We start from the raw sequence: 54,005 nt of genomic DNA, 5'->3' as shown, positions 1-54,005 counted from the left end.
CTTAGGAGTATAGCTGGGATAGGATAGCTTCGTGATAGTTTGAGAAGATTAGAGGTGCGATTGATGATAACTGAATTCTTTTGGGAGGTTCTGCTTTTAGGCAGACAGAGAATTTTAGGAATTCAAATGACTTCTGCTCAAAATTATTTTTGTGCCACAATGCCTTATTCTGGACTTCTTTGACTTTTCTACTTCGATCCTGTGTTTCCCGGGAATTCAGGTAAACACAAAACATTATTGAAATTACCAAATTCAATGCTATTATCCCAGAGGAGAGCATGGTGTGCCTGTTCCTCAAGTGACTCTGCTGGCAGGTCTTATCTTGAAGTAGGGCTGGCTAAACTGCTTCTTGCAGCCATGTGAAGACTGTCTTACTCAACAAAGATTTCTAGAGGGCCTACTCTGTGCCCAGTACTATTCTGGACACTTAAGACTCAAGTGATGCTTGAGGGAGAACTTCACCTGAGGTTCTCCATCAAACCCACAGATAACTACACCTGGATCTATGTCTGCTCTTTCTCCCCTCTTAGAAAGGGCAGCCCGTTTGCTGCTTTACTTGTGCTCTGGATCCCATCTCCTCCCTTGATGATCTTTCTTTCTCTAGGGTTCTTCCCACTGGCACCAAAAATATGCCCATGATCTTCCCATTGCTAAAACAATGACAACAGCAATGACAAAAACTTCCCTACGCATCCTTCACCAAGTCCCACACTTTCTCCCCACCCCTTCCAAATGGAACTTCTTGAGGGCATTTTTGACACTTGGACTCTCTATCTGCACCCTCCTCCCGATCCCTGCAACTCCTGCATCCGCTACAACCTGGCTCAGCTTCCCCTGCTGCACTGGGCCTGTTCTCTCCCACTAATCCCATGAACATTTTGCAGCCTCTCTCAGCCACATCTCACATTACTGACTTCTTGACACAGGCTCTTCCCTACATTTCAAACTCTCACTTACGGTTTTCTTACTAATTTTTCTGAAGATCCTTCTGTTTCCTCTTCCTCGTATCCTTCTTAACCAAATGCTGGCATTCTGAGAGCTCTATTCTAGGACACCTCCTTTCTTTTTCATTCTTTTACAGTCTCCCTGGACTATCCACTCCCATGGGTTCAATTACATATTTGGCGTGCATCAGCTCATTCGTAATATCTCCAGCTAATCTGAGTTCCAAACTTGTACATCCAATGGCTCCCTTAAAGTCCTCCCAGGCGTTCAGATTCAAGAGTTCCAAACTGAACTGCTCATTTTCTGGTATTTCCTAGCTCTGTTAATGGCACTTCCATCACCTATTTGTCCAAGCTGGAAATTTGAAGACTTCTTGGCTTCTTCCTGGACCTAAACTAAATGTAACCATCAAATACAGTGGATTTGACTTCTGAGTTGGTCCTCTTCTCTCTTTTGATCTCTCCTGCCACCATTCTATTCTATGTCATCATCATCTCTTGCTGAGATTACTGAAATAGTCTCCTAATCAATTTTTTTTTTTGGCTTTAGACTTGCTTCACTCTAATCCATGCTTTACCCTCAGCTAAGGTGGCCCATCCAAGATGCAATTCTGATGATGGCACTCTCTTGTTTGAAACTCTGAATGACATCCCCGCACCTCCGCTTTTTTTTTGTTGTTGTTGTTGCACCTGAGGCATGTGGAAGCTCCCAGGCCAGGGATCGAACATGTGCCACAGCAGTGAGCCAGGCCACTGCATGAATAACGCTGGATTCTTAATCCACTGCAACACAAGAGAATTCCTGAGTTCCCAGTTTTGAGTAGGCTAAAGTCAATACTCTCCTTATCCTATCTATATATAAGACTTGACTTTTTTTTTTTTTTTTGGTAGAACTTACGCAGTTAGGAGATTTTATTTTTATTTTTAAATTTTTTGTCTTTTTGCCTTTTCTAGGGCCACACCCATGGCATATGGAGTTTCCCAGGCTAGGGGTCCAATCAGAGCTGTAGCTGCTGGTCTACACCACAGCCGCAGCAACGTGGGATCCAAGCCGCATCTGCGACCTACACCACAGCTCACGGCAATGCCGGATCCTTAACCCACTGAACGAGGCCAGGGATCGAGGCCAGGGATCGAACTCGAAACCTCATGGTTCCTAGTCGGATTCGTTAACCACTGAAGCACGACGGGAACTCCCTAGGACTTAACTTCTGCTAACCGTCTTAGCTTAATCTCTTGCCACCCTATGCCTACAACAGTTGTTGGCATTCAGCATATACTTACCGTTTTAAAAATAAATACCTTTTCCCTTTTAAAATACAAAAGAGAAAAATCATCTTACTTATTGCAGTTTCCTCAGAGCCCAGAACATAGCCTGGAACATGGTAGGTATGCAATAAATATTTCTTTCTTGCTTTTTTTTTTTTTTTTTAAAATGGCCTCACCTACAGCATATGGAAGTTCCTGGGCTAGGGATTGAATCCAAGCCACAGCTACGGCATTACGGGATCCTTTAACTCACTGTGCCAGGTCCAGGATCAAACCCATGCCTCCACAGCGACCCAAGCCCCTGCAGTTAAACTCCTAACCCATTGTGTCACAGTGGGAATTCCCAGAATAAATTTTTTCTTTTTTCTTTTTTTGCTTTTCAGGGCTGCATCCATGGCATATGGAGGTTCCCAGGCTAGGAGTCAAACTGGAGCTGTAGCTGCAGGCCTACCCCACAGCCACAGCAATAGGGGATCCATACTGCATCTACGACCTACGCCACAGCTCACGGCAACGCCAGATCCTTAACCCACTGAGCAAGGCCAGGGATCAAAGCGGCAACCTCATGGTTCCTAGTCGGATTTGCTTCCACTGTGCTATGACAGGAATTCCAATAAATATTTCTTAAATGAAATACAGAACACAGGAGTTCCCGTCGTGGCGCAGTGGTTAACGAATCCGACTAGGAACCATGAGGTTGCGGGTTCAGTCCCTGCCCTTGCTCAGTGGGTTAATGATCCGGCGTTGCGGTGAGCTGTGGTGTAGGTTGCAGACGAGGCTCGGATCCCGCGTTGCTGTGGCTCTGGCGTAGGCTGGTGGCTACAGCTCCGATTCAACCCCTAGCCTGGGAACCTCCATATGCCGCGGGAGCGGCCCAAGAAATAGCAACAACAACAACAAAAAAGACAAAAAAAAAAAAAAGAAATACAGAACACATGTATCAGTTCCTATGACTGCAGAATAGGGATGAGCAAGAAAAACGGAACACTTTTAATCCAATAAGCATCTCTTAGAGTAGCATACTTATAAGAGTCATACTCAAAACATGGCAAGTTAAAAAACCACCTACCATTATCTCAGAATTCTGAAAAACATTTTAAATGGGTGAAAAAAGCACACCCAACCAACTTGCTTTAAACCGAGCATTTATTATGAACAGAAAAAGTTAAATTTTTACAAGTAATAAAACACAAATTCATAGTATCCTAACCTCATTTTTATGATTTTAAATTATGACTAAAATTAGTGCATATATTTGAACAAGTTATCAAGAAATGCAGTATTCCATACTTAATCATTATGTAATGAAAACAGATGAAGATACTTACTTTAAAATCAGGACCTCTATTCCAAAAACAGATTTTTTTTTACCTTTGAAGACTAATATTTAAAATTCCACAGAGAGAAGAATTGAAGTTTGAAAATTTAAGAAGCAAAAAAAAATTTAATTTAGAAGTTGATGAAAATAGTAACTTTAGATAATGATATATATTAAAGATGATCTCTAGATTGTTAATCTATATTATTTAGGAATGAGAAACAATATTTCAATACAAATAAAAACACCTCAAGGAAAATAAATTATTCAAGTACTCTATTAAATTAAAACAGATGAGATATACTTGACTGAATTGAAAAAAGGAAAATAATAGTTGCCTCATACAAATAAGAATGATTTATCAAATTAGAGATAATTTCACTTATATCTAATCTCTCCAAAGGATATAAATTTATGCCTCTTTCTGGCTGGTATGAAATACCTCTTAACACTAAACCATTTCCTTTGAGATGATTGGTTAAGCATTTGGGAAAAACAAAACACAGGTTATATCCCTACCTTGCACCAATATCAAAATACACTGCATGTGGATTAACAATATGAAGCTTTGAAAAATGAAATCATAAGATAATTATAAGAAAATGTTTGTGAATATTTACAAAATCTTGAGGAAACTTTCAAAACATATCATCAAAGGTGGACACCCACAAGGTAAAGATGGACAGACGATGATATATGAAAACATAAACATTATACTTAAAATTTTAATATATTCATATGTAACAAATCAAAGAGTGGAGCTGAGCTGATGAGGAAAAGCAGTTAAGAAGGCAATGAAAAATGGACAAAGGATGGGGATAAACAAAAAGAACTCAACGGGGAGTTCCCATTGCAGCTCAGTAGAAACAAATCTGACTAGCATCCATGAGGACATAGGTTCAATCCCTGGCCTCGCTCAGTGGCTTAAGGATCTGGTGTTGCTGTGAGCTGTGGTGTAGGTTGCAGATGCAGCTCAGATCTGGTGTTGCTGTGGTGTAGGCCGGCAGCTACAGCTCTGATTCAGTCCCTAGCCTGGGAACCTCCACATGCTGTGAGTGCGGCCCTAAAGAGACAAAAGCAAAGAAAAAACCTCAATGGACAGTAAATACATTTTAAGATGTTCAACCTCTTTTTCAATCAAAGAAATGCAACTTAAAATGCGATGCCATTTTTCCTTATCCAATTAATAGAAAAAAATGTAAATGCCACAAGGCAGTATGTATATACAAAACGTTGTTCACTGTAAACCAACTATAATGGAAAAAATAACAATCATTAAAAAAAAAAAGGGTTATTGAATACCTATTATATGCCAGGTACTAAGAATAAATTGATGAATAAAAATGTACACAAGTAAAAAACTTTAATTTCAATACAGCAATTTTTCTTTTAACATTATCTTAGTTTCTAGAATTATCCAAAATTATAGATATGCAAAAAGATCTAGTTATAAGGCTATTTCTCACAGCTTTGTTTATATTGCAAAGTTGGAAATAATAGAGATTGACTTAATTTAACACTGCAATATTATATGGCCATTAAAATAACACTAGAATATTAATAACATTGAAAAATGCTTGTAATATGTTGTCGAGTTTAAAAAGCAGCTTACTAATTATCTATAATATAATCCTATTTTTTTCAAGGAATTACAATTTACTTTCATTTAGTATGTTTTCTATAATGTACTTGTATTTCTTTTCTAGTAAGAAATAAACTGTTTTTCTACTAAGGCCAAAAATATTACATTATCTATCTCCTTCTGTTTCAATCCTATGTTCCCCAAGTAAACTCCTGATTACCAACCTCTTTTTCCCAGGTATTTCCATAACAGAAGAGGGAATACCCTGAATTGGAGAAGTGAACATTCATGTAAGTTGGTAAATGCTACCTCTCACTGTAGATTTCTGGTGATACATAAAGCCTAGGAAGAAAATTAGAAGCCATTAAAGGATGGAAACATGAGTTCCTTGCAGTGCAGGGGGTTGAAATCCCGAGGTGTTGTCAATGTAGCGACCGGGCTTGCTGCTGTGGCACAGGCTCAATCTCTGACTCGGGAACTTCCGCATGCCACAGGCATGGCCAAAAAAAAAAAAAAAAAAAAAGGGTGGAAACATAGTGGTTGAACATGAAGAAAAGAATGCTTGGAAAGTACAGAAGTCAGGGATCTGTAAAAGAAACTAAGGCATGGTTCAATATGTTTGCAAACTAATTGTGAAAAGATAACCTGAATGATGATGATAAGTAAGGTGATAATCACTGAAGGGAAATGTGGGCAAAGGATGTGGATAAAAAATCTGCAAAAGAACAGACATTAAGAAAGAAGTTTAGCCTCCTTTCTAGCTAAAAAAAAAAAAAACAATGAAAAGTTATTTTTAAAAAGGCTTACCTCAAAATGCAATATCCCAGACTGTGTACAGCTTTCTATTACTGTCTGATTTAGTCCTCTTGAGTTAAATCTACTCCAATTCTCTCCTGATATTGGTTTATCACAGTGCCACCTTCTGAGTTAAGACAGTTTGGGTAACACCAGATGTAAATGGCCATGTTACTATCAATGAATACATATAAGAACACAAGCTATTTTGATGTTTCAGTGAGCCAGATCCTTAGCCAACATCTTAAATATGATTTTAAGTCCAATTTGATTGGCAGAAGAAGTGTTTAAAAAGGTCAAGGCCTGGGGAGATACTCTGGATAATCAGAGCTAGCCCAAAGTTATTGGAAGTCAAAAAGCCCCACTGAAAGGAGGCAAGATCTAATACCAGCGTAGACTGAGATATGAGTGCAAATTTATGTTATAATTCTGCATTCTGAATATAGTTTAAATATATAATAGCAACACAAGCATGTCAGGCATCATATTAACTGTAGGTAAACTAACAATCTTATAAAGGAAAATACGTTTATATCTATTTTAAAGATAGTTCAGTTTTTGTTTTTGTTTTTGCTTTTTACAGCTGCACCCATGGCATATGGAAGTTCCCAGGCTAGGGGTCTAATCGGAGCTGCAGCTGCAGGCCTATGCCACAGCCACAGCAACCTAGGATCCGAGCCACATCTGTGACCTACACCACAACTCATGGCAATGCCAGATCCTTAACCCACTGAGCAAGGCCAGGGATGGAACCCACATCCTCATGGATACTAGTTGGGTTTGTTAACTGCTGAGCCACAAAGGGAACTCCAAAAGATAGTTCATTTTATATAGAAAAATAAACCTCAATTTCCTACCTCACACCATATATTCTAGAAATTAAAGATCACATTGTGAAAATACAATTCTAAAGCAAAAAGAAGAAAGTATAAGGTATTACTGTGACTTTGGGACAGGATAGAACTTTTTAAGTAAGACACAAAATACAAACAACGAATCAAGAAATTAATAGATTTGACTATATCAAACTAAGGATCCTTGCTCCAGAAGGGACCTCAAACATAAGTATTTACAGATAGGTGATAGACCAGGAAAAATTATTTGCAACATGTAAAAGAGACAAGAGATTGTTATCTAGAACATGGATTGTTGTGTAAATAGAAAGTAAATAGTTTAGGTTTTGTGGGTCATATGTTCTCTGTTGCAACTGTTGAACGCTGCTGTTGTAGCATGAAAGCAACCATGGACAATACATAAATGAAGTGAATAATGGTTGTGTGTCTATAAAAACTTATTTATAAAAATACATGGTAAGCAGGATTTGGCCCTCAAGCTGTAGTTTGTCGATCCCTATTCCTATGGATCAATAAGAAAAATTTAGGACACTTGATGGAAAATGGAACAAAGGATATCAATAAGCAATTGGCAGAATGAAAAATCCAAATGGCTAAACAAATATATGGACGTACAATCTTATTAGTAATATGAGAAATGCAAATTTAAGGATATGCCCTTTTGCACCTAAGGGATTTGTCAGAACATGGAAGTCAGATAATTTAGGTAAAGGTAAGGTTGTGGGGGAACGTGAAACCCTCATGCTTTGCTGACTAATGTCAGTTATAGAAAGCCATTTCTGGAGAGCAATCCAGAAGTGTTAAGTGAAATTACTGCAACCTTTTAACAGTATACATACTTTTTTTTTTTTTTTGTCTTTTTGTCTCTTTAGGGCTGCACCCACGGCATATGGAGGTTCCCAGGCTAGGGGTCTAATTGGAGCTGTAGCCACTGGCCTACACCACAGCCACAGCAACATGGGATCCAAGCCACGTCTGCAACCTACACCTCAGCTCATGGCAACGCCAGATCCTTAACCCACTGAGTGAGGCCAGGGATTGAACCTGTGTCCTCATGGATGCTAGTCAGGTTCGTTCACCACTGAGCCACGATAGGAACTCCCTACATACAATATTTTGTAATTAGAGATAATATACATTATCTTTATTTCACTATGGATCCAAAAACACAAATATAGACTGTCACTTAGTCTTTAGACCAGCTGTTATAAACTACTTTCTACAAACATGTTTCAGACATGAAGAAAAACTTAATATTATTTAACGTTTAATTACTTTACTATTTACAGTTTCGTATCTTTAAGAGAACTGGCTTTATGGGAGTTCCCGTCGTGGCTCAGCAGTTAACAAATCTGACTAGGAACCATGAGGTTGCGGGTTCGATCCCTGGCCTCCCTCAGTGGGTTAAGGGTCTGGTGTTGCCATGAGCTATGGTGTAGGTTGCAGACGCGGCTCGGATCCCATATTGCTGTGGCTCTGGCGTAGGCCGGTGGCTACGGCTCCGATTAGACCCCTAGCCTGGGAACCTCCATATGCCTCGGGTGTGGCCCCAGAGAAAAACAAAAAAAGACCCCCCCCCAAAAAAATATATATATAGAACTGGCTTTGTGATGCCTGATTAATGGGATGTAAAATCCACATGAATTTAAGATGAAGTGAGACTTATTTATTTTTTTGGCCGCTTCATGGCACATGGTGTTCCTAGGCCAGAGGTCAGATCTGAGGCACAGCTGTGATCTGCCAGTTGCAACTTACGTCACAACTGCAGCAAAGCCAGATCCTTTAATCCACTGTGCTGGGGTGGGGATTGAACCTGTGCCCTGGTGCTGCAGAGATGCCACTGATCCCATTGTGCCAGAGAGAACTCCTGAGATTTAATTTTATAGGAGGACGGAGAGACAATACCTGGTTCTACTCTTTGATACTTCTGGATTTTCCCTCCTCCACAGTGTCAGAAGCACTTGAGTAAAGAAGTCTGAGAAGCATTCAGATAATAAGAAGGAACAATTATTAAATATCCATCAATCTTTAGCTAAAAAAAAACTAAGATATAAGAGTGTTTTTTTCTTTCTTTAATGGGAAATCAAATTACACTATACAACCTGCTTGGTAATTAGAACTGCAACTTCCTTTAGCTCTTTTTTCTATCTCCACCCTGAATATAACCTACTGTAGCAACAGTTCTGAAATAGAGGCATTCCCCTCATTGAATTCATTTTCCATGGTCTGATAAAATGTAAAATGGATTATTCAAATTCATATGGCCTAAGCAACAAGAGTAGCTTGCAAATTCACTAATTAAAAAGGCTTATTTTTTCAATGAAGTATATCCTCATATTTTACCTTAAAAATAAATTTCTGGAGTTCCATGGTGGCTCAGCAGGTCTAGTGTTGTTACTTCTGTGGTTTGGATCACTGCTGTGGTGTGGGTTCAACTCCTGGCCCAAGAATTTCCACATTCTGCAGGCGTGGTCAAAAAAAATTTTTTTTTTGGTACTCGACTCTTTTCCAATGCTGAAAACCACTCCAGAGTTAAAATAGCTGTGAAATAACTGAAACAGTTTTTTTCTTCCTTTTATCACATGTTCATGTACTAAAAAGGCTATACTAAAGCATATGTATACTACTGTTTGATGAGTAATTAAAAGAAAATTAGATTATATTGAATCATATACTTTAAACAGGTGAACTTTATGGTATTATATCTCAATAAAGCTGAGAGATAATCAGTCATCTAGTCTTGTGGCTCTTAACAGTAGTGTAATGAGATCAGAAGCAAAGAGGAGGTGTGAAATGGAGCTAGCCAATCAGCAATTGGGCTAAATTCCCAGCCTATTTTATCTGGCCTTAGTAACCAAGAAAGGAGAGGAAGAGGGGGAGGGAGAGAGAAGGAGAGAGAGAGAAAGAAAGTGTGTGTCTGTGTGTGTCTGTGTGTGTGTGTGTGTGTGTGTGTGTGTGTGTGTGTTAGGGAAGTTGGCTCTGTCGACAAAGGAGGAAGCACTAAGGCAAAAGGTGAAGAAGAACCTCATGTCATAGGTGAAATTTTCATATATTCCTAAAAGCACAGACTAAGGGAAGACTTCTGTCAGACACCAATGAAATGAAACATGATGGTCCTCTTTCCTCATCCATGAACAGGCCATTTTTAAAACAGTAGTGAGGGCACAGGAATTTCATTTAAAAATACTTTTCTGTGGCCTGCCAACAACTTTCACATACAGAATGCTTGAGTGAAAACTGAAGGCTGCTTTTAGAATCACGAATTTAAAAACATCTAAGATTTTACTCTACGTAAAGGGAACAATTTTGACAGAGAGGAATACAAATTAAAAAAAAAAAGACAACACATAGATGATAAAACATGGAATGCTGGTACACATTTATTCTTTTATTGCTAAACATCAAATGCCAGCAACTATGATATCTTCAAGTTAAAGCCTAAGAATGAATTACATCTCAGTTGAAAGATTTATAGAAAAAAAACACCTGTGCACCATTAGTATGTGGACATTCAATAAATAACCACAGGACAAACTGATGACTGAGAGCCACATATCCATGAAGCATGTTTACACGTTACCATTAGAACAGATAATGACCTATAAGGGCGATTATCAAAAGGTCAAGTTTAACCTGCATGTCTTTTCAAACTGAGATGCTGAAAAGAATATATACATTCTTACAGACTGTAAGTGATTAAAAACATCTCTCACCAATGTAAACAATGCAGTTGGAACACTGAAAGTTTTACTGTTGAACAATGTGACAACACAGAACATTTTCTTCAAATCCTCAGAATAATTCATTTTTCTAATTGCTCTTCAAAAACCAAAATGGATTATTTTCATCAAGATGATAACATACCAGGGACACAAAAGACCTTCCAAGTTATTATTTTTTATGCTGACATATATTTACAGTAAATACTCAATAACACTTTTTTACAGCTTACTTAAATAGAAACATGCTCTTCTAACCCATAAATAACACTAATCATTATCCATTCGACCACATTTATTAAGTACTTTTGATGTCTCATGCACTGTGCCTGGGATGCAAACATGAGAATGACACAATCCTTGCTCTAGAAGTGCCCACAGTCAAGCTGAAGAGAAATGTTTCCTTTCTTAAACAATGAGGCCATTTTTGTAAAAATGGGACTATCTGCTCAATATCCTAACAGAGCATTCCCAAATCCTGACCCTATGGAGCAAAAGACCAAGGTGTTTAAAAGCTGTAAGAAAATGAGGTGTTTGGGGTTATTTTTCTATTCAGAAAATGAAGTTAACAGCTAAGATTTCATCTACTAAAATTTTTTCTCAGTTAAAAAAAAAAACAACACAGCAAACCCTCAACTACGATAAAAAATTTTTAAAAAAGAAAAAAAAAAAACCCTGCACATATACAGCATTTCTATTCTGCTTTGTTAATGTAATCAAATTAATTAGGTAAGTATTTCATAGTATTCCCCAAGCTTTACTACCTGAACAGGTCTGAGCATTACTCTGCTAATATACTTTAATTCTGGAATACTGTCTGCCTAAAATAGAACAAATGCCTTTTTCCTAGGATAAACCAGTAATTCCTATGGTTTTAAGTAGTGGCAATAACTGATGACCTCAAGTTACTTAAAAAAAGTTAAATTATATTCAATATATAATTTCTGTTTAAGAAGGCAGGCAGATTTATAATACAACCTAAACTTCCTTAAAAATGACTACAAAGTTCTAGTGCCTAAAGAGCAACTCGGTGACTCAAAGAGGTGAACCCCATGAATACCTCACTTAGTGAAAGAGTTGGATACAAGACTGTTAAAGTTCTTGAGTATATGAGAGAAGCACGTATTTTTCATCAAACAAACAGCATGCTTATATACTTCCTAAGACCAATAGTTTCACACTGGCCTATTGAGTTCCTGGATCACCCATGGCTACATCTCCTGTCTCAAAGATCTCAAACTAGGCAGGGCTCTTTTGGGCTCAAGAGCCAGTTTCCAGGCTCTGGCAAATCCACGTGTGTACTCACATGTAGCCATTCTCACTGTACTATCAAGTCTTTCACGGACGCACAGAGGTAGCTTAGAGGAAAGATGGAAAACAAGGACTATGTATTTAATTACCCAACAAAGAGGAACATGGGAGCCACTGATGAGGACAGAGTATAGTTCAGGGCTTAAGGTAGTTGCTTCCTGAAGACAGAACCCAGGAGCTAGGCCCCAGTTAGCCCCAGCAGCACAAGAGAAAATGTCTACCCCTGAAGCGTTCCAAGCTTTACAGCTCTGTAGAGAATGGTAACCAGGACTGCAGAAGGTCCTGCCATCTGCCTTGTGATTTGCCACAAGACGCACCTGGCTCAGCTCTAAGGCTCACCCCTAAGTGCCTCAGCTCACATGCTGCAGATGGGAGATGGTTCCCGCAGCTCACTGTGAATGTCAAGGCTAGTGCTGCTTTATGAGAGTACAGGGACATATTATCAAAGGGGCAACTCTTGTTGGGCAAAACATGTTTCACAATATTATAGACTGTACTTCCTATTTGTTCATGTATTTGGCATCATTTGACAAAGATTTTCCCTTTCCTATCAGCAGATTCTTTTACGGAATTTTATTAATTTAATTGTAATCTCAGTTGTCAAGAGTACAAAATAATACAGTATTTAATTTTAAAATACTTCTCAAACAAGACAAAAGGACAAGAGACATAGGCCAAGAAAATGCTCACCCTTCTATTTGGCCAAAGTCTGGCCTCCTTCAAATCTGGATTAATGATACTTTTTCAAGAAGTTTTTCCTAATTAATCCCACCCAATTCTGTTTTCCTTTATATTATTTCAACAGGACATACAGTCACATAAAAATGGTTTAACATGAATCTGCACTGGTTTAGAAATTGTTCCACAAGCATCTGTCTGAAGTTTGTAGGTTCGGTCATTAAAACTAGAAGGTAATCAGGGACTATGCCTGTCATTTCTTCTGTTTATTCCTCATCCCAGAGTTTGGATACTCTGGAAAAAGGAAGAACTTAAGTTCTTGGCTAAAATGTAATTTTAAGGAAACACTTTATATTTCATACCAAGTAAGGTTTTCAATATTGTATATTGTAGCTCAGAGATTCTATCAAATGAGAGCAAATATTACCGGGCTGTAACCATCCAGAGTCCCAGGGTCACATTGGCAGCCAAAAGTACACTGCCACCAAGCAAGATGAAAAATCCTATCAGATCTTTGACGTCATTGTCTCCAATTACTGAGGTAAGAGTAGCATCTAGGAAAGAGTTTAAAATCCACTGTCCGTCCAAAGCAAAGCAGGGCACTGCATTAACAATAGCCAGAGCTCCTGAGAGGGAAATCAGGTACCTGGTTAAAGTCAGTCAAGGAGCCCACAGCGAGGTCTGTATGCAAGCACATTTCTTGGGAATCAGAAGCAGGTATTTTACTAGGACTGGATTTGTGATTATAGGTGACTTCCCTCCTTTCTTTAAATCTCTGCCCACTAGTAAAGGTAATTCCTTCTTAGATTTCTACTATTTAAAACAAATGGCTTATTTTGAAGTTCAAAAATCTTGACTAGAAAAATGAAAGCCAACCGTTTGCAAACTGTGGCAATCTGTAATGAACTCCTAGGAAGACGAACTTTTTCTAACCCTTTAATGATACAATAAGGGAAAGGAATATGGAAGGACTGAGAAATAAGGGAAAACTACTTTTTGATCCTTACAAAGTATACTTACATTAGATTTATAAAGATCTGGCTCCTCGAACACTACTTTACTATCACCTGTAAGGTCATAGTATAAATACCTCTGAGACAAAGCTGTAGTCAAGAAGGTACAATCTTGACTGAACACAGTTTTTAGCAACTCATTTGTTCCTAATTTGCTCATTTGTTTTCCATCTCATTTTTCTGCAAATCATTAAGAAATTTAAAAATATTTAAAAGTAACAAAAATGAAGAACCTTTCCAAACTGTTCAGTTTATCCAAATTCTATATAATTATCGATTTAAAATTTCATCTTTTCTTTTTGGCTGCACCCATGGCACATGTAAGTTCCTGGGCCAGTGATCAAACCCGCGCCACAGCCGTAACTCAAGCCACAGCAGTGACAACACCAGATTCTTAATCCATTGAGCCACCAGAGAACGCCTTAAAATCTCTTCTTTTATTTGCAAACGTAATAGACTAAAGAATACAAGAGACTTTGTCCTCTGAATGCTGTTTTAGTAGTGGAACCAGTTTGATCTCCCTTATTCATTCTTCCACCTGGTCAGAGCTAACAGGCTCAGAAGGGGTGGAATTCATCACGCAATTAGTTGCTGAAGCATTCATCCTCGTACTAAACATTTTCGGACCTCTAACTTCAACTCCCAATTTGTATTCTGGTTCCATCCCTTCCTCATCTTCACCTTTCTCTTTTACCAGTCAATCTCTTTCCTGACTTCTTCCTTGCTAGGTACTTTCTGATTTTTTTCAACTTTAGAGTCTCTCTTTTTTTTTTTTTAAGTTATTAGCAATTGATTGGCACTTGTAAGGTCTGTGCATGCTCTCTACTCAAGGTAAAACATACCAGTTCCAAGTAGTGTGCTTTTAGAACATTTTTCACACCAGAAAGGATACTTGACAAATGTCTCCACAACCACAGGCAGATCTATGCTTAGGAAGTTGAAACGTGGGATAAAACTGGTGATGCTCACTAAAAAAGAAAAACAATAATGAATATTATTTATACAGATAAGCAACAGCATGTGAACTTTACCATATGGCTAAAAATTGGGCTGGCCTATTAAATTGATTGAGAAAGCCCTCCCCAAACAAATGCAGGCAGGCCAAATGCCTCGCGGATGAAAGCAACTGGTAATACTAGAACATCAAATAAACATAGTGTAATAGAGAAATTCATGTCCCAGTGTGTACTTATATTTTGAGGTAAGAGTAAGATAAAACTGATTATATACCAAGTATGATTACCAAACACAGAGACTGACTTTAAAAATACACTAGAGTCCTTATTCTTTCAAAGAGGTATAACCTTAAAATCAAATTCACTCCAACTACTATGGCACTTAATCTCTTTCTGGTCTAAATTTCTCTTCACTCCTAAAATTAGGATTAAGACTAGGGGGATTTTCGGAGTTCCTGCTACGGCACAACGGGATCGATGGTGCCTCTGCAGTCAGTGGCAGGGAGGCAGGTTGGATCGCTGGCCCAATGCTGGATCCCGGTGCTGCAGCTGTGGTGTAGGTCACAACTCTGGCTTGGATTTCATTCCTTGTCCAGGAACTCCATATGCCACCGGGGGGCCATAAAAAAAAAGACTAAGGGATTTTTAAGGTCTCTTCCACTTTGTGGATTCCACAATCCTGTTTTACTTCAAAACACTTAAAGACTCTCTTGTAATTAGAGAGAATCCATAGCACACATTTCTGAATTACCTAAAAAGGAACATTTTTACATTTGTTGAGGATGATGTAATTATCTGTACTTCAGAGTCGCCTAGTGTCAAACTCATAAATAAGAAGAATGACGCAAATTGTATCTTAGGTTATGACTATGGAGCAATGAGAGATTCTTTAAAGAGTAACATAAATCCTACACGTTCATCAATTGATGAATAAATACAGAGAATGTAATATGGCCATACAATGGAATATTATTTGGCCATAAAAAGGAAATGATATACTGACCACATACTACAATATGAATGAATCCTGAAAGCATTATGCTAAGTTTCACATAGTCACAAAATTTTACATATAGTCATTTAAATTTTATGTGCAGAAGAGGCAAATTTACAGAAACAGAAAGTAGATTAGTAGTTGGCAAGGGCTGCGGTGGTGGTGGTGGCGTGTGTTGAGAAATGGAATGAATGACTAATAGGTATGGCTTTCTTTGTGGGGTGATGAAAATTTTCTTGAACTAGACTGTAGCAATGGTTATACAACTCTGAATATATTAAAAACTACTGAATTGTATACTTTAAAAGGGTGAATTGTATGGTATATGAATTTATTTCAATAAAACTATTATTAAAAAAAGGAACATAAGAAAATCTTGTACAACAAAGTTAGACTATATGATTTTCAACCATATGGAAAAGTTATATATTTAATCCAATCATGCTGCCACTACTAAATCAACTACGCTGGCCTGGCTTTGAAATTATATTCATATAAAATTCATGTGTCATACAAAAATTATTTTATGGCCATTATCACTATGATTCCTGGTATTCTTTGGCACATGTTGTTCTTGCTACTGTTCTGGTAGCTTGGATAGATTTAATAAACTTTCAGAGACTTGGACACAAATGGTGGTGAAGGAAAAATGCATCACTCTCCATAGGCAGACATGGGGTTCAGCTTCATCCTGCTTTATAAAATCAGATTATTTTCCTACTGCTTAGATTTCACTTAATGCTTAAGAACAAGTTAGCAAGACTTTGAAAGGTGATCAAATACAATAAATAAAATTAATGCAAGATTCTTACTGAGTTTCTACCACTGAGAATATATGCCATCTTCATGATGTTCTGAGGGTCTACCACAATAATACCCACCTGTGTAATGAAGGTGCAGTGGGTGTCCTACATACAACATATCAATCTGAGGTGGGTGTTTCACTTTTATTAAGCGAGTATGAGTCTCCAAAGAAGGTATTATACAGAAACTTGAACTTGAGCTTTTTTTACAATCTTTATTGGTTCTACAAACTTGGGTGGCTTCAACTGCTTTCCGGGCAGGTAGACATGTATGCTAGGGATAAAATAGTAATTAGTCAATACTAAAAACGATTTAACAAGAAAAACAGCAGGTTAACATTCCTTCAATATCTTTCATGTCACCTAGCATATTAGGAATGAAGTTCATATAAAGGAAGTGCCATTTATGTTTATCTACTATAAATCAGATTCAATTATTCCATTTAGGCCGCATAAGATATTAACACTGTAACATTTTTAAAGATTCTCAAACGAAACATGATATGTGAAACATAGAGATTTTAATAAAATGATACAAAGCAAAAGGGTGATGCTTTTATAGATTCCATTTTAGTTCTATATGCTTATTTTGCAATAATTGTATCAGGCAAGCAAGATTGCTTCAGGGACAACTTACCAAACGTTTATTAAAATTATTTCTATAGGAAAAGCACACATCTGTAAGGCTGTGATTGTTACAGCATTCGGTCGAACCATCTAGTCGTTTGTATGCTAAAGAGAAATAGTTTATTAGAATGTGTTATATAAGAAAAGAACCCACTATATAGAAGTACATTTGTAATAAGAATTTTGCTTTTAAAACAAAAAGAATTAAATAAATTGCATATGAATCCAGAGAACTGTATAATTGAGAGTTTAGCTTGTTGGCTACTTGCTGAAGAGTTTGATCTTACATTACAAAAAGAGCCAATTTGAAATCAAGAAGCAGCAATTACCCTAGATTAATAGTCTTCATATAAACTTACTCATGCATAAAGCCCGAGTTCCAGGGTCTCAGTAGGTTTTGCAATAACTGCAGCTGGTCAAGCACAAATATTTAATGAGCCACTATGAGACCCCGTAATGCTGCTGATCCAATCGCTACTGAACCCCCTATGCTGTGGTGTTAGCAGAGTGAGCTAGTGGATGCTTAAGAGACTCTGATCCCTAAGGATACCCTTTTTTCCTTTGTTCCCATTTTTTGGCTTCCCCAAGGCATATGGCATTCCGGGCCAGGAATCAGATTCCAGCCACGGTTGTGACCTATGCTGCAGCTGTGGCAATGCTGGATCCTTTAACCCACTGTGCTGGGCTGGGATTGAACCTGTGTCCTGGTGCTGCAGAGATGCTGCCAATCCTGTTGTGCCACAGCAGGAACTCCAGGACATCCTTATTATTATATCAACCATATGCCTCCAGGTTTATCTTGAGGCTTTCCCCCTAGAATCAGGACAGCACAATCTGACCCCACAGATATGCACATATTTGCCTGTATGCCAGTAATCCAGGTACCATTTTTTGGAAGGCAACAGAGACAGGGCAATTATTTATTCCCATTATTCATTTATTGTTTTCAAGTTCTTTGGTAGACTGCTTCAGGGGTCTACCAAAAACCTGACAGCATAAGGAATTGGGATATGGCTGGGACAGAAAAATATTTCCATATATTTATTTTGGAAGGTTTCCTGCATTTAGCACATCAAACTTGTAAATCAAAATTGATGTGTTGCAAAGACCAATTAAACTTAGAATCTTATATACATACTACCAAATTCAGACGTGCTGAAGAAGAGTGATGTTATCCCCGATTTCCAGTACTACAAAAAGCTTTCCTGTTACTAAGTGTCTTTAGGAGTACTAACATGAAAATGGATGTTGATAAGCAATCTGACTTTATAAGGATTTTGTATTTCAGACAAAAGTTTTTGTTTGTCTTTAAATCTTTTTTTTTCCCTAGATGATTTGGTTAGACTGGATTTCCCTAAACATACACTGTTGCCAACACAAAGTGAAGAACAAAACAGAGGTAAAGGGAACTAAAAGATGAATTGATTTCTTCTCTATAATGCAGGTAGTTTTGCTTTTTTTTTTTTAAATCAAAACCGAATGGATATTTAAACTTTGGGTGATGAGTAATATTTAAAGTATGAAAGCAAACTGTGAATATCTAATGGCACAAACTCGTGCCTATAATCATTCATCAGCCCTATGGTAAACTCTAAGGAAAAAAGTTGTTTAATATTAAAAAAAAAATCAATCCAGGCTAAAGCCCTTAATATCCTCTCTGATCAGTTGCCAAGTCACACCAATTTTTACCTCATTATCGTTTTTATTACTCAATGAATTTTATTACATTTCTAGCTGTACAAGGATCATCACAACCAAATTTTATAGCATTTCCATCCCAAACCCTCGGTGCATCCCCCCACCCCCTTTCACCTCATTATTCTTCTCTTTATCTATTCACAATGTAGATTCCAATTTTTTCTCACTTGACCCCATGTGAACAGTTTTAACATATCTTGTTCATCACCTAGCTCTCATATGTAAACTTGTCCTATATACTGAATGCTTCAGACTAACCTTCTAATGTAGAACTCTAAGAATGTGGTTCTTCTAATCCAAATTTCCAAGGACTCTGCACTGCTCCCAAAGAAAGTCTAACTCAACAGCCTAATATGTAAAGACTTCTACTTTTTTTTAAAAAAAAGCCACCTCACCTTGGAGTTCCTGCTGTAGTGTGGCAGGTTAAGTACCAAGTGTTGCCGTACCTGTGGCATAGGTCACAAGTGTGGCTCAAATTTGATCCCTGGCCTGGGAAGTTCCATATGCAGTGGTCAAAAAATCAAATCACATCAAATCACCTTATCTCATACTTTCTTCTTGCTGAGCCAAATTATTAGCAGGTCCTTGATCACCTTCTAGTCAGTCTATGGTGCTGCGGTTCATCTATATTGGCCTCCTGAAATTAAACTCTTGAGGCCCAGCTCAATAACTGCTGCCATGAAACCCATCCTTGTCTTTTCAGTCAAGACTGACCACCACCAGCTCTCACAACTCCCAATATTTTTTGTATTTACACACATTTAACCTTGTACTGTAATGTGGGCATAGTCTATTTCTTCAATTAGACTGTGAAGTCCTTGAGGGCAATGTTTCTTAGTGTCTTATATAAGGTGGAAAACTCAGTATGCATTGAATATATAAATGATATTCTATGCCACTTGCCTTTGTATCAGCAATGATTTTTAAAAATTTACATCTGATGCTTGATCCTTAATTTTTCTTGGATTGTATGCAATACAGAATTGAAAGTCAAGAATTTGACATCACTATTGATATAACATGTCTGATAACACAAAAGCTTAAACAGGTCAAGCAGGTTATCAAATAAATGAAGCAGATTGTGTGTAGAAAAAAAGAGGACACAGTGAGGACTGTGAATTAGAGAATATATACCCTGTTTTAAGGGGTTTGCAGCCAGGCCACTCAATTTGAGGCCCAGAGTCTAGAGATCATCCATTGTATTCCAAGAGAAATAAGAAATCTGGGCCCACACGTGAAACCTCTTTTAAATCTTGGCAGCCAACTAAGAATTTTAAAAGTATTGTGTAAGCCAAAACACATACATCTAGCAAGTCTGGATTTGACCTCTAGGCTATCACTAATTTGTGATCTTGAGGTTATGGCTTTTTCCTATAGTGATTATTCTAATCAAAACATAAACTGATGGCTGTGGTTGCCCTGATAAGATCAATAACCTCCTGACATACAGAATTTTTCATTAAAGAGTTCAGTATTTTATTACCATGTGAGAAGTAAATTTTATATTTCTGTTTATCAATTATTTTATTTTATTTTTGCTATTTCTTGGGCCGCTCCTGCAGCACATGGAGGCTCCCAGGCTAGGGGTTGAATCGGAGCTGTAGCCGCCAGCCTACACCAGAGCCACAGCAACGCGGGATCCGAGCCACGTCTGCAACCTACACCACAGCTCACGGCAACGCCGGATCGTTAACCCACTGAGCAAGGGCAGGGACCGAACCCGCAACCTCATGGTTCCTAGTTGAATTCGTTAACCACTGCGCCACGACGGGAACTCCTGTTTATCAATTATTAAAAAATAGTTGTAGGTTTAAAAATGTTTTTTATTTTAGAATCTTTTCTACTGGGTCACATTAAAGGACAAATCACTTCCTTTCTGTGACTCAATTCTCAACCCATAAATTGGGGGTACCACAGATAGTTTTCACATCAATATATTGCTATCAACATGAGAGACAAATCCAATTCTACTTTGGGAAGTACATTCAAGACTGCAATGAGAGGTCCAGGAGACATTCATAGGTCCAATTTTGTTTGTTTGTTTGTTTTTGACTGTCCCATGGCATATGGAGTTCCCAGGCCAGGGATCAGAACCAAGCCGCAGTTGCGACCCGTGCTACAGCAGCGGCAATGCCGGATCTTTTAACCCACTGTGCCCAGCTGGGGATTGAACCTGCACTCTTGGTGCTGCAGAGATTCTCCCGATCCCGTTGTGCCATAGCGGGAACTCTCACAGGTTCAATTTAACTCTAGGAGATTAGAATTGTCCCTTAAATGTCCTCAGGCTGGGAGATAATAAGGACAATTAAAACCAGATCAGTTTCACAATCACTACAGGGAGAACCTGCATATTCCGAATGTACCCTAAGATACTTGTGGAAATAGTCTAGCCTTCAAAGGATGGTCTAGACCAGAGGTGATTTTGGAATTAGGCAGGAAGGAAGAGACTTTTTCAATCGATAGTTCACAGTCTTCCCTACTTTCTACATCACTAAAATGAAGTGAACAATTTTCTTACCTTAGCTTAATAAATATATAAATGTAACTAGAATTCTAATATAAGCAGGCAAACCTACTTATTCTTAGTTCTACAGTAGAATTTGTATCAGCACCACCTAGTGACAAGCAGTTAAGAAATTACACACGCACACACACACACACATGCACACATTCACATACACACTCTCTTCAACTGATGAGAGCAAAGAAAGCTTGAAACATACCTCAATATTCACAATGAGAAAACAGATACTTTTTCCCAAACATTAGAGAAAACTTAGGCATAAAAACAATCTGGGTACTCAAACTATGTGGAAAACATTTCCAGAGTTTTCCTTTTATTATCTTAAACTAGGTCACAAAGGGTCTTTTCTCACTTCAGTTAAAGATACATAAGACAGGACAATGTTCCCTTTGCCAGGCAGTTACAGGTATATACCTTCGTGTCCTTTTTTTTTTTTTTTTTGCTTTTTAGGGCCATACCTGGGGCATATAGAAGTTCCTGGGTTAGGGGTCAAATTGGAGCTACAGATGCCAGCCACAGCCACAGTGACGCCAGATCCAAGCCCCCACCTGCGACCTACAGCACAGTTCACAGCAACGCCAGATCCTTAACCCACTGGGCAAAGCCAGGGATCAAACCTGCGTCCTCATGGATGTTAATCAGGTTCTTAACCTACTGAGCCACAATAAGAACTTCTTCCCTCACCTCCTTTGAACAGGAATACAGGCTATTCAAAGGGGATGCCTGAGTCTGGGCTCATAGCTTCAATTTAGGAAGGAGTTGCCTTTAGTATTCCATCTCACATTCCTTAAAATGCAGTTCAAATGCTACACTTAATCAAGTTGTCTTTCTTACCCAAGACAATGCTTTCAGCAAAGAAAAAAAGTAATTTAGCTTTAGGCATATATGAAATGAAGAGTGTCCCTTCAAACTAAATAAAGAGGATGCAAGCTATTTGTTAGAAAACAGTCTCCCAAAAGAACCAAACTAGTTCTTATCTGTAACTTTTAGTCTCATTCAAATCACTAAATGGCATATGGATATACAGCAATCCTAAATTAAGCAGAGGCTTGAATATGAATAGGGGAAAAGTTTGTTTTGTTCTGAGGCAGAATGAAACCAGAGATCTATTCTAGGTACAAAGGGCTCCAAGTCCTCACCCAGTGTCTTTTTTGGGGCTTCCTGGAAAGGTCATTCATTCTCCAAGGAGTGTAATGGACAAGATCTTCAGGCTTGCCCCAAGCACCAAGGTCAGAGGTGGAATTAAACCATCCCTGGCTCTGTTGTTGATACTCATAGTTTAGTAGGTTAATATTTAAAAATCAAAAAGGAAAGGATTAACAGAAGAAAAAAGTAGGTCCCAGTAATTTCATAAAATGTATACTCATGTCTGACAGACCCACATTTTTCTAATTGTTTTTTTTTTTTTTTTTTGGTTTTTAGGGCCACACCACTGGCATACGGAGGTTCCCAGAGTAGGGGTCCAATCACAACTACAGCTGCTGGCCCACGCCACAGCCACGTCAGATCTGAGCCACATCTGCCACCTACACCACAGCTCACGGCAACACTGGATCCTTAACCCACTGAGTGAGGCCAGGGATCAAAGCTGTAACCTCATGGTTCCTAGTCGGATTCGTTTCTGCTGTGCCACAACAGGAACTCCTACCTGTTGATATTTTAAGGAGAACATCTAATCTGTTTAACTAATAGCTTAATTAATTAATATATTAGAGAATATCTTAAAAAATTAATAATACACCTAGGAAAGTCAGGGTATGAAATGAGGCCAGAAATGATTGGCCGGGACTACTTATGAGCACTTTCAGGGTCAGATCTTTCCAAGATGACTTTACTGTTTTGAAGTAGTGTAAATTCTTATTTTATTTTACTTATTTATTTAAAAATTTATTTATTTATCTTTTTTTGGTCACACCCATTGCATACTGAAGTTCCCAGGCCAGGGACTGAATCTGAGATGCAACTGTGGCAACACTGGATCCTTGAACCCACAGTGCTGGGCCAGGGATCTAACCTATGCCTCTGTGGCAACCCAAACTGTTGCAGTTGGACTCTTAACCCACTGTGCCACAGTGGGAATTTCTGGGCCAGGGATCAAACATGCGCCACAGCTGTGACCCAAGCCACAGCAGTGATAACATCAGATCCTTAACCCACTGAGCCATTAGGGAATTCCAATATGTATATACTTTAAGTCACATTTACAGGCATAAAGATTCCTATTATTTGGCTAAGTATATGCACTCCATTAAAAAATGATTAAATAGAGGTAGAGGTTTTTCAGATAGTAATCATGCGAAATCAACAAGTATCCCAATACAGTTGTTCCTAAGGAGATGAAACAAATATTGAAGAATTATTTAGGGATTTGTATTTTTTTTTCTTTTTAGGGCTGCACTTGTGGCATATGGAAGTTCTCAGGCTAGGGGTCAAACCAGAGCTACAGCTGCCAGCCTACACCACAGCCACAGCACCAGATCCGTATTACATCTGCAACCTACACGGCAGCACAGAACGCCGGATCCTTAACCTACTGAGCAAGGCCAGGGATTGAACCTTCATCCTCAGGGAACCTAGTTGAGTTCATAACCTGCTGAGCCACAATAGGAACTCCTAGGGATTTTTTATAAGCATGGAAAGAGTAATATCTGCTTTAGGTTTTTATTTTTATTTATTTATTTATTTATTTTGTCTTTTGTCTTTTTTTTTTGTTGTTGTTGTTGCTATTTCTTGGGCCGCTCCCGCGGCATATGGAGATTCCCAGGCTAGGGGTCCAATCGGAGCTGTAGCCACCGGCCTACGCCAGAGCCACAGCAATGCGGGATCCGAACCTCGTCTGCAACCTACACCACAGCTCACGGCAACGCCGAATCGTTAACCCACTGAGCAAGGGCAGGGACCGAACCCGCAACCTCATGGTTCCTAGTCGGATTCGTTAACCACTGCGCCACAACGGGAACTCCCTGCTTTAGGTTTTTAAACAAATACCCCTAAAATACAGCATATAATTCATAATGGTAAAATACTCAAAAAATTTCACTTCCATTCTGTCTGATGGGAAAAACACAAAACCTTAAACATCTGAAATGCAGATAGCCTAAATAAAACAACCCCTATTGGAAAGAACATTATTTAATTACTATATCATTTTGGCTTTTGTAATTCAATACAGATTATACAAAATTTAGAGGAGTTCTCATTGTGGCTCAGCAGTAATGAACCGGACTAGGATCCATGAGGATTCTGGTTTGATCCCTGGCCTTGCTCAGTGGGTTAAGGATCCAGTGTTGCTGTGAACTGTGGTATAGGCCGCAGATGTGCCTTGGATCTCATGTTGCTGTGGCTGTGGTGTAGGCCAGCAGCTCCAGCTCTGATTGATTTGACCCCTAGCCTGGGAACTTCCATATGCTGTGGGTGCAGCCCTAAAAAAAAAAAAAGAAAGAAAAAAGAAAAGAAAAAAATTAGAGGAACTTGAGGTAAATGATAAAGGACTGAAGAAGTACGAAATAATGGATTATTATTATTATTATTTTTTTTTCTTACGGAAGAACACACTGTGGATTTCACACCCAACTGAGAAGATAAGATACATGGAAAAACATGAGATGCAATATGAAGTAATGACTGCTACCTATGAGGTATTTTTGCCCTCGCCAAAAATGGATCCTAAATCTAATCAAGCCTTTAGACCTAACTACCAATTACAGGAAGTTTGGGGGATACTTGAACATGTGAATGATATCTTAAGGATAACATACCTAGACAGATCCAGAATGTGGGAAGTTTGACAAAAAACAAATGACTCAGTTTCTTCAACAAATGCTACTAAAAAAAAAATGTCAGGGGGAATTGTTACAACTTAAGAAAGACTTAAAGGACATACCAACCAACTTAAACCAATTATAAAAAATCCGGGAGAGTGATTTTTCCTAACTAGATATTAGGAATTATCATTAATGTTGTTAGGTGTGATAACAGTACTGTGGTCATGTTTAAAAGGTCATCATCTATTAAAGATATCCTGAAGTTTATGGGTGAAATGACAGGATACCTGGGATGTGCTTTAAAATACCTTCCTCAAAAGTGGGCAGCCTGGATGAAAAAATCGCCAAAATGTTGCTAATTGCTGAAGCTAGGAGAAGGATGCATGAGATTTCATTTATACTAATCTCCTGACATTTACATATGTTTGAAAAATGTTTGCAATAAAAAGTTCTTAAAAATGGGTTATACATGGAAGATTTTGGAAAAAATTTTAAATCAGTTTTTACTATTTTGCCACTGTTGCATACTGTAATTAATACAGTTATTCTTGATAACTAATCATATTTCTTAACTCCAGTAGATGTGGACAAGTAAGATGTAGTCTGTGAGCACAATTTGTACTTTCCAACATTTTCAATAATTTGGGGTCCCATGATTTTGTATTTAGAATTGGGAAACTGGTTTCTCAGAGCTAAAAGAGCTAAAAATAAATTTGGCAGCTTTTGAGAATAAACTTGCTTCCCCCCGTCACCTACTACACAGAACAAAAGTTATGACTTCAGAGGGTATTTTTGGACACCAAGATGACTGCCTCTGGATGCTTGCCACATAAAATACCTCTAACCCCAAATAGCTTTGGACATGCTACCATCCATATAGCATAAGGGTATTTAATTACTGGAAGTTAGTTAATTGGTTATGGTTGAACTTGAATGCTGACTTAACACAAGTGTTTTGTAAATGCTGAAAGAATTAGTTAGTTAATTGGTTATGGTTGAACTTGAATGCTGACTTAACACAAGTGTTTTATAAATGCTGAAAGAATTAGATACCAGAGATCTGTAAATCGAATATGAAATTATTTATAAGTTCAACAATATATAACAAACAAAACATAAAATATTAGTATCTAACTTACCAGGAAGAATGTTTACTGGTTTAGGCCTATTATTACTTTACTGATTTGTTTTAAAGAAGTTAGAATAAAGTAAATTTTGAGACATTATCTATGAATTAGTGAGTGGCAAATACTGCTGCTGGAAGCATTATATTATATGGAGGAAATATACACACCTCTAACTGGGAAGCTTAACTGCTGTAAAGTTGATGCACTTATACAGTAACCAATTTGGGGCTCATAGGCGATGGTATCTAGACATTCATTCCAATCTTGTACATTAGTAACAGGACAATCCTGTAGATGGGTGACAAGGTCTCCCACAAAAAGGCCTCTGGGTCCAATGGCAGGTGAGTCCTTGGGAAGAGGGCAGTACCAAATCAGATAATGTGTGAAGACAAGCTATGATTAGTCCGAGCAAATAGAAACACTGACTTAAGGAGAACATCTTGAATAATGTAGAAAATAATCTAGCCTTGAATCCAAGATGAATAAATAGTCTTTAAAAACTAACAAAATAAAACCCAACCCTATACTGTCAATGGATAAAACTAGAAAACAAGTCCTTATCTAAATACAGTTCCAAATATGCAGATGATAAAGTCAGCACAATGAATATGGGAGCCAGCTGCTCATAAAGGTAATCTTCCTCTTTCCAAACTGTAAATAGAACATTTGATACATCATAGTAGTCTAAGGAAGTGAAATTCAGAACTGAAGACATTAACTTAAACTCCCATGAAATGTTCTGGGGGGCTAGCCTAGGTTTCATCTTTCTTATTTCTTAGGAGTAAAGACATCTGACTCAAAAGTAGTTGTAAAAGTAAACAGTAAAGGTAAACGATGCATCTTATCAACAAACCATAGGTAGAAAATCTTGGTATTATTCTTCTAATTCAGAACAGAAACAATTTTCAGTATATCATTTGATTTTATTCTACTTTATTCTTTTTTGGCCACCCTGCAGCATATGAAGTTCCCAGGCCAGGGATCAGATCTGAGCTGCAAGTGCAGTTGTGACAACACCGGATCCTTTAACCCATTGAGCAGGCTGGGGATCAAAACTGCATTCCAGTGCTGCAAAGATGCTTCTAATCCCGTTGGGCCACAGCAGGAATGCCCCAATTTTCATTATTTTAAAAGAGCCAATGTGGAGTTCCCGTCGTGGCTCAGTGATTAATGAATCTGACTAGGAACCATGAAATTGCAGGTTTGATCCCTGGCTTTGCTCAGTGGGTTAAGGATCCAGCGTTGCCATGAGCTGTGGTGTCGGTGGGAGACGCAGCTTGGATCTTGCGTTGCTGTGGCTGTGGCTGTAGCATAGGCCAGCAGCTGCAGCTCTGATCAGACCCCTAGCCTGGGAACCTCCATGTGCCGTGGGAGCGGCCCTAGAAAGTAGGCAAAAAGACAAAAAAAAAGAAAAAAAAAAGCCAATGTGTTTTACGAAACTATCTGTTCGATTTGAAAGGATTACAATAATTTCTTCAGAAGAAACTAAGCATTCTCTATATGAGAAGTATTTGAATAAAAAAGTTCCTGACATAAAATACTAAGCACTACATCACAAATTCTGGTGAAAGTATACCCCAAGTAATCTATATTTACCTCAGCAACTTCAGTGATGAGCACCCCAACTCCAGTGTAATAAAACGGCAAGAGAATTACAGGGAGGAGAACAAGAGCTAAGATACCCAGGAGTGCAAGGACGAAATTGTGCCAGATACCTGAAAGGAAAGAAAAAAAGGAATAAGCTCAACCAGGGGCAGAATGATATCATTCCAGGTATTTGGACTTCAGGACACCTATGCATTCTGATAAATTAGTAAAGTAACCAGAGAAGCTGTGAGGTAGAGAGATCTACTTATTAGTACAGCAGACAGATATTCAGCTAGAAGCTTCTCCCATTTCAGATACCGAAATCTAAAATGAGCATGTTAATATAACACCAGGAAGACCACACACTAATATGACTTAACACTATTAGAATCTACACTTTATTACATATATATCTTTATTATAGAGATGTGTGTGTATACACAATATGAATAGACTATCTTCTACTTACTATACCCCCTGAAAAGATAATGTATACATATTAATTTAAACATACTTGTGATCTTTGAAAGGAACTTCAGAGCTATCAAATAAAAGTTCATTCTTGCTCAACCGGGGTATGATTCATACATCAAGAGTACAGCTATCTCCATTACATGTATAGAGATGGTTAGGTGAACCCAGTGGTGTGCTGAAGCCTGCTCCTACCAGCTTGCCATAGTTGACCGTGCTGCTTTCGCCAATTCCTCCCTCAGGAACATCAGGTTGGCGACCTAAAATTGGCCATGGTGCAGTGGGTTAAGAATCTGACTGCAGCAGCTCAGGTCACTGCAGAGGTGTGGGTTTGCTCACTGGCCCAGAGCAGTGGGTTAAAGGATCTGGCATTGCAGCAGCTATGGCTTGGGTGGCAGTTGTGGCTCAGATTCAGGCCATGGCCCACAAACTTCTCTATGCTGTGGGTGCAGCCATAAAATTAGAAAAAAAAAAAAATTGGTCATGGTGGGAGTATTTACACCACAGAAACCTGCAAATACTATATATGAGAGCTCTCCACCCTCCCCTCCAGGGCCAGGTGTCAAACACTCACTAGAATACCACTAAATAATCCCCTTCCCATACCGATCCTTCCCTTTTAGTACAGTTTTTCCCACAGGGCAGAGTGGAGGCACTACCAGCTCTCCCAGGAGTGTGATTCTTAGTTGTGCAGGCTTTTTTTTTTTTTTTTTTTTTTTCCTGCACCTATGGCATGTGGGAATTCCTGGGCCAGGGATCAAACCCGTGCCACAGCCGTGGACTGAGCCACTGAAGTGACAACACCAAATACTTAACTGGCTGCACCACAAGGGAAGCCCAGTTGTGCAGGTCTTGTCCCTTACAATACAGGATATAGAGCATTCCTGACTCCATCCTCTGAATGCCATTAGCGTTCTCCAGTCACTGAGACAACAAAACAATATCCCCCATCTCACACATTCCAAACATCCCTAGGAGGGTGAAAGCACCAGTGGTTGAGAAGCAATGTTCTAAAATGATAGAAATGTAACTTAAAGACATCTCCCAAACTCTCAGGAAACTGAGTATGGCCATATGACTGTGTTTTGGTCAATGGATGCTAGTGGAAGTGATGGGGGTTGTCTTAGTGGCCGGAATGTAGCTATGATGGAGTTAACCCAAATCCATGACATGACATAGAAGCTGCATGCTGGGAAGACAAGAGCTTGGACAGAAAGAGTTTGAGTCCCCCAAATCATAGAATTTTCATATCAGCATTGAACTACTTACATTTCCAATGTTTTATGAGAGTTTAAGTCTTTTACTTTTAGCTATTAGAGCAGCCAGATAACTAGCTAATACATGTTCCATGTACCATATTTGCAGTGTAAGATGTTCTTCTAGTTTAAAACATATTGGGTAAGCAATTTTTCCTGTTCTATAACAGAAAGATTTTTTAAAAATACTGATGGTATCAAGCTATTTAGTAGAAACTACAGTTTGCTTTTTCATGTATATATTTCAGACTTTCCTTATCTACACATTCATACATAACCCATTCCTTATATCTGCTAGAGTAGTCCATTTAAAAAAGAACATATTGACTTATTTATAATATTCCCTACTACTGATCACTTAGGCTGTTTTAACATTTTCATACAATGCTGCAACAAACAGCTTAGCTCACATTGTTACGCATCTAACTAAGTATGCATCTGTGAGGGTATGGAAAATTACAGAGATGGAATTGTTAGGTCAAAAATTATGTGCATTAAAATTGACCTCCAACAAGTCTGCATTATGTTCTCATAATCGGCATATGTTTCCCCACACAACATGGGATGCTATCATAATTTTAGACTGCCATCTGGTAGGTGAAAAGTCAAATCTCTTCGTCTCTATTTGTTTTTTTTTTGGCCTCGCCCATTGGCATGCATAAGTTCCCAGGCCAGGGACTGAACTCATCTCACAGCAGTAACCGGAGGCATAGCAGTGATCATGTCAGATCTTTAACCCACTAAGCCATCAGGGAACTTCACTATCTAATTATGAATGAGTTTGTACACTTCTCTTGTTTATTAAACAGCTATTTGTATTTCCTTTTGTCTGAGAATTGCCTACTTCTATCCATTGTCAGTTCATATTTTTTGACTTTTTTACTAATTTTTACATCTATATGTTATTATTTGTAATATATACATTGAGCAATTTGTTCTTTCATAAGGCGTATTATAATCTTATTATAATCTTTTTCCTCCAGTTTGTCTGGCTTGGTTTATAGTTTTGCCTATGCATACGTTTTAAATTTTGGTGTGGCCAAATGCCTTTGTATTAAGCCTTGCCCAGTTCAAGATGATAGAAGACACTCACCTGTGTTTTGTTGTACTGCTTTCGTAGTATCATTTAAATAACGAAATTAAAACAAAAAAAACACCCCCTCTATTTCTTTGACCCACTGGAATTTCCTCTAGTGAAACTAATTTAGGAATACAGCGATACCATCCCCTCACCCTGTTGCTAGTCCCAAAAGAATTTCATAAAATAATCCATCCCCATTGATTGGATGTGCCACCATTACCATGTGCTAAATTTAGCTTTCCCCTTAGGTCCTAAGGAAAGAACAGTCCACTAGGAATGCTAAATGCTTGCACCTTATTTCTCCCCTTTCAGGATGATATCACCATATAACTTTGGCTTTTTTCATCCAAGCAACAGTCCAGGGGCACAGAGGAGCACTAATTCCCTGCCTCTCTGGGCAGCCTTCTACCTCTTATCAGGGATGCAGCTGGTACCAGACCACCCTGCTAGATTCCAGGTTTACCCATGATGTCCTAGTGGTAACAGGGGTACGTTTATTCAAACAACCTCTTGTTCACTAATGATTTGCTTATAAGTAGACCAAACTAGTCTTTGTTACAATTTTTACTTTCTCTAGAGCAGGGTTTCTCAACAGTTGCACTACTGGCATTTTGGGCCAGATAATTCTTTATTGTGGGGGATTGTCTAGTGCACTGTAAAATGTTTAGCAGCATCCCTGGCCTCTGCCCACCATATTCCAGTAACACCCTCCTGGTTTTCTCTGTTTTCTAGCTGCAGTACTTATGTAGGCAATTGCTTTTTCTTTTCTTAGAACAGTTATTTTATTTTTTGCTTTTTCTATTACAAGGGATGTACATACCAAGCATTAAAAAGTCAATACATACACAATATATTCTACAACTGAGCACCACTCTCTAACTGAACAGGCCAAGAAATTACACTAAACAACAGCACCTGACAGTATTCAGGGGGCAAAACAAAGACTGAAATAGGTTTAAATTGACTATTACATCACATCTAATATTCAAAACTACATAATTCAATGCAGCTAAAAGACAGTTACACAAAATGTGTGAACATCAAAGAATGCAACCAAAATTCAGACAGCAAACAAAACCCATGTAACTTTTTTCCCCATAACTTCATTTTAATATGTTGTGCTTTGAACATCTAGACTTTCTATGTAACTTTTAAAATAGGAAAATACTTTAGGCATGTAACCATTGTTTTAAAGAAAATCTATAAAGAAAGTTATCCACTTCCAGAAAAAAACCATATACAGAATTACTAAACATATTCTTAAAAGTATAAAATGAACACTTAGCAAATACATAACTTTAATAGATGGTAAGCAACAGGGAAACTTCATATTTAAAAGAACGTGAAAAAAGTCCCATTTTTTAGCACAGTTGTATAAAGAACAGTCTTTTGATGTGAGGTCTGTAAATTATCCTCCTGTTGGGATCAAATATTACAAATCATCGTGTTTTTTAAAAGGCATTACAGAACAAGACAGAACATCTTAACAATATTTTATAAAGAATTACTTTCTTTTTTCTGTTTTTACTACTCAATCAAAACCTAACCCTTAGATATGTAGGAAGCATTTTAAAAAATCTTTCCTAGAAACAATATACAAGAGAGGCACTTTTATTTCAAATCACACTCTTGGAAGATGCTTTCCCAGCGTAAGAAGGGTGTTTTCTCCCTTTTACTGGCCATTTTTATTCTTAGCATGTGTTAAGATATGAGACTTCAGGTTAGTTGACTGGGCAAACTTCTTATTACAACAATCAAAGGGGCACACGTAGGGCCTGTCTCCGGTATGGATTCGAACGTGTGTACGCAAATTGAAATCAAGCGAAAAGCGTTTTCCACAGCCTTCGAAGGTGCACTGAAAGGGCTTCTCTCCAGTATGCACTAGTTGATGTCGTTTCAGCTTCGAGCTCTCAACAAAAGCTTTGCCACACTCTGCACATACGTGGACTCTGGGGCCATGGGTATGCAGATGTTTCCTCATAGCTGAGTTATCCCGGAACATCTTCGGGCAGCCTTTGTGAGCACAAGCTATGGTTCTCGGAGCCTCTTCTTTAGTTTTCTTGGGTTTCATTCTAGTAAATTCTGCCAGTTGTATGGGATCTGACAGGTCAACGCCAGGAATTCCTTCAGGAGGAAGTTTCTTTCCCTTCATGTACTCGGTATAATCAGGAGCTGGGTTCTCCTCAGTCTGCCCAGTCTCTTGGTCTCTCTTATCGGTTGGAGACCACATGGTGACAGAGAACTGGCCCTCCAGGGTTTTGATCTGCACCTCCGTCTGCTCCCACTTCTTGCTGCGCTCCTCTGCGCTGCTTCCCGCTTTGGCCTTGCCACTGGCACAACTGTTCTTACTGCTAGGCTTCTTGCCTTGGCCATTGTGCTTCCTGGTGTGGCTGGAGGCCGAGGATGACGAGGATGACGCAGAGGCTGACAAGGAAGCCAGGGTCTGCTGGAAGCAGTCATCTTCGTTGACTGGGACGACCATTTGGTTCTCCAGGTTGTTGGCCAGCAAGCCCTCGGACTCGTAGTAGCCCACGACCTCCTCCTGCGTCTGCAACAAGATCATTTCCTGGTCGTGGTCCCCTTGGTTTGGGTCGCCGGTGATGAGAGGCTGCAGCGCGATCAGAGGCGGATGATGGTGGCCGCCGTGGACCCAGTTGCCGCTGATATCCTCGTACTCTTCAATCGTCTCCATCGCCATGGTCTCCATAGGGACAGTCTCCACAGGGACGGTCTCCACAGGGATCTGGTGCAGCTCCATAATATCTGTACACATCTCCGAGTTTTCTGTGGCGAAGTAGAAAGCGTCGTTTGAGGCCATGGCCGAAGGCTCTTCAGAGGCTTTGGCTACTGGGCAGCAACAGAGTGGGTGACGGGAAGGCCGCAGGAAAGAGAGGCTGAGTGAGGAAAGCGCAAGCTCCTGAGGAAGGTGTTGGCCGTTGGGTGGAGGACGCGGAGGACGCTGAAGAAGCGGAAGTCGCCGAAGAAGCGGAAGGCGCAGGGGCTTCTGGGTGTACCCTGCGCATGCGCCTCAGGGCACCCTGGGCAGGTGCTGGCAAGTGGGGGCGCCCTGGCCGGGTGCGCGCCCACGCTCACGTGCTCGTGCACGCGCCAACCCCCGCCGCCCCTCCGCGCGCGCCTCTCGGCTAAGCGCACCAAGCTGTTGCTGTCGGCTTTTTCATACGGCAACCAGGCTCCTCCAGATTTTTCTATATTTTATTTCCGTTGATTTTTCTGGCCCCTCCCCCTTCCCTCTGTCAGGTATATAACAGTATCTGGGGGTGGGGGGAGGCCTACTCCTTTCTAATGTTTATGCTGCTTTTTTCTTATTTAATTGTGGTGATTTACACTTACAGACAGTGACAGTGGGATCACTTGTCTTGTCCTTTAATAGGAATGCTTCTAAGTCTTATACCATTAGGAAGTATACAGCTATTTCTACTTTTACTAAATGGTTTCTAGCCATTAATGGATGTTGAATTTTGTTAAATACCCATTTCAATAACTGCTGAGATGAGGATATTTTTCCCTTAAGGGTAATTAATGTTTACCACATACAAATAAGATTTCCTAATGTTGAACGAGCCTTGCACTATTTAGATATACCAACTGCAGAAATTTTTTTTGTGCTTTACGGGGTGTATCGCTGTTATACTGGTTTTTTAAAAAATCTTAGTGTCCTTATTTATGTGATCTGGAAAATTTATACTAAATTGGAATTGAAAAGAAAAATCTTTTCCTTCCAGATTTGGAAGAATTCTATCTATGAAACTTTCAGGACCATCCTTTTTTTAACTACGCCTAGGGCAGGTGGAAATTCCTGGATCAAGGATCAAACCCATGCCACTTCAGTGACAATGGTGGATCCTTAACCTGCTGTGCCACGAGGGAACTCTAGGACCATTCTTCAACTTTCTTAATTTCTTCCATTGTAATTAGCCTATTTATACTTTTTTCCTACCTCCTCTGGGGTTAATTTAGACTATTAAAAATTAGCCAGGTTTTTGAAAATTTTTTTTGCATAGATGAATAAAGAACTTTTATAATTGTTCTAATTTTTTCTGTACCGTTGTCACTCCCCAATCTAATTCTGTCTATAGAAGCTTTCTGCCATTGTTCAATCATTTTTGGTTCTTCAAAGGACTCTTGGATTTAACAGCTCTATTTTTTTTTCTAATTTATTATTTTCTGCCTATATCCATACTAATTACATCATTTCTTACCTAGTTTATAGTTCCTTTTTCACTTCAGCTGACTGCTTAACTGATTTACTTTCATTTCTTATTTCATAATAATTGCCTAAGGCAGTGAACTGCCCTTTTAGCAAAAATACATTATTCCATTTTTAAATAAATATACTGCAATTATGGTTTTGAATTAAATTGGCCAATTTTTTAACTGTATGGGCACTTGAAAAGAAATTGTTGTGGTATAGGGTTTGACATAATTATTGGTTTTTACCTTACTAATGAGAGCTTCAATGATGAGACTTTTTCATACTTATCTGTCATGTGTTGAGAGATAAGCTTCCTTTATTACATTTGTTTTTTTCTTTGTACTTTTTCCATTTTTGTTTTGATGATTTACTTTTTTTTTCAGTAAGATGGTTACTTTTTCATTGTGGACTATAACTCCTTATGATTATTAAGTGACCCTCGTGTCCAATTTAGTGCTTTAGTTATATTTTCATATGTTTTGCTCATTTTACCTTTTTTTTTTTTGTCTTTTTAGGGCCACACCTGCAGCATATGCAGGTTCCCAGGCTTGAGGTCAAATCAGAGCTATAGCCGCTGGCCTACACCATAGCAACAGCAACACCAGATCCAAGCCGTGTCTGTGACCTATTCCACAGCATATGGCAACACCGGATCCTTAACCCACTGATCAAGGCCAGAGATTGAACCTGCGTCCTCATGGATGCTAGTCAGATTCGTTTCCGCTGAGCCATGACGGGAACTCCTCATTTTACTTTCAATCTTTAAAAAATAATTCATGTTAAAAAATGAAGACACTGGAATATAAATTATTCTGCTTTACTACTTTTGACTGAGAATATTATAAACTGAATTTATCAACCAAAAGGCGAGATGTTTTCATTTGTGAATACTTTCCATAAAACCACTAACAACACACAGATGAATAAAAGAAATTTAACTCTTAAGAAAAAAAAAAGAAATTTAAGTCTTTTACCTGCACAAAATATCCTTAGCTGCTGGACTGGTGATATAAGTTGCAAATGAGTGGTAAACAGATCAACAAATGCTCCAGGATAAATAATGAAGAGAAAAATCCCAAAGCCATTAAATCGAACTTGTTCCCTAAGAAATCAGATAAGAAAAAGGAGTTTACTACTAACGGTGCATTTTTCAAATTAGTAATGCGTGTGATCTTAAAATTTCCCACTATAGTTCAAATTCTTACTTAAAAATCAAGTCTCTTTGGATAGTCAAAAATTATAAATGATATATATAATCATAATTTTACAATAGCATACAGATTTGGTTATCAGTAAAACTGCATTCTGTACAACAGGGCATTCTGAAATAGACTTACAACTTCAAAATTTTTAGAAACCAATATGCTCAGAAAATAGCTTGAAATTAGTCATATATATAAAGAAATAGTTAATATTTCTGTGAGAACCTAAATGAAACACATTTTTATGGTTTACTCTGAATTATTTTCAGAGAAGGACACAGTAGAAAATAGAATTCAAGTAAATTATCTAAATATTTATTTTTTGACTTAGCTATTATAAAGGCAGAGGTTTACCTAAGTGTATTCCTGTTGAATTAATGTTAAAATAAGTATATTAAAAATATATAAACTCAGATTGTCCTTAAAAGAACTATTTTTTATCAATTCATTGTCTAAAAACAGAATTAAATTTAATAGCCTCATAAGACCACACAGCTACTCCAAAAATAAAAGCATCATCTGAATATATTGTGCTGTCACTGAGCATTAAATATATGAGGACTATAAAGTTCACTTTTCCTTGGCAATTGCATTTTAAAAAATTAGCCCAATTATTTCAAACATACTGTGAATTATTAAACTGTTATTAATAACAATGCTTTTATATTTAAAACTCTAAAACCTGCAAAGCTAAATAAGTGGAAGCAAAGATGAAAGAGATAAAAAAGTAGCCCCTCATTTAAACCACTACATGGCACACCTGTGTAACAGTATATGCTCTGTCAAGACAAGGATTTATGGCCAGTGAGTAGACTGTTGTTCATAAGCAATAAGAAGTGATTAAATCTTCTCCTTTAAAACCTTTTATATACATCCGAAAGATAAAACACATTCCAATCAGTATGTGTGTCCATTATGTGGGAGTGAAGGAGAGCTGTGACTCACTCTCCCATCACACCATCATGATTTTACACATTTAGGAGACTTTAAAATGCTCAGGTATAATTACAATGATACACTGCGGTGGTCAACACAAGAACAGAGCATGATACTTGAAGCAAGTCCTGGCTTCCATCCTCCCTTATCTTCTTCCACTGGGTTTTTTAAATAGGCTGTGATATTTCGTTACCAAACCCAGAGCTTTCAATGTTGTTGCCCTAGCCAGCAGAGGCCAAGAGTAAAAAGAAGCACGAAAGTATTTCAGATGCTGAGCCAAAGAAGGTACTAAGAAGGCATGTGGATGGGCTTTGAGGGCAGTGGTTATCATTCTGACTTAATGATGAATAGCAAGATTAGGTTTCAGGATCAGATGGAAACACTGAAGCACCATGATGATATAACTGTGCTGGCAAAGGATAAAGGATAGAAAGACCCAGCCAGATAGATTATAGATGTGAACATAGTTAATGGAGCATACTCATCAATATATTAATCTCCTCTATAAGAGAGATGGCACCTTAAAATAATAATGGTGGATAGGCACTGGGTAGTATCCACAGAAAGAAAAGGTATCAAACACAGCAGATTTTAGTAATAAATCCTCCTAAATGAGAAGCTTCTTTGCATGGAGTAGAGAGAGGTAAATATCATTACCTAATAGCTGCTATCCCATGTCCAATTTCATGTACAACACCACTAATGAGAACTGCAGCGAAGAAATAGGTCAGTTGGCTGACGGGTAAATTTATGCCAGGAACCTGTTCATAGACACAACGATAAATAAACACTTGGGCACCAAGAGACCAGGACATTCACTCTGTGTTAAAACTTAAACTTCCAGACTCAATGTTCTGTAAACTAAAGTAATATGAATACCAATGGTCCGCTTCTTCATTTCTATCAGAATAAAAATAAAAACGCCAGTCAGTCCTTTGAACTAGGCAGTTTTTGAAGCACACCAATCTAAAAAGAACAGGAAACATCGGGTTAAAAAGTTGGAACGTTAGCTTCCTGAAGTTTTCACCATGGGAAAGAATTAGGGAGCCTGGCAGAGCGCCAGGGAGGGCAGCATGACAGTGAAGGAGTCAGTAGCTGATCCACCCTCAAGGGCTGGAAGCCCGATTTGGGAATTCTTGTTATAAATCCTAGTCCTTCCGTTAAAGCATTATTGCCAGGTTCCGAGTACTTATGTGAGTAATACAGGAGGCCCCCCCACCCTTCGATGAGTTTCATTTTAGTATAATCACGTTATGTGAGAGGGCATAATTAAAGGCAATGTAATAGAGTGCTCTTTTGGAGTGGGAGCACCATGCCCTTCATTTCTTCTATTCCATCACGTCTGGTACACTGGTCAGAAAAACAGTATGAAAGTGATACATAAATATTACAGTAAAATTGAAATTTAAGGCAGAAAGTAAGGCATTTGGAACATACAGACATGTTAAGGACCAATGAAGAAGTCTTGCAATCATATGCTCCTGACTGTTGTGCACATGTTTGCTATTCTAAGGGCAGCACCGTAACTATTTTTGAAGATAACCAAGAATCTTCTTGGAAGATAAATAACTGTTCCCAAGTTATGTCATCTGATAAGGAGAGATTCTATAAATTATGCTAAGTGGGGTACACCAGGCATCATTAATGCCATTTACTTACTGAGCATCTAATTCTCACAATCCATGCAGTGGGAACCTAAAGATATCCTTCTGGAGGAAAGTCCTTTGTTCTTTTATTAAATATTATTTGGTAAATTAATTAGAAAATATGTTTAAAGTAGGAAAACTAGAAAACCCAAAGAAAAATAGAAACCTTTCCTGTTCCCCCGAACAGAATAAAAAAACCATTCTCCGTGTTTCAATGCATGTCCTTCGAGTCTTTTCATATACACATATATTTTAAAAACTAAACTTTTATTATAAATATGGGTTTAAAACCTGTTCCTTTCACTTAATATCACAAATATTTTCCCACAAGTATTTTCTGGTTCAACATTATTTTTAATAGCTGTACAATATTCCATGAAATAGACTGTTGGACATTTAATTGTTTTACAGGTTTCTGCTTTTATAAATACTGTGATAAAGATATTTGGACACATATATAGAAATATTTGTCGGGGAATAAATTGTTAGACAAACATGGTTGGTTTAGGCTCTGGCAACATGTCATGTGGGTTTGATGTTCTGGCTCCATCATAACTAGCTAAGGGACCCTGAGGAAGTCTGAATTATTTCTCCAACACTTCAATCGCCTCATCATTAAAATGGAAATGACCACATTTAGATAAAAGGGTAGTTTTGAGGATTACAGGAGATAATACTTGTCTAATACTTGTCAGCTGTTTAACATTAAGCCTAGCAGAGAGGGTTAACAAATGCTATTCTACACAAAATTCTTTTTTTTTTCTTTTTCTTTTTTTTTTTTTTGCTTTTTAGGGCCGCACTTGTGGCCTATGGAAGTTCCTAGGCTAGGGGTTGAAAAGGAGCTGCAGCTGCCAGGCTACGCCACAGCCACAGCCAGGCAGGATCCGAGCCACATCTGTGACCTACACCACAGCTCACGGCAATCACGGATCCTTAACCCACTGAGCAAGGCAGGGAATCGAACCCGAGTCCTCATGGATACCAGTCAGATTCATTACCGCTGAGTCACAATGAGAGCTCCCACACACAAAATTTAAAGGACTCTGATATATATCAAACTGTTCTCCAAAAGCAGACCCTTCTATACCCCTGGGCAAGCTCATTTTATTCAACTCTGCAATTTGAGAGGAATAAAAATTATCCCATTGTTTTATTTCTATTTCTTTGATGATTATTAAGCTAAACTTTCCACCTACTTTTTTTTTCTTTTTTATAATTTTTTTTTGTCTTTTTGCCTTTTCTAGGGCTGCTCCCATGGCACACAGAGGTTCCCAGGCTAGGGGTCTAATCAGAGCTATAGATGCCAGCCTACGCCAGAGCCACAGCAACGCGGGATCCAAGCCGCATCTGCGGCCTACACCACAGCTCACAGCAATGGCAGATCCTTAACCCCCTGAGCAAGGCCAGGGATCGAACCCACAACCTCATGGTTCCTAGTCGGATTCGTTAACCACTGCGCCATGACAGGAACTCTTCCCCCTACTTTTTGACCATGGAAAGAAAGATCTTCTTTGAGTCACCTGCTCATGACGTGTTTATTTTTCCCCTTAGAATGTTCATGTTTTTCTTACTGTCTGTGAGATCACTTTAAATATCAAGTGATCCATGTCACAGTGATACATATCACAGTTGTATTCTCAAAGTTTTTTTTTTTACTTTTATTTTGGTTTTAGTTTTTTGATATACAAATTTTATGTACTCAAATCTATCAGTATTCATGGCTTCTGCCATTAGTTTTTACGCATACATCTTTCTCATTCTGTGTTCGTATAAAGAGAAACTTGTTTTTTTTTTTCTTTCTTTCAAGGTCTCTTATGATTTCAGGTTTTAATTTTAATTCAGTTAGAATTTATTTTTGTGTATAAGAAAGGAATTTCAGGGAACACTCCCACACTGTTGGTGGGGATGTAAACTGGTACAACCACTACGGAAAACAGTATGGAGCTTCCTCAGAAAACTAAACATAGAACTACCATATGATCCAGCAATTCCATTCCTGGGCACATATCTGGACAAAACTACAATTCAAAAAAGATACATGCACCCGTATGTTGATAGCAGCACTATTCACAATAGCCAAGACATGGAAACAACCTAAATGTCCATCAGCAGATGAACGGATTAAGAAGATGTGGTATATATACACAATGGAAAACTACTCAGCCATAAAAAAACAAAATAATGCCATTTGCAGCAACATGGATGTAACTAGAGACTCTCATACTAAGAGAAGTTAGAGAAAGACAAATACCATGTGATATCTCTTATATGTGGAATCTAAAATGTGGCACAATTGAACCTATCTACAAAACAGAAATAGACTTACAGACACAGAGAACAGAATTGTGGTTGCCGAGGGGGAAGAAATGGAATGGACTGGGAGTTTGGGGTTAGTAGATGCAAACTATTACATTTAGAATGGATAAGCAATGAGGTCCTACTGTATAGCATAGGGAACTATATCTCATCTCTTGGGATAGACCATGGTCTCTTGGGATAGACCATGGTGGAAGATAATATGAGAAAAAGAAGGTATATTTATATATGTATGACTGGGTCACTTGGCTGTGCAGCAGAAACAGACACAACACTGTAAATCAACTATACTTTAACAAAAAAGTTAAAAAAAAACAGCTTAAAAAAAAGAAAGGAATTTCACTTTTAAGCTCTTTTTAATAACTGAAGAGGAGCGTCAAACCATGCTGCCTGGATTGGTTTCTAAATTCATTAATTCCAAGAGTCCTTTCTCTAGTTATGAAACTAGTCATCATTTTTTTCTTTTTATGGCCACACCTGCGGTATATAGAAATTTCTGGGCCAGAGGTTGAACTGGAGCTGCAGCTGAGGCTTAGGCCATAGCCACAGCAAGTTGGGATCCAAACCACATCTGCAATCCAAGCCACAGCTTGTGGCAATACTGGATCCTTAACACACTGAGCAAGGCCAGGGATCGAAGCCATATCCACATGGTGCCTATGTCAGGGTCTTAACATGCTGAATCACAATGGAAACTCCAATAGTCATCATCTTTAATGTATGAATAATATTTCAACGGATGACACTCCCGTAATTTAACCATTCCTTAATTATGTACTGTGACTGTTTCCAATTCTTCATAATAATGAATGTTAGGATAAAGAGCTTGATGAATACTATTTTTTTTCTGTATTTGGAAGTGTTTCCTTAACCTAGAGTCCCAGATGTAGAAGTAAATGGTCAGAAGATATAGACATTTTTATGATGGTAAGTATCTGAACTTCTCTCTACTCAGACCCTACTAAACAACTTTTTTCAAGAGCATCAGTGTATCTTTTTCTACATAACTGCTCCATTTTCATGTTGTCAGGCATCTGTCTATTCAGACCTGCAGCTTCCTTTTCTCTGATTTCTCTCTAAATGTATGTACTTAAGATTAATTTTCATACATTCCTTCTACATCATAAAGTATCCAGGTCATCTTACCTTTATTTCAAATAAATCAGTAGGCTTGATCCAATAGGATATTGACTCCTTCTCTTTATCATTTCAATGGATATAATAATGAGATAAGGTAAGGATTTGAACATGTGACTGTACGAACAGATGGTAGGTCTTGTTTGCTGGCAACAGTACTCGACTGCCCATCTGTCTCAGCTATGATCACACAGGGTATTAGATGTACCAGAATACTGATCTCTCAATAACACAGAGTGCCAGGTTTTTGGGAATTAATACTGAATGAGGCTGTAGGGAATTGTAAAGTAAACAGAAAGTATGTCCTCTAAGCTACAAGAGCTCATATCAAAGTCAGGAGATAAAACAAACTTAAACAAAAATATGCAGGGTAGACTGCAGAGGGCAGCTGACTTCTAAATGGTTCCAAATCATAGCTCTCCTAATGGAGTCAATATTTTGCAAGCTCTATGAATAAGCTGAAAAGCAAACAGAAGAAATTTCTTCTCTAAATAACACTTTGCCACTCAGGCAATTTTTTAAGTCATGATGTTAAAAAGCACAAACAACAAAAGCAAAAATCAACGATTGGGACCACATCAAATTCAAAAGCTTCTATATAGCAAAAGAAACAAACAATGGCAGCCCACAGATATGGGAAAAAAATTTTGCAAACCATATACTGGATAAGGTGTTAATGTCTAAAATATATAAAGATTTAACAACACTTAATAACAAATAACCCCCACCACTCAAACAATCCGATTCAGAGATGGGGAGAAGAACTACTATTTAGCATTTCTGAAGAAGAAATCAAAATGGCCAATAGGGACATAAACAGATGCTTAGCATCACTAATCATTGGGGACATGCCAACCAAAACCACAACTAGATATCACTGTACCTATTAGAATGGCTACTGTCAAGAAGAAAAGACTAAAAGCTCTTTAAGTGCTAGAATTGGATTTTGTTTGCTGTATAGGTAGGACTCAGCACAAGGCCAGTTGGCACAATACACTCAGTAAAGGTTTGCTGAAAAATAAATAATCTCGTCTGAGGCCTCACCCTCTTGAATGCTTTTAACCTGTAAGAAAGAGCTATTACCACAGGAACGCTTGTTTATTTTTTGTTATGACTTGAAATCTTCCCAAAGTGACCCAGCTCTTAGAGGCCACAAAGAGGTGAACAGACATTTTTCCAAAGAAGACATAGAGATGGGTAACAGGCAAATGAAAACATGCTCAACACCACTAATTATTAGAGAATGCAAATCAAAATGACAATGAGGTATCACCTCACACCTGTCAGAATTGCCATCATCAAAAAGTTTACAAATAACAAATGTTGGAGAGGGTGTGGAGAAAAGGGAACCTTTGAAGTTGTTGGTGGGAATGTAAACTGACATAGCCGCTATGGAGAACAGTACAGAGGTTCCTTAAAAAATACAAATAGAACTACAATATGATCCAGCAATTCCACTCCTGGGTATATATCCAAGAAAAACAACAACCCCCAAACAATAATTCAAAAAGATACATGCATCCTAATATTCAAAGCAGCACTGTTTACCATACCAAAGACATGGAAGCAACCCAAGAACCCATCAATAGATGACTGGATTAAGATGATGTGGTACACATACACACACACACACTGCAATACTACCCAACCACAAAAAGAATAAAATCCTGCCATCAGCAGCAACGTGGATGGACTTAAGAGAATATTATGCTTAGTGAAATACGTCAGAGAGAGATAGACAAATAGTAATGATATTACTTATATATGGGACCTAAAAAATAATAAAAGTAAATTTATATGCAAACAGACTCACAGATATACAAAACAAACTTGTAGTTACCAAAGGGGAAAAGGAACGGAGGAGGGACAAATTAGGGGTATTAACAGATAGAAACTACTATATACAAAATAGATGAGCAACATGGATATACTGTATGGCACAGGGAATTATACCCATTATCTTGTCGTAACCTATAATGGAATATAATATGCAAAAACATTGAATCACTATGCTATACATCTGAAATTAATATTTAATTTAATAGTTGATTTACACAATATTGTAAATCAACTATACTCCAATTAAAAATTAATTAAATTAATTAAAAATAAATTAATATTTATTAATAATTGATTTACACAATATTGTAAATCAACTATACTCCAATTAAAAAAAAAATCTGCACTCAAATAGACTATTAAGAACATGATTAAAAACCTAACATCCATGACTCACAGAAATGGAAGCTATTAATGTAAAAAACTTAAAATAAAAGTAAGTTGTAAAGCACCCTTTCAAACTCTGGAAACATGAATCGATAAGGTATAGGTCTACACATGTGCTTTAAAGTGGGAATTATTATAAATACCTTACAGTCATAGGAGTACAACTCAGCACATTATTCTTCACATCAAGAAATCATAGTGACTGTTCAAAAGGTCTTTTACCTCTAATTAAAAGGATATTACTGGCTAGAGTCTGCAAGCCATGAAGAAAGGGGAACACTTTGCATAGGATTAAGATGCAATTTATTTATACATTATAGAGCTTTTATTTCTTTTGTTTTTTTCTTTTTTGTCTTTTAGGGCCGCACCCACACATATGGAGGTTCCCAGGCTAGGGGTCCAATCGGAAATGTAGCCGTTGGCCTACGCCAGAGCCACAGCAACACAGGATCCAAGCCACGTCTGCAACCTACACTACAGGTCACAGCAATGGCGGATCCTTAACCCACTGAGTGAGGCCAGGGATCAAACCCGCATCCTCATGGATCCTAGTCAGGTTTGCTAACCACTAAGCCACAACGGGAACTCCCATTATAGAGATTTTAAATCAGTATGCTTATTCTTTGGCAGTAACAATCATTTAACAGTTCAAGAAGACAACAAGAATTACAAACCATTAGGTATAAAATAAGCTACAAGGGTATATTGTACAACACAGGGAATACAGCCAATATTTTAAAATAATTATACATGAAGTATAACCTTTAAAAATTGTGAATCACTATATTTATTGGACACCTGTAACTTATATAATATTGTACAGCAACTATACTTCAATTAAAAAGAAAACCTTGGAGTTCCCATTGTGGCGCAGCAGAAACGAATCTGACTAGGAACTGTGAGGTTGCGGGTTTGATCCCTGACCTTGATCAGTGGGTTAAGGATCTGGCGTTGCCGTGAGCTGTGGTGTAGGTCACAGACGAGGCTTGGATCCTGCCTTGCTGTGGCTGTGGTGTAAGCCTGCAGCTGTAGCTCCGATTGGACCCCTAGTGAAGAAACCTTCATGTGCCACAGGTGTGGCCCTAAAAAGCAAGAATTGCATCAGATACTCGTATAACTGTTGACAGTCTTGGTGGTGGTCCGTTTGTTCTATTACTACTACTATTACTACCTCTACTACTTTTACTACCTACTGCAACAATTCTTTGCTATAATCTTACTAATTTATTTTTTAAAAAAATTTTATGGTTATACAGCACCATCTCAAAGTTCCCAGGCCAGGGACTGAACCTGAGCCTCAGCTGCAACGTACGACATATCTGTGGAGATGCAGATCCTTTTAACCCACTGCACTGGGCCGGGGACAGAACCTTTGCCTCTGCAGCAACTTGAGCTGCTGTAGTCGGATTCTTAACCCACTGCGCCACTGGTGGGAACTCCACTAATGATTTTGTTTAAGCGAGTAATTTGGGAAGATGAGAGACTTTTCATTTATGTTCATATTTACATTATGGAGTTATGCTATCCAGAAGGAATATCTTACATCTTTGTTTCAACAAAGCTGCTTAAAGCAACAAGCCACTTACCACAACTTGGAGCACCTGTTCGTTGTGAAGTGAGGAGGAGGAAGAGGATGAAGATGAGGAGGAAGAAGAGGAAGAGGAAGACAAGGAGGAAGAGGAAGATGAGGAGGAAGAATAAGAGGGAGAGTCAACCATCATTTGTGATAAAGTCTGCATCAGTGTTCTCCCCAGGAGAAAAAAAGAGCTGAACATGGCAATTACGCCAAACACCATTCCAAAATTGAACCTGTCAAGAGGAAAAAAATTACATAAATGTACAATTCCTCACAATTCATGGACTAAAAAATTTATCAACCAGCCACATTTCATGGCTTCAAAACAATGTCTAAAAATTTCAATAACTCTGCTTCTTTTTCCTACCTGAACTTCAGATACTTGACTGAAGCATGGGCACTAGTCTCTTTAAGCAGTTCCAATTTACAATTCTCTCATAAGTGAAGAAGTTGAATGTTGTTCCCAATAAAATGTTTGTTCCCTCTCATATTTTTTGCTCATTTACATAGCATTGTTTTGATCTTGCTCTCAGGTAGTTATGAAAGCTCTTGACATTATAGATATTTATTTTCATCTGATTCTAATGTTTGCATCAAATAAAATGCAAAATTTATTATTCAGCTAAAATAATAGCTGAATTTTGCAATGAGTTTAAATATTAACATGTTAAAATTTAACAAGTTTCTTTCTCTTACTGTTTTAATAGAAGCCACCCCTCCACGGGTGGGGATGATCTATTACATTTCCTAACTTTTTGATAAGCTGTTTTTCAAGGAACTTGTTCATTTTCATTTAAATGATCAAATTTATAGGCATAGAACTGTTCACAGTAGTTTCATTTTTTAAAAATGAGTCTAAGAATCTATAGTAATGTCCCTTTTTTCAATCCTAATTTTTTTTTTGGTCTTTTTGCCTTTTCCAGGGCCACACCCGCAGCATATGGAGGCTCCCAGGCTAGGGGTCTAATCAGAGCTGTAGCTGCCAGCCTACGCCAGAGCCACAGTAACTCAGGATCCGAGCCGTGTCTGCGACCTATACCACAGGTCACGGCAATGGCGGATCTTCAACCCACTGAGTGAGGCCAGGGATGGAACCTGCAACCTCATGGTTCCTAGTCGGATTCATTTCCACTGTGCCACGACGGGAACTCCCAAAACATTCTTTAAACTAAAGGGATAGGTCTGGATCCTGCTGGTGTAATCTGGCTGGCCATTTTTCCAGCTGGTTTGTGCACATGCTTTACTGGATGATAAATACTTTAAATATCTTCTCCTGGACAGGTATCACAAAAGAAGTGTAGGGGAAAGCCTGCAGGATCTGGTGTTGCCATGAGTTGTGGTGTAGGTCACAGACGTGGCTCGGATCCCGCGTTGCTGTGGCTCTGGCGTAGCTGGCAGCTGTAGCTCTGATTAGACCCCTAGCCTGGGAACTTCCACATGCTTCTGGTAAAGCCCTAAAAAAAAAAAAAAAAAAAAAAAAAGAGCAAAAACACAATGATGCAATTCCATAAATTTATATGAAGCCAGAAGTTCTTATACTGTCGATATTTAAAAACTCAGTAAACTGAAAATGATGGAAACAGTTGATTTAACAAGCATTTTTCATGATCACAATGACCAATTTAAACCAAAAAGAGAAAATGAAGAATACCACTGGTAAAGCATCCTTGCTTTCCGCCGTCCCCAGCTGTAAAAGGCACGGTTGAAAACAGCAGTCTGCCATCGTATGTGAAAAGGCGAGATGCTCAACCCGTTGTTTTCCAGCCAGTCTTCATAAGAATGCTTAAAATACACAGATGACTAAGAGAGAAAGAGAAGTGCCACATTACTCAATTTTGAAGTACAATTTATAATGTTAAATAAAAAAGAAGTGTTTTTTTACATGAAAGCAAGATACTGACTAATCAAATGCTTATAATTTTAAAGCTTTTGTTTATTCTTCAGGATATTCAAGTAAGAGTCTTACTGACTAGCTGGTCTTCTGAGGTCAGGGTCTGGCAAACTATGGCCCATGGGCAAAAAAAGTTTTCTGACTTTTGCTTAGAACAACATTGTCCAACAGAAACATAACGTGAGCTACAAATGCAGGCCACATATATAATTTTAAATTTTCTAGTAGCTGGACTTTAAAAGGCAAACAGAAACAGATTAATTTAAACCTATTTTAACCCCAAATTTCCAGGTATTATCATGCAAAATGTAATCAATGTAATTATTGAAATACTTCACGTTGTTTGTTTACTTGATTATGCACTAATTCTTTGAAATTCAGTGTCAACTTTACAGTCACAGCACCTCCCGATTCCGACTAGCCCCATTTCAAATGCTAGATGCCCACATGTAGTTAGTGGCTACCATACTGGGCAGCACAGGTCCAGAAGCCTTGTTACCACAGAAAGGTCTTGTGTTGCAATTAAAAAAGACCCCCCAGGCAATCCAATAGAGGGAACAGGTTAGTTGGAATCAGTGCTTTCTATTCTCTTCTGAGCAACAACCCTAAGAAGTTAGGCTGAATTTGATCATGTAAAAGTACAAAACTTATCTGGGGCCATCTTGGTCTCAGTAACTTCTTACATTCTTAAGGGCTGGGGAGATAGATGCCTATACACAGCCTAGCAAGAGTTTTATCTTTAGGGAAATTTGATAATGTAGGATTTGGGGTAACATAAAGCTGTTTTATATACACAGCCACTGACCTCTTACCTATTAGACTAAGTACAATAAGTAGTTTTCAAATAGATGCTTATTCATTTGAGAAACTTATCTGTCTCTAGGATATCTCAGCCTTATCACAGTCATAAAAAATGACCTGAGTCTGAATATAGGTATCCATTTGCCTTTAGATCTAGAATGTTCTCTGCTCTCAGTCCTCGGCTGGTTTTTAAAACCTGCCTTTTTTTTCTAGGACTTGGAAAAAGACAGTGACACACCCTCCAGGTGTCTACTGAGGAAATTCTAGATGAGCCAAGAGTAGAATAGTAGACAAAGTTGGAAGCAGAGAAGCTGAAGGTGCAGGCTCCTAAAACTTAAGGTCTCTCCATTCCTCAGGCAGATATTCCAAATGAGAGTTAGGTCTTTTGTTCAAGGGATAGGGCTCTCTTAGGGAGTTAGAGGCTGTTACTGAAGTGACATCTTGATCACCTCACACACTGGACCAGAGACTAAAGAGGTTTGAAAAGTTTTTATTTTGCGTTTTTGTCACATACGCAACATGAAGAAATCATGTGGCTTTGTTTTTTCCAAACAACAAAATCACTGTTGTAAACTTTACTGCTTATGACATGCTAAGCACCATGCCAAGTATGTGCAGAGACAGCACCTAGGGATCTTATGAGGATGCAGATTCTGATTCTCTTAGGAATGAGGCTTGAGATTCTACATTTCTGACAAGCTCTCAGATGATGCAAATGCTGCTGGTCCTTGAATCTCAGGCTGAGTAGCAAGGCTTCATGTGAATGAATTAGTGTAATACTCCCTCTAATTTCAGGAGAGTTTATGAATGTTACTATTTTAAAGGTGCAGAAATGGAGGTACAGAAGGAAGTGACAGAGCCCAGCTCTGGCTTTAAGGACTCCAACGTATAATCTCTTACTTTGCAAGTTTAAGTGCAACAAAGCAGGACCATTTCATTTTACTGTTAAATCTAAAGCACATAATACTAAAGTATTCTATTTAAAACAGCATAACATGAAGGCTTTACTAGTCATAGCTGGAATTTTTATTCAACATTTGAGAATTTCTATGATTTTGTTCCACACATATGATACCACCACCCCCAATATGGAATTCCAAAAGGCTGCTTGAAGCATGTGGTTAAACAAGTGTTCATAATATCCACCACCCTTCCAAACAACTTAAGAATGGACCGTGCACCCAGGATGTGTGTGTCGCGGCCAGGGTTGGGATGAAGAAGGTTTAAGGGAGATTAGCGTGAAGAAACGGGGCCTAAAGTACAAATTAGAATTCGAGTATTCAGAAACTAGCTGTCTAAATCCTTGCTACTTGAGTATGCTATTTTCAAGTATGGTCTGTAGACTAGCAGCATTGATTGCACTTGGGAACTGGTTAGAAATGCAGAATCTTAGGCCCCCGGCTCCCGAATCAGAATGTGCATTTTAACCGGAACCCCAGATGATCGTATGCACTTTAAAATTTGAGGCCAACTTAAATCACAACTTGATCTAGATCCATTCTAAAACCAGAGTCTCTGGAGGGTCGTGGCCCTAAAGATAATGAAGGCAAACAATGCCTTTCCCAGGCGGACATTTTACTTTCCTCCCAGGTGCAACGCCGGGGTTTGGCAGGGCCCCGGCCCTCCCTAGCCCACTACCGGCACCTCCCGGGCAGGACCTTAAGGATGTGGGGCCTGCAGCGAGCCGCAATGCGACTGCGGCGGCTGCGCAGGCCGCCACACCCCTCCCAGGACCAGCCGTGCTTTATTTACAACACCGGACCGGGCGCCAAGCGGAAAGCCGCACGTGGGCATCGGCCGCACGCCTTCCAGCCCGGGAGGCACAAGGCAGGGGAAGAGAAAAGGCCTCGGGCCTTGCGCTCCCGCCCTGGGCACCGCGGGCTTGGGCCTTAGGCCCGAGGCCCTCACCTTCAGCACCAAGTCGGTCAGGTAGACGGCAGTCCAGCCGCCCACCACCACCACCACCAGCGATACCGGAATCATGGCAGCGGCGGAGGCAGCGGAGGGAAGGCGAGCGCCGGCGTCCTCCCCGCGAGCCGAAACCAGCCGACCGCGCGGCGCTTACAGCCCCAGCATCTGCGCAGGAACCAAGCTGCCACCGGCTCCTTTCTCGTGGTGGCGTCGTTCCCTTCCGGATCCTTCCGGTGGACACACAGACGGCAGGGGGCGCACCGGAAAGGGCGCGGGGGCTTATTTTCGCGTAACACTCACACGCCGAAGTCTAGGCATCAGATCAACCGCAGCTGCCAGCCTGCTGGCGATTTCTTAGGTTTTGGCCCACCCTGCTGTCCACTCTCCGTTCTCTCCGTTTCTGGCCTGGGGTTTGCGGTTCCTTTTAATCTAGTGAGGGTTTGGGGTCATCTGAAGTAGTCATCGTCCCCGCCCCTCAGACCCTGTTATAGGTATCCAGATTTAAGTTAATTATGTTTGTTCGTTCTTTTAAAAATTGAAGTGTAATTTACATGTAGCGAAAACATAATACAGATCTTACCTATTTCGATGAGCTTTGGTAACCATATATTTATGCACCTTAATCAAAATAGAGAACATTCCCATCCCAGGAATTTTCTTTGCATCCCTTCCCAGTTAACCCCTGTCTCGCGACCCCAGACCCCCATTCTAATTTTTAAAAATTTTGTGTAAATTAAATCGTGCAGTAAGTACTCAGCAAGTACTCTTTTGTGTCCGGCATGTTTCGTTCAACATGATATTTTTGAGTTTTAAATTAGGTTCTTTTATCACCCTCTTCCATAATAACATTTTGAGGTTGGTGTTACCGTAAAAAGGAAAAGTTCTAAGTATTTTTATGTTGACATGTACCTGATTATATTGACCTGGAGCAGTGGTTCTGAACCTTGGCTGTAAAGTTAGGATCACCAGGGGCCTTTAGAAATTCCTAAAGCCAGTTCTGTAGCTTTGACCAATTGAATCAAAATCTCAACAGGACCCAAGCATAAGTATTTTTTAAACTCAAGTCGTTCCATTGTGCAGCCAATATTGAGAAAAACTGAACTAGATGATCTCTAATGAGAACTAATATATATGGAGTTTTTTTTTATACTCTTAATGCCCAAGTCTTTAAAAGTTATTTGTTTTAACTTTTCTGGAAAAGCATCATTAGCAATAGTAATACTAATATCTTAAGAAGTATCACCAATAAATATGCACCCTCAACCTCCTCCAAAATAAAAATATAGTATAATACAAGAAAACTGTATTACAGATACTGTTACTAATTTGCCTCATTCTCCCATACTTTTCCTCAAGTTTTTATTTATTTTTTTTGTCTTTTCTTTTTTTTTTTTTTTTTGCTATTTCTTAGGCCGCTCCCACGGCATATGGAGATTCCCAGGCTAGGGGTCTAATCGGAGCCGTAGCCACCGGCCTACGCCAGAGCCACAGCAACGCGGGATCCGAGCCGCATCTGCAACCTACACCACAGCTCACGGCAACGCCGGATCATTAACCCACTGAGCAAGGCCAGGGACCGAACCCGCAACCTCATGGTTCCCAGTCGGATTCGTTAACCACTGCGCCACGACGGGAACTCCTCCTCAAGTTTTTAATAACTTAGCACCATTACCTCTCCAGCTTCAAGAAATTTTGACTCAGTTTTACATCTTCTTGCATACATGTGTGTATGTATGTTATAGAATGTTTTGGTTTATTTTGGACATAACTGGGTATAATTATAAAAGGTTATATTCCAGCACCCTGTGACTCCACAGTTTTCTGTGTACAGGTGTCCCAAAAGTCTCAGTTCAGTTCTAGGTTATGATAATTTCAGAAGTATAAACACCACAAACTTGTAAAAAGCATCACTTGAAAGTTTATTTAAATTTCTTTCACACTTATTTAATTTGGTGATTTTTTTTTTTGGCTATGCCCATGGTATGTGGAAGTTCCCAGGCTAGGGATCAAACCCGAACCACAGCAGTGACCTGAGCCACCACAGTGACAAAACCAGATCCTTAACTTGCTGTGCTGCAAAGGAACTGTGTAATTTGGTAAGCTGCTGAATGATTTTTTTTTTGTCTTTTTTGTTGTTGTTATTGTTGTTGTTGCTATTTCTTGGGCCGCTCCTGCGGCATATGGAGGTTCCCAGGCTAGGGGTGGAATCGGAGCTGTAGCCACCGGCCTACACCAGAGCCACAGCAACACAGGATCCGAGCCGCGTCTGCAACCTACACCACAGCTCACGGCAACGCCGAATCGTTAACCCACTGAGCAAGGGCAGGGACCGAACCCGCAACCTCATGGTTCCTAGTCAGATTCGTTAACCACTGCGCCACGACGGGAACTCCCATGAATGATTTTAAAATTCAAATTTTTTAGTCCCCCTAATTGAGAATAGCAAATATTGACTGAAACTTAAAACTGAAATACATTTATTGTTCAAAAATTCCCAAGACCAAAGGAGAATGAAAGAAATTTAAATAATTTTATTTTTCAAGTGATGCTTTGTGTAAATTCACAGAGTTTGTACTTCTGAAGCAATTAAAGTTTAAAACTGTACTAAGACAATCGGTCCACTATTGTATTTGAACTGACTTTTGTTTGTTTTTACATAATGACTGTAGTTTTTAACACTGTTCTTTCCCAGGATGAGAATATTAAGATTTAAAATGTCTTCTCCGGAGTTCCCGTCATGGCTTAGTGGTTAACGAATCTGACTAGGAACCATGAGATTGCAGGTTCGACCCCTGGCCTTGCTCAGTGGGTTAAGGATCCCATGTTGCTGTGAGCTGTGGTGTAGGTTGCAGACGCGGCTCAGATCCCGCGTTGCTGTGGCTGTGGCATAGGCCGGTGGCTACAGCTCTGATTAGACCCCTAGCCTGGGAACCTCCATATGCCCAGGGTGCAGCCCTAGAAAAGGCAAAAAGACAAAAAAAAAAAAAAAAGTCTTCTCGTTTGCTAGCCTGAAGCCTTGTCTGAGCCAGTTGCTGGGACAAAAACCAGCTACTGTGTGGCTATCTGATTACCCAAATATGTAGGAAATGAGTTGATTGTGTTTCTCTGTTCCCAACCTAGAATTTTACTTATTCAACTGACTTGGTATTCTCATCAGGGACCCAGCAGTGAAAATAAAACACTGAATAGAATCCTGCTGGTTTCTGCAATTTATCGGAAGTGGAAGCCAGCTGGTGGCAGCAGAAGAGACAAGATACAGGATGCAAGGTGGCAGCAAAAGACACCAGAATTCCAAAAGATCAAGGTATTCTTCCTTAGAATAAATGTGACCTAATTTACAAATAGTTTTAGGTTTCTCTCAAGTAACCATTTTAAATAAGGGACATCCAGCCAAGCTTTTATTCATATCATTTTTATTTAGTATATTTTTTTAGAGGGGACCAAATACACATTTTGGCTAAGCGCAATATAGCTACATGTTAAAAATCAATATGTGGTTGAAGGAGACTACCACCATCATGTAATAAACTTCTGAGATATCAGAATCAATGTGAAATACAAAAATTAGAAATGATTGGAGTTCCTTTATGGCACAGCAGGTTAAGGATCCAGCATTGTCACTGAAGCAGCTTGGGCCATTGCTGTGCTGTGGGTTTGATTCCTGGCCCAGGAACATCCACAAGCTGTGGGTGTGGCCAAAATATTAGAAATAATTTTTAAATTTAAAATAATTTAAATCATTTTTAATTTCTGAGGCATGCAGAAGTTCTGGGGCCAGG

At 38.9% G+C, this 54,005-nt stretch overlaps 1 protein-coding gene across 2 annotated transcripts; it reads right to left on the bottom strand.

Moving 5' to 3' along the window:
• Positions 1-10,124: 10,124 nt before the first annotated feature.
• On the bottom strand, positions 10,125-50,430 carry MBTPS2 (membrane bound transcription factor peptidase, site 2). Of its 2 annotated transcripts, XM_047764613.1 has the most exons (11): positions 50,224-50,430; positions 47,275-47,423; positions 45,634-45,856; positions 37,380-37,483; positions 35,559-35,686; positions 27,573-27,691; positions 26,144-26,324; positions 16,874-16,968; positions 16,315-16,510; positions 14,376-14,451; positions 10,125-13,116 (listed from the first exon to the last, which is right to left on the bottom strand). In XM_047764613.1, the coding sequence occupies exons 1-11, from the start codon at positions 50,296-50,298 to the stop codon at positions 12,894-12,896; spliced, it is 1,569 nt and encodes a 522-aa protein (XP_047620569.1). In that variant the 5' UTR covers positions 50,299-50,430; the 3' UTR covers positions 10,125-12,893. The 2 variants fall into 2 exon arrangements, with proteins under 2 accessions (XP_047620569.1, XP_047620568.1); XM_047764612.1 differs by lacking the exons at positions 10,125-13,116; positions 14,376-14,451; positions 16,315-16,510; ... (1 more) ...; positions 26,144-26,324; positions 27,573-27,691 and adding an exon at positions 31,129-33,155.
• Positions 50,431-54,005: the final 3,575 nt, after the last annotated feature.

The sequence above is a fragment of the Phacochoerus africanus genome, chromosome X (assembly GCF_016906955.1).
Source record: "Phacochoerus africanus isolate WHEZ1 chromosome X, ROS_Pafr_v1, whole genome shotgun sequence".
Classification (NCBI taxonomy): domain Eukaryota; kingdom Metazoa; phylum Chordata; class Mammalia; order Artiodactyla; family Suidae; genus Phacochoerus; species Phacochoerus africanus.
The sequence above is the reverse complement of the archived record's forward strand: the minus strand, read 5'-3'. Positions and strand labels throughout refer to the sequence as shown.

Bases quoted from the DNA above. Each gene is read 5' to 3' on its own strand.
- MBTPS2 (XM_047764612.1), bottom strand. From the start codon at position 50,298: ATGATTCCGGTATCGCTGGTGGTGGTGGTGGTGGGCGGCTGGACTGCC. The intron at 37,484-45,633 runs GTAAGTGGCTTG...GTCTATGAACAG, and splicing joins AACAGGTGCTCCAAGTTGTG to GTTCCTGGCATAAATTTACC. The intron at 35,687-37,379 runs GTAATGATATTT...CTGATTTCTTAG, and splicing joins CATGGGATAGCAGCTATTAG to GGAACAAGTTCGATTTAATG.